This window comes from Notothenia rossii, assembly GCF_949606895.1.
Source record: "Notothenia rossii genome assembly, chromosome: 8".
Taxonomy (NCBI): domain Eukaryota; kingdom Metazoa; phylum Chordata; class Actinopteri; order Perciformes; family Nototheniidae; genus Notothenia; species Notothenia rossii.
In genome coordinates, this window is record NC_136906.1 from 20,911,831 (window position 1) to 20,972,778 (window position 60,948).

The 60,948-nt window shown below is 42.0% G+C and overlaps 1 protein-coding gene across 1 annotated transcript; it reads right to left on the bottom strand.

The window, feature by feature from the left end:
- Positions 1 to 38,178: 38,178 nt before the first annotated feature.
- LOC307015017 (neurexophilin-1) lies at positions 38,179 to 56,080 on the bottom strand. The gene is made up of 2 exons (XM_079643349.1): positions 55,570 to 56,080; positions 38,179 to 42,612 (listed from the first exon to the last, which is right to left on the bottom strand). The coding sequence occupies exons 1-2, from the start codon at positions 55,624 to 55,626 to the stop codon at positions 41,839 to 41,841; spliced, it is 831 nt and encodes a 276-aa protein (XP_079499475.1). The 5' UTR covers positions 55,627 to 56,080; the 3' UTR covers positions 38,179 to 41,838.
- Between the last annotated feature and the right edge of the window lie 4,868 nt (positions 56,081 to 60,948).

Sequence of the window (60,948 nt, forward strand, 5' to 3'; positions counted from 1 at the left end):
TCAGAGAAGTGTTCAAATCTGGATCTGTTATATCTCGTAAAATCTGTTAAGTTAATGTTTTAAGTTCAGTCTTGTATCCTGTTTTATTTTGTAGTAACCTTTCCTTCTTGTTGCAGATGACCTCACTTCCTCCCTTTGAGTGTTTTCCCTCCACTGTGATTGTCGACTCCGCCCTAATTGTCTGCACCTGTTTCCCCTTAGCCTGCCTATATATAGTTTCTGTCTCCCTTGTCTTGTTGCCAGTTCGTTTCGTCCCATGTGCCTGACTGCCAGCGTGAAGTCCATGTTATCTGCTAAGAGCTAAGAACCGAGGTTTTGGAATTGACTTTATCTTTTTGACTTTTGATACTATGTTAACCTTTTCCTCATAAGAGTGTTTTTTGTTATCGAAACCTGTTACCTCTACGGAGAACTCACAGTGTCACTATTTTTTCAGTAAAGACTTTTATTTGTACTTTGTTTGTCGAGTCGTGCTTTTGGGTTCATACTGGTTTTCCTAGCCGTGACAGGATCAGTCTGTATCAGATCCGTTGCAGACCCTTTTTAAGAGATTTGGGTACGGAAGAAAAGAGAGAGGGTTGTGTTTTCTGACACTTGGTGAGTTCCCTGGAACACCGGGGACACATATTCATGTATAAAAGACGTACAAAAGTGCATTTTGCATGATAGGTCACCTTTTATGACCATATTTACGTCCTGACGACGCTGAAGTTGGCTTCCGATTCGGCAGTTAAGGGGAAAGTTAAGGGACATTTAATTTACAGCGCTGAGCGAACAATCCTCCGTCTGTGTACCTCTTAAAACGCTGCATAGCCGATGATTAGATGATCCCAGAGAGTCTAAACATTCTTTATAACACAGTTTTAGATTTGTGAAACCTTTATTCTATTTGTGAAAATACCAAAAAGGGAGATTTCACAGCTTTTTTCACATCTAGACCATATTAGACCAGGTCCTGATCTAAAACCACTAGACCGACACTCATCAAATCTGGACTGGATTATCCCAGAGAGGCTAAACCTTCTTTCTAACACAGTTTTAGATTTGTGAAACCTTAATTCTATTTGTCAAAATGCAACTGAGGGAAATTATATTTTTCGACATTTGTATTGAGAAAGTCAGTGCAGAAGTCCATGTCTCTCCATTTCATTTCTCGTCTGCATTATCATGTCTTCTTTTTCACTTCAAAACAAAAGTAGAAAAAAAAATGGTTAACATGGTAATGCACTCTTGAAATTGTTGTTTCAAAAGAAAATGACTGTTTTTCTTTTGCTTTTCCTCTAACTGGCCACACTAAATCTTCTCTAATGCTTCTGCCAGTTGCATACCTCCGACTTTATTCAGAGCTGTTATTGTGGCCTGTGTTAGAAGAACCATAATTCAGCCATTAGTGTGCTTTTTCTTCATTTGAGCTATATAGACATTTTCATAAAAAGCTTTCTGTCAATTCTTTGTCTCATTTATCAACATAAAAATAATTTTAATGGATCTGCCACTAACACCTGCCATAATTTCAGACCCTGCTGTTCCTCTCCTTCCCACCATTTGCCCTCATCGTGTTCCTACCTTTGCACTCCCCTGACCTACCAACTGCCTGCAGACATGATCCCCATTACCCCATTATCCATAGAGTTTATACTGTATACCTGCACAGCATCCCAGTCATTTGCCAAACTGTGTATCATGTCTCCTGATTACAATTGTGATTTTAAACTATCCTATTTTTTTAATCCTGCATGAACCACTTTCCTCTGCAAACTTTTATGTTGTGTTTGATGAGTGTAGGTATAGTGGTTTTAGATCAGGACCAGGTTTAATGTGGTCTAGGTGCGAAAAATGCAGCGAAATCTCCCTTTTTTGTATTTTCACAAATAGAATAAAGGTTTCACAAATCTAAAACTGTGTTATAAAGAATTTTTAGACTCTCTGGGATCATCTAGTCCAAATAAATCGGCTAGGCAGCGATTTAAGAGGTACACACACACAGAGGATTGTTCGCTCAGCGCTGTAAATTAAATGTCCCTTAACTGCCGAATCGGAAGCTCTGAATCGGAAGCTAACTTCCGCGTCATCAGGAACGCTGTGATCCAAAGAGGGTTATTCCATCTTTCTATCCATCACTAATGTCACTCTGTTATCACAATGCCATTCTAATCCAAGCACCTTTCAAATTGCAGCTTAACAAAATGTTTTAAAAGAGGATCTATATTATATTCCTGTCTGCAGTCCTAAGGCAATTTTCTAATTTTAACAAAGTCTTCAATGTTCTTACCTAATTTGATAAACAGTCTTATGATCATAATTACAAAAATACTTTTGTTTTATATATTTGTAAATATGGTCATATGAATGTATTTTAAAACACAGTGTATTTAAGCTCTTAAATAAACTATTTGGGCTGGGTGGCGCTCTATAGCTTTGGGCCAATAGGAGACCTCCATTCATTATTTCCCCTCCTCCTCATTGGCATGCTGTGCAACTCGTGTGACTAGTGCACATTTAAAATGTATCTCACTACTTAACGAGTAAAGGGCAAAGGGTTCACTAGTTAACGTGTATACATTTTGAGCCCCACTAGCAGAGATGGGCTCGTTACTAAAAAAAAGTAATATATTACATATTACACATTACTTTTTAAAAAAGTAATATATTACACTACTTCGTTACCAGAGGCGCGGGAAGGTATTTTAAGTCGGGGTGCTGAGGTGCTGGACTCCAGTGAACACTATTACGGGCACTATAGAGCACGCACAAAAAAACTCCCCACACGCAAACACACAGTAAACCCGCGACTGTCACAATGAAGGCTCGATAATCAGCTTACGGCATATAGGCAGGGGTCAAGTGCTATTTTTTACGAGTGGGGAGTGGACCTCACCTCCTCTAGGGGGGTCCGGGGGGATGCTCCCCCGGGAAGATTTTTTTTAAATATTGAAGTTAAAAGCATCAATCTGGTGCACTTTGAGAGCAACATTAAGAGATCTATGGATACATCTCTCAACACCCAGATGAAACACAACTGTAAGCAGATGTTCTTTTTCTTTATGGATATTTTACAAATTACTCTCCTTTCAAACTGTATTCTTGTTTTACTGCCATATAGTATTTCATAACTGTATTTCCTTTATTGTCTTATTTTTTTTATAACTATAATGATCATATGAAGGGTTGCCGCGGAAATAATCTTTTTAATAATTTTTGACCAAACCGTTTGAGACCCACTGAGATAACTTAGACTAAAGTTAACTATCTAAACACTCAGAGAGTCCTTTAGCTCACCTGAGCCTCTCAGTCTGAGAGGAGAGCTCTCCTCCAGCTTGTTGAGGAACAAACAGCTCTGTCCGTTAGTGCAGCTAGCTAACCAGATGCTAACAACACGGTCCCTGCTGCTGGCACCGGTCCCTCTCTCTCCCCCTCTCTCACACACACTAAATGCGCTATTTCCGCACACACAGAGAGTCGCGAGCTTGAATGACACAAGCACAATTTTATTTCCATGCAACTCTCTGATTGGTCTGGTGTCTTGCCTCTGTTGCATTCACTGAACACGGGAAATGACAGTCCTGCCGTCCTTTCTAGTGTCTTGATGAGGTTCACGTAAAGCACGGTTAATGTATTATATTATTGAGGTAGAATTGTCCGGGGCTACAGAAAAAACATTTGGGGCAGGCCAAAATATTATTTTACCAACAATGTGGAATTTATTGGCTACATATTACACAGATTATGCACAGCGGGAGCAGCAATAACCGTCAAATAATAATTCAGACAGGGGAGCTACGCACCCCCTGCCTGCCGCTAGGGGGTGCTGCAGCGCCCTCAGCACCCCCCTTCCTGCGCCCATGTTCGTTACTGTCTACATAAAGTAACTTGTTACTTTACTCGTTACTTTACTCATTACTTTACTCGCAGGGCCAGCCCGCCCTTCCCTACAGGCAGATCACGCAGACTGCAGCACACCTACAGTGTAAGCGCCCCACAGTTTTGCCTCTGTGAGACTCCACTTGCACCCCCAATTGATATTGCATTAAGGAAGCAAGTCTTTCTTTGTATATGCTCTTTAATAAAATAGGCTACCAGCCTACCACAACAAGCTAACAATAAAACATAAAGACACTAATTAATGAAACCAGTTCAAGACGCATTATTCTTATTCTCATCATTCTTTATGAGCGCAGTAACGGTAAGGTATCTAATTACTTATTTATTTAGTTTTCCATAACTTAGTAACAGAGATGGTCAAACTAAAGTGGTAAAGACAAGGCAGAATTCCTACAATGAAGCGGGACATTGAACTGTTCACCCATGAGAGGGCAATCAAGAAAAGAGAGCGAGCGGCCCCATTGAGGAAGTTTACAGATGAAAAGACTCAGGCCCATTCCCAAACCGCCCCCTACACCCTACCCCTCCGTTTGCGCGTTCACGCGGAGGGTTTTGAGGGCTGTTCCAAACCAACGAGTGTGAAGCGGTGTGGAGGGGGAGTGGGCTATCAAGCCCTCAAACAGCGAGTCTGCAGCGGTGCTGACTTGAGACCGGTCTCTACCTGACCGGAGTCGTCGCTGTGTGTGTCCGTCAGGAAACACGCTGTTTACAAGTAGTTCCAGCAAACATCCACTGATAAACGAAGATGTTAACAACCTCTTGATAACTTCATATGTTTTTAACTTAGAATCATACCTGTGTTTAGTCTAGAAAAAGGTAAATGTGTGCATTTTATTATAAAGTTGTGTATATTTACAGACTGTTGCAAAAACTAAGAAGCTTATAAACATCAGGTTTAAAACTAAAAGAGCTTTACAAAAAAGTAACACAATGAAATATGTTTGGAGTTTTATTTGAGTTATTAATTTTTGTCTAAGAGATGCTGATTTGAAACCGTTGTTACATACAGTTACGGCATTTCCTGTTTCTGCCGGAGAGAGGGGAGGCCGTCTCAAAGCTTGCTGCTGTATTTACTCCCTCCATCTGACAGGAGGGAGCCTCGTTGAGCTGCGAGTGTGGCTACAGACGGAGTACACTCCGTCACGGAGGGGTAGGGTCGAGGGAGTGGTTTGGGATTGGGCCTCAGCCATGTTTATGCAGGACTGCACGTGGAGATGTGGACGCGCAAATCGCGCAGATTACGTAGATTACGTAGGCCTACATGCATACAAACCTGTGGCGGAAACCCCTCTTGTCTGTCAGTGAGTGTGATTATTTTATAAAAGTAACGAAGTAACGCGTGTTGGAGCAATGTTTGTAACTGTAGTATGATTACTGAATTATAAAAGTAACGCGTTACACTACTATATTACCGAGAAAAGTAATATTATTACAGTAACGCGTTACACCCAACTCTGCCCATTAGTTAACTAGTAAGGTCAAAAGAGGCGTCAACTAGTTAACTAGTGAACTTTTTGCCTTTACTAGTTAACTAGTGAGTGATTCTGGCTGCCACTAGTTAACTAGTGCAGAACAATGTATGCCACTAGTTAACTAGTTCTGCTTCTTTTTTTAACTAGTTAACATGTCAGAGCTTTTGCAGCGCACTAGTTAACTTGTAAGTCTTTTAGCGTCACTAGTACGGTCAGAGGGTCACTAGTTCATCTAAAAGCTTACAAATTGGGACTTTGGTGCTACTAGTGCTGCTCCTGGCGTAACTAGTAAGGCTTATGTGGTAACTAGTCAGATAAAAGTGCCACTAGTTGCCGAAAAAGAGCGACTAGTGTAATGTTTTATTTAACTAGTAAAGCAGAGTGCCAAACTAGTTTGACCATATCTAACAAGTGAAATCAAAGAGCCAACTAGTGTAGGCAGATGCCGTCTGATATCAAGGATATGGAATAAATACTCAAATGGCTTGCCATACACTTATGAATATCTCTGCAACTTCTCAGACACTCATCTCACAGGTGGATGTTCAATCCATGTTTTTATTCCATCATACAACCATCTGGGTCTGAAAGAGGCTGCTGAGGAGACACAATACACATATTCAATTGAATTAGGATTTACACGAGATGCAATAGTGCACAGTAAACAGGTCTGCAACCAGAAAGGTGCACATGCAAACAGCAAACATTCAGTAATTATGGTGTAATATTACAGCTCTGAGAACCAAGAGGCAGGTTTCTGCAGGATGCACAGTGCAAACTAACACTTTCTGAAATAGACTCCAGAGTATTGCACACATGATGCTTAGAAACTGGAAATTCCACTAATAAACAACAGTACTTTATCAAAACTTTTTGAATTCTCTAGGCTTATTTGTATCAGATGATTGGTAGGATGAAACTGCCTGCTGCATCTAAACATTTAGCTTTTGTCCTTTTGTATTCATATGCAGCCTCATCATCCTGATATATAGGGAGGCTGAATGGCAGTGGCTTCCCTGTGATCTCTATTTTTCCACATGCACCCTCCTCATTAACTGTAAATCTTAAAGAATTGCACAGAGAGGATGGAGCCATTTTATCTCCTCAAACCTCCCCCTTGTTAAATGTGAACAAATTACCCGCTGATTAACATGTCAGGAGACTGACCACGGCTTGGGCCCACTGTAGCTGCCCAACAATGGCGCTACCCAAGAACAGAGAGATAAGGGAGAGAGAAAAGGGAGAATTAATATAATTTGAAACTGACAGTGGATCTGCCACATTACTATGCTGCTGCTGTATCTGCGTGTCTGACCAGTTTAGTTGATTGGGATTTCTCCCCCGAGGTAAAGAGCCTCTGACAAGATTCAAGGCTTTTGCCTACAGTCAGACACCCGTAATTTGTGATTACAGCACAAGCAAAAGGGCGGCAGGGATTAATTCATCCAGCTCTCAAATCTGATTCCTGGCATTTGCATATTAATGAGAACAAAAAGTTGAGTGTTTTTGGCAGGTGTAAACACAAAATGGTTAAAACTTTGAAGTGTGAGTATTTACTACTCTTGTTTCCGGCAAGTTGACGTCAGTGTCTGGTTATGCATGTATTTGAATATATTTACATTAAAATGAAGTTATATACTTGTAGATATTTCAATGGCTTTGTGCCTTTTCCCTTACAGCTGTCTCCTGTGCAATTATTAGCGTTTCATACACTGATCATCGTTTGTAAGCATCCTGGTCAAACATTGTTTTCACAGTGTACATTTAATAAAGGCTGTTTCAACTGACCCATGGTAACCGGAGATGCCAACAATCTCCCTACTCCTTTGCTTACAACAATTTACCTTCCATTACTGTGACTGTCAATGAATAATGACTTTTTAAGTTCCAACCACTGTAGAATAATTCTGAGGTGCTTGTTTCTTTGGTGGTCATTTGGGAAAAGTGATAGCTAAAGATATTCTACCTTGCAGAGCAGACACATTCAAATCAAATCCATAATGATCAATTAACTACTTTATCTGTTCTATTGTCACACATCATGGCAATATCTAGCAATTTAGATCTATAAGTATATCATCTGATTTAGTACAACTGCTGACCAGAACTGCCAAACTATTTTAATAATGTGCCATATGTGTTGAAATATGTATCCCTTAAATCCCACTGACCTGCCTTAAATGTCAGGGTTATCACATGTTCAAAGCATATCACTGTATTTAGTCTGCTGTACAACATGTTTTTTCATTTGTTGTGAAACCAAATCGGATATCCAGAGTAAAGTTTACGCAATTGAACATCTGCAGATTACTAACATACTTGATAGGAACCACTAAAGTTAGGCATAACACGAGATAAATATATTTTTGAACCTTTTTGTTATCTGTAAGGCAGCCAGAAGGGAACATTGAGTGATATTATCCAGTGAATGTTTGGCAATAGTTTTTTTCCTGCAAAGTACAGCTGTCAGATATGAAGTTTAAAGTATAATATTTCCAGGAGAAATGTACTTCAAGTATAAAGTTGCACACAAAATGTTACCTTAACATTAAGTACTACAAAATTGTCCTTACGTGCAGTGCATAATGCTTGTTTCCACAAAGGCTCAAAAACAGCAAAAATGTCCGCCTTTACAAACTATCTGGCCCTGAGAGACGGTTGTTATTGAGGACATCAGCTGGGGTTATTGGCTAGCTTGTTAGCTTTCTCCACCTTGCTAAACGCAGTCCTTGGGTCTAAATTGTTTGATTTCCTGTAGTCGTGACTGACTCATGCAAAAAGACCCAGGGTTGCATCCAGAGTGGCAACATTTCTCTGAAGCAGCCTTGAGTAAAGCTGGCTCTCGGTCTCCGTTGCAGTCGGATGCCGTTGTGGTTTATGAGCCAGGCGGCCAGCCCATTAAACCCAACGCTCTTTTGTAAAGGTTGTCTGCCTCTTAAACGGTGTCATCTTTATTGATGTGTTTCTCTCTCAGACCCCCTCCCCTCATGTACAGAAATATGGCCCTGGTTTAAATTCAGTTCCTCAACACAAGCTGTTTATTAAGGCAGACAGGCCAGCTATAGTGTTGGAGCACAGAAAGTGTGTATGTGTCGAGGGGAGAGGGGGGGGGGGGTGGGCGGGTGGGTAACTGTCCCAGCATGAAATTATAGAGCAAATGAATGTCTTCCTTTCATAGGCAGTCACATACACACACACAAATACACAGAGCACTGGCTCCACATGCCACATCCTGCTTAGCCCTGACAATATAGCAGCTGTAAAAGTGGTCGCCTCTGTGATCGGCCGCACAAATCACAGCAGGAGAGATGAGATGGTGCTGTCCCGCCGCTCAGAGCCGGGGAGGGCCATGGTAGAGGACAAGCTGTCAGTCTCCTGCCACAAAAAAAGGAAAAGTCACTCCTCCTGTATCTTCTCTCTGTGCATCATGTCATTTTCCAGAGGCCCACTTTGCTGTATATGGCCATTCAGCTCGTGTTAATCTGTAAGAACGCCCGTCTAGGTTTGCTCCAGCGTACTTGTGATGCTAACCTGCAGTCTGGATTTAGATCTTATTTGGTTTTGCTTTCACATTATCTTTTATGCCCCTTTCGTGCCGTGTCACCTTTGACATCAATTTTCTCGTGGTTCACCGCGGGTGGCTTTTCAGAGCTGTGTTGCCAATTTAAATGTAATGCACAAGGTAATAACTCTGGATAAGTATTGATCTTGTGGGATTTCTAGACTGTGTTAAGCACTCCATCTCATCAGCTTCAATCGCTACATGACAGACAGTGTACAGTATGAAAGTGGTTATTGTGTGGTGGCGGTGCTGCAGGCTCCCCTGTGAACCATCATGACTGCACACACACACACACACACACACACACACACACACACACACACACACACACACACACACACACACACACACACACACACACACACACACCAACAGGGCTGTATGGCGTGGATGAGTAGAGTCCAGGGACGGAGAAGCAGACCTGATTAGCACTATAAGCTCTCGCCATGCTGTTGGAGTCTGTCCCCTAACTCAACACCCCCCCACCCCTGTTTCCAAGAGCCATTAATGACTGCTAATTGTGGCACTGCAGGGGAGCGATAATGAAAACCGGATATCACCAGCCATGCCTGGCAGCGCCACTGACTGCTGGCTGGGAGGCTGGTGGCCCGTCATCTGTCAGTTCCATCCATCAGGAAGTTGACTCAGATTCTGTGTATTTGGGGAACCGCCTGAAAAACAATGTTTACATTAGCACCATGTTTGAGGGGACAATCATGCTTTCACAATGCACAATTTGGGCAGTAGAAATGTCCCTAACTAAACTTAAATCAGCAGAGATGGAGAGAAAGTACAATTATACTTTTTATGCTTTACTTAACTTTCATTTTCTGCTACTTCATATTTCTACTCCACTAATAGAAGATAATATTAGACATTTTCTGCATTACTTTCATATTACCCGGCAGCATATTGTATATAGTAAGAAATATGCTCCACCCCCACCAATCATTTTATCATTTATGGTTTAAGTCAATGTTTATGCAAATAATATGACCTGCAACAGAGCACTTCCACACTGTACTTCTTCCACAACTGGAAATCTAAGCATCAGAATTGTATTAACCTTGAATTAAATGTGTGGACTCACAGACTAACTTACATTTAAAATATAAAATATTGATAAACATTAGTGTGAACAATTTTAATAAGTCAGGTTTCCAGCTTATATTCACTTCTTTCTGTGATTCGTTAGCTGATGACATCCTACTTCTGTCTTCCTATACATCTAGTTTTTTTTAAGCAAGTCTGCATTGCAAACTGGAGGTGTGTGGTTCAAAAGAAGTTGGCATTAAAAAGGCAAATGGTCTGAGGAGACTCTGCTGACTTATGGGAATTGTAGGATCTTGCGGGGGTTTTTCTCTCCCCCATTCATCACAAAAACCTCAGGATATCAGCTGATTCTCTCAGAATTCCTCAACTTTATGAGAGTGCAACACTAACTCGCTGGAGTGCCATTTTAAGGACAGCTTGCTTTAAATTAACTGTTAAAACTGATTTGTACACTATTATAACATTCTGAATACAATTCATAACTGAAATATAAATTGTATCATGACCTACATGACTTTATATCCAATTCATAATAGTTTACAGCTCTATACCTTTTGTTCCTCCTACATTTTAGTCACATTAAATGTATCCTAACAAAAAAATAAAATGTTCAAATGAGAGAACTGTCTAATGAACAAATATTAAATGACGTTTTATTCTTAGATAAAAAAAGGCCTTGTAGCACAAAAGTGTTGGGACTGTAGTTTCTGAGCCTCTTTGGATATTCGAAAAAGATGCAACTTTTGAATATCTTTTCTTTGACAAACATTCACTTTTCCAGCCATTTATAGCAGAACTTCAAGGCTTTGTTGTGTAATTCAAACAAGCCACTGATACTGCTGCCAGCTTGAAATGCATCCATATTTCTGATAATTCCATTACTTCCAGGCAATAAGTGTTTAAAGAAGGAACTATCAATTGTGCAAGAACTGGCTACATGTAAAAAAAACACTCTCTCTTAAATTAGTAGATAATTCCTGTGAAGAAGTGTGCATAATATTCAACGATGGACAACTATCTGGGCTTTTTTCAAAGAGTGTCACCAGTGTCTGATCATTTTTTAGAGAAATTGGTTGAAATAGTGCCTGTGGGGACATGTTTGGTGATTTAACACCCTGTCATCACTCTGTCTGTGCTGGAGGTGTACTGCATTGTCCTGACAGATTCTTGCTCCCCGACAAATGTTGATGATGTGTGGTATGATGAATGGAGTACAATACAGTAAGTCTTTGAATTTTTTGAGGAGATGAAACTGATTTAGTTTGTATGTAAGTTAATTGTGCATCATTTGGTCTTGCTGTGTTTGATTTCTGATTGCATGTGAGATATCTTTGTTCTATTGATTTGTTTTAATTAGTTTTTCTTTTAACAGTAAACAAAATAATTTTCTTTCTGATGGTCACTGTTGAAATAAAAAAAAGGAAAACAATGTTAGGCTGCAGCAACAAACAAACCATTTGGAGTATTTTTCTGTGAAGAAACAGTGAGCCATTCAGTGTCCAGGGACAGCAGTTAAACCTTCTAAATATTAACTCACTCAGTTGTTGATAGGGTTGCCCTCTGTGTGTACCCACAGTTTAGAAAACCCTGTATTTCCAGCCCCACCTCAACCACTGAGTTTTTCTCTTTCACCTTCAGCAGTCTGCATCTCCTTGTGTTTGCCTCGGAGGGAAAAAATGAGGACATAGCTGTGAGAGACAACGGGGATATACATTCACTATATCCTTGGGCATCATCGCTGCATTTCTTCTGAAGTGTCAATTATAATGCCAGTGGATGAAAGATCAGAAGCCCGTATGCAATGCTCTGATACATTTATTTCGCCAACTCTGTGGCATATTTCATTTGGAATGGGATTCTGCAGAGGGGAGAAAGAAATGTTCAGATGAAGTGCCTGACCTGTTTCTTTGTCCTGTGTTAGCTCTGCCATATCGCTCCATCTCTCATTTCAGCCAGGAAATTTCCCTCTTGTTTCAAACCCAATTCTTCCAAAACCCCCTGCGTCAGCAACAGCCCCTACGTCCGCCCAGTCGAAAGCGCAGTGTCCAATTAAACCCTCATATCCATGCAGAAAAGATTCATTTCTCTCTCTTTCTCCCTCCACTCCGTCACCCACTCAATCCATCATTAATATTATTTCCTCCCATTCTCAATTACCTTTTCGCTTTCTCAATTACACCGCCTTGTTAGAATAACGGACATGCCTGAGCACAATATGAAATACTAATTAAAACCAAAATGCGGAACACAAAAATAAATCTCACATCAGCACCTTTTTTTTCACAGTTATTTTTCCAAGCGTCTGCTCCTTGCCCCCCTCCCCCCCGGCCTCCTCTCCCTCTCTCTGCAGCAGATGGCTTTGGTCAGAGGTGGACAGGTAACAGACGACCCTGTACCCCCCCTCAGGACACCTGAGCCCTGCCCCGCCCCACCTGTCCCGCCCCAGGCCGCCCTCTTGTCCCACCAGCAGCCCCCTCCACCCCGCTGCCAGGCCCTTTGAACATGCCCAGCTCTTTCTGCTCCTCCACCAGTCTCAACGCACCACCTCCCATCCCCTCCTTATCCTTCCCCTCCCTCTCCGCTCCTCTGGGCTGTATCTGGTGGGCCAGCTCCCCCCTCCTCCCCCCCAGTGGTGCAGGCCTTCTGGACGGAGCAGATGGTAAGAGAGGGCCAGGAGGAGACGTCCTCTAACCTGGGAGCCCAGCCAGACTGGGCCCACAGCAAATGCCTGATGCCTGCCTAATAGACCTGGCCTGGGCTTGCAAGAAATAATCTCACTGTGTGTGCGCGTGTGTGTGTGTGTGTGTGTGTGTGTGTGTGTGTGTGTGTGTGTGTGTGTGTGTGTGTGTGTGTGTGTGTGTGTGTGTGTGTGTGTGTGTGTGTGTGTGTGTGTGTGTGTGTGTGTGTGTGTGTGTGTGTGTGTGTGTGCGCGCGGGCGTGTGCGTGTGTGTGTGTGTGTGTTTGCACATGGCAATGTATGTTTTTCCCAAGGCAACATCACTGTGTTTCTACAGTTGTAATTAAGTAACTAGTATTGGAATGTGTATCATACAAACCTCAGGGATTATATGATACACAGATTTAAAATCCAAGTTTGGCTGAAAAGTTCCTCTAAACCAGTGGTTCTCAAACTTTTTCTGTCAGGCCCCCCCTTTGGAGAAAAAAAAAAGTCAGGGTCCCCAACACAAATAGTCAGGCTCAGTGGCAGCGCCAGAGATTTATTTTGGGGGTGCTGTGGGGTAGCTTGACGTTTCATAGAGGGTGCTCAAACATTTAGGGTTTCCCATTAATGTACCGGGCGCTACAGTGGAATTTTCTACTGGCTGCAACAATCCTCACGCAAATACACAGTGTGACTGTTACAATGAAGGCTCGATAATCAGCTCACGGTATATAGGTGTAAGCAGGGGTAAAGTGCTATTTTTATAGGTGGTGTGTGGACCTCACATAGGGGGGTCCGGGTGCAAGCTCCCCTGGGAAGATTTTTAAATATTGAAGTTAAAAGCATCAATCTGGTGCACTTTGAGAGCAAAATGAAGAGATCTATCGATACATCTCTCAACACCCATATGAAACAGAACTGTAAACAGATTTACTTTTTCTTTATGAATATTTTACAAATCACCATTTTAAATTTTATTCTTTTTTTACTGTCATATAGTATTTCAAATACCTGTTTTTAATTTATTCTCTTATTTTTTTATAACTATAATGATCATATAAACGTGTGCCTCGGAAATAATTGTTTACATTAATGGTGACCAAAACATTTGAGACCCACTGAGATAACACTGAGAGAGTCCTTTAGCTCACTGAGTCTCTCAGGAGAGGACTCTCCTCCACTTTGTTGTTGAAAAAACTCCTTATATCCGTTAACGTAGCTCACTAGCACCAGAAGCTAACAACAACGATCTCCGGTACCGGTGCGCTCTCTCTCGCTCGCGCACACACACACAAAATGGCTCGTTCCACACACAGAGCCGAGCTTTAATGAAACACAGAGACCCCGACGTAATAGTACTGTATCATTATTTTCGAATCAATGATTTTTCAAAATATGACTTTTTTTATTTTTTTTAATAACCATTTTTCCTCCTGGTCTCTCACGCCCCCACTGGCATGCCTCTGCGCCCCACACTTTGAGAACCACTGCACTAAACCCTGGAAAGTCTAAAACCGGGATTCCAAAGCTGATCTGCAAGAAATATTTCCTCAGTACTGTATTTAAGTAAACGTTTTTCAGTTGTTTTATATTTCGACTGAACCTTATTTAATAGATGTCATACTACATGCAGGTTCAGCTTAATACATCTAAATATATTCAGCTAACGTGTATTGTTACAGTTAGAGACAACATGAAACGTAATGGATCCCCCTGGGCAGTGGTGTAGTGGGGATTTTTTTACTGGGGGGACGCTATTTTAATTAGCTCCAAACAATGCCGCACGTAGTGCACTCACAAAACGGGCAGACAGGTCCACAGAAACTACCGGTATGCTTAGTCCTACTTTAGTTACTGTACTGCAAAAAGCAGACGGCGCTGCGCTCAACACACACAGACTCAAAACCATGGAACCATGGCACATAAACAATTTATAGACCTAAATTGCATAAGCTACAGTATTGCAACTAAGCAGACAGCGTCTGTCTGTCTGTCTCGGGGTCATGAGCGTGATGACGAATCATATATTTTTTAAGGAAATCTTTTTTATTTTTTATTATAATTACTGTGAAATGTATTATGTTTTTGTCATTATCACACCAAATACACACTTGCAACTGATAACACTGGCAATGATTTCATATATATTATTGAAAAAAATATCATGCTCCAAATAAGTGGGGGTACGGCGTACCCCCGCGTCCAACGCCCACTACACCACTGCCCCTGGGGAAATTCACAATGTAAGGTCATTAGATATATTCTACCTTTAGGTGCATCATTAAAAAGACATTAATCCATCAATAATTATAACCCAGTCATATAATACAAATTGTTCTGAAATTATTCATTTTACTCAATGAGTAATTTTACTTTTTGTAACTTAGAATTAAGACTCTAAAAAAACACTATCATATAATCCAATTCAAATTTGTATATTGTATACTATATAAATATGACTGCTCTTTCGACTTTTTGACGCTCTGGAAGACCAAATGTTTACTGCTAAAGTTTATTCAACAGTTCTTTGAGTTACAAAACAGCTACATTTTGGTGGCATCTCTCTCACTCTCTGTGTGTGTGTGTGTGTGTGTGTGTGTGTGTGTGTGTGTGTGTGTGTGTGTGTGTGTGTGTGTGTGTGTGTGTGTGTGTGTGCGTGCGTGCGTGCGTGCGTGCGTGCGTGCGTGCGTGCGTGCGTGCGTGCGTGCGTGCGTGCGTGCGTGCGTGCGTGCGTGCGTGCGTGCGTGTGTGTGTGTGTGTGTGCGTGTGTGTGTGTGTGTATTTTGGATTGAGGATCCGAGTAATTAATTACATCTAAACAGTTTCTATGGTTACATGCACATCCTTGGGTGAGGTTGAAGATACATGGTGCTCCTTCAGTTTCTGGGGTCGTACACTGGTGGTGTTTTGATGTTTAGTAGGTGCAGCAAGTCCGTTGCTAATAAGAGTTCAAAGACAAACCTTTACTCAAAAAATAAATATTTCAGTTTTGGATCTACACATGTAGGTCAGTTTGATCCGTACAAGTATAAACCATGATGGATGAGTTGGATTGAGAATATATTAGATTAAAAATACATGTGTCCCTGATAAAAAGTTCTGTAGCTGGCGGAGAAAATAAATGTCTCCATCAAATATACCTCGGAGAATTCTCCAATCCTGATAAGCCTTACACCTGTCTGTCTGCTCCCTAAACTGTGGTTTCAGGGCACCTTCATTGTAAATGGACAGATATTCTGTCTCCATATGAAGCAGAGGAACACTCCCCACTCACTGTTTTCGAAGGGTATTCATGGCTATTCCATAAAATTCATTTAAAATTCATTTATACCAAAGGGACAAATTCAATGAGCTCAGCCTAGTTTCCCTCATTTGCCCAGCGAGTCCAAACGGATTGTTGTTCTCCCCAGACGCTGCTCCTCTCCAATCTCTTCCTGTTATTAAATATTCAAATCTCCACCACGATCACTCTGTTTAGTGAACACTCAGGGGACCTCACAAAGACTATTAAAGCAGAGATGATTGCAATGCTTTGTTTTGGTTTAGTTTAGTTTCTTTATATGTCCGACATGCCATTTGTTAAAGGGTTGCTAGTTAACAATTTGACGATCGTGAAAGTAGTCCTACCACCTGACTGGACGAACGCTTTCATGTGCAAGTTTCTAATTTCGACTCTTGTTTACTTCGTCTCCTGTAACGTTATTTTACACACAAACGCCAAATGTGCACATAAACACTCTCAAAGTGACTTCACACTCCTACACCCATCCTTTGATCTTTTTCTCTCCGGTCCTCACCCACCATCAGATGATATGGAGGAACATTGTATTTATCTTCTATTTCACTGTTTTACATCATTTGTCATTCCCGTCCATTCTCTTTGCTGCTGTAGCAGATTGTTTCTCATCCGATCTCCAGTGTCACGCTGTTTTTTAATAAGCACCACAGTAATTTCTGCGTGTTATTAATGGCGGCACACATTGCCATCCGAGCAGCTCCAGCTGTGCAGAGGCAAGGCTGGGCATCTTGTGGCCCCCCGTCCCACCAAACGCTCGAACACGCAGCCCTCGCCGCCGCCTGGGGAGCATGCATGCTTGCCCTGGAGGTGATGCTAATGGGGGATTTTAACTACATTTCCCTCCTTCCTCCCTTCCTCGCCTCCTCTCCCACTGGTGCTGCGGATATGAGCCTAGAGCAAACACAGGGCACTCTCATTAAGGGACTAGTGCTGGTATTAAATTCGCTGTTATTAGAGAGGCCTGCTTTCATTTCACTGGCACAGCAAACCACAGACACCCACAGGAGACTCAGGGTGAGGACTAGATTACACTCATACGGCTTTTGGTGTGTGCATGCGTGTTTGTGTGTTTGGGCCTGAGCTGTTAAAAAATGGGAGTTGCTGTTGCTTTTGTTCTCAGTGCCAATTGCATCAAGAGAGCGCATTTTTTAAATAATAGACTGTAATGGGGCTGGGCAGAGGGCATTGCTTTAATGGCAGGGTTCCCTACTGTGTTTTGGCCTGGCCTTATTGGCTATCTGGCAGATGAGGGGGGGGGGGGGGGGGGGGGGTACTTTTTCACATTACTGCTCATCCCCTGCCTCACATGTCAAAGATGGACAAAATCAATATACATACAGCAACAAAGACTCGGGCTCCACAAAATCAATGCCAGTTATTTTATGAAAGACCATTTCCACAAGCCAGAGCCGAATGTGCACAAATGCCTTTCCAATGTGAAACGGCAGGCTTGGACCCAGACTCCTGTACCTGGAATGAGCACCCTGCAGGACATCCCCGCCGCCTGCACACACTGCTCTTGTCAGCGGCCCCTCAGGGCACGGGGAGTTGAGTGACGGGAACGAACCAAAGTGACTGTGACAAGGGAACTCGCATCAAATTCCCTGACAGTTACCTCAACAACCTCCTCTGATACTGCCATGTCACACGCATAAGGAGATTACTGAATGGATTTAGTGAATGTGAAATGTGAGTGAGAGCTCCACTATACAAGCTTCTTCTTCTTTTTTTCTCCCCAGAGCTTATGTGATATGCTGCTATCTGACGTCGGCACTTGGCTGGCTCCTTCTGGAAGGAGACAGAACAGGTGGCAAAGAGGCGAAAGCCGGGCCGAGCGAGTGCGTGCTGTGTACACGCCGCAGGTGTCCTGGTTGCATGCAATGGCTAGAGGCTGAAAAAAACTGCCATTACACACCTTCAAAGACACAAACAAACATAATTATATTGGAGATATAGTGCAGGAGGACCCCATTTGACTTTGCATACTTGTTGTGTTGTTTGTAATTGTACTGCAGTTTTTCATGGTGGCAGGCCTTTCTGTTGCAGCTGTAAAACACAGCGAGTGTTCAGCTGTGACTGGGGCTCATTAGAGGAGGGGAGCGTCCGTCATGGTGCCGGGCTGTCTGCGTGCTGGTCATCTAGGGGGGGGACTGGGGGAATATGGACGGTGGAGGAGGCCCAGACAAGCGTCCCTCTTCATCCAGCCTGCTCCATCCTTTCTCTCCTCTCTTCCTCGTTTGCCCTGCTGCTCTCTCCCCCATCCTCTTCTCCTTCCTCTCTTCCATCTCTCAACAGGGGTTCATCTCTGGTGATTCACTGAAGCCCATTATCAGTTCCCAGCCAACCTCCATCCCCAGCCAGCCTCTCAACAACAACACACAACCACTCGATCAAAGCCCAGAGAGGACGGGCAGCTGGATTATCAAAGAATCCATTGTTGTTGACCTGTGTTTCCAATCCCAGTCATCATGTGCAAGGCCATTATTGCAAGTCTGCCATTGTATTGAATCGACGTGTCTTTAGCCTGGTATTATTTTGCTATCTCAAACAATCTTCAATTATAAAAGATAGTGCCAGGTGTGCCAGACAGCTCTGGCTGAAATTCCCTAATTTAAACCTCAATAATGCAGTTTTAAATCCTCAATGATGGACCCTGTAGCCAGCAGATCTGCAGAAGGGACACACATGGTGGCTAGAATGAAAGCTAACTGGGAATCACAACAGGTTGAACACCTAATCTAATTGCTTTTTTTTCTTTGCACACAGGTCAGCGGGTAAATAAGATTGTTCATTATTCCACATACATGTTGAAACCGTTCAATGTGGTGGACAAATTTCACCTATTCTTGCATGTGTAAGGTTTGTATATAGAATTTGAGCAGGGATTATTCTTTTTATGTGTAATAGCTCTCCTGTTTATTACATAACATCTATACATTTACTAAGTGACAAAGCCATCAAGCAACACAAGGATCTGTGAGAGAAAAATGGGTGTTGTTGTTGGTTTAGAGATACAATGTCCCCAGCGGGTGGCAGTGAGGGTGGTTGGATAAGTGACAATAATATTGGAATTCTCTTGGAGCCCATTGTTTGCTTCCTGTTTACAACCAACAACAGTCAGCTTTTGTTCCCTAACTCAAACCGAGATGTTTTTGTGCCATGCCAAATGTTACACCCTAGAAAACACTTTAATCAGTTTTGAAAGGCACTACAAATCAAAAGTCGTAATGCTGATATAATTAAAATGCTCATACATGTATGTTATTCAGCAGATTGAATGACATACTATAAAATAAGAATAAATATAGAACTTTATTAATCGCGTAAGAATATCGTGTTCCAAAGAGTGATTTAAAATTACAACTTTATTAGAAAGAAAATAGTATTAGAGTAGCATAATAAATATAAAGGGTAAAAGTCAACTCCCAGTGCAAAACAGAATAAAATTAAAATTAAGTACGAATAGTAAACTGCACCACACAATAAGTAAACTGACTCGTCTTCCCTTTCTCTCAGAGCTTAATACTAATACAACTTAAAAACATGCCATTTATTATGATTCTTCCTGTTTGGATCCTCAGCCATTTTTCCTTTTCTTGTCATTTTATGATTTCGCCTTCCAAAAAACTGTCGTCCCTCTTTATATTCACCTGTCCTTGTTCCGTCCATGGGAATATGAGTTTCCCTGAGAGCCACAGATCTCAGACCAGCAGCACCAGTGCTGTGAGTGTGTCAGATCTCCACTCATGTGTGGAGCAGCTCAGACACAAGTTCAATCTATACTAGCATCCAGATTCCTTCCTCCTTCCCTCTGTTTCTTTTCCTCTCCCTCTCCTCCTCTATTTCTGTCTTTCTCCCACCTACCTGTCTTTTTGATCTGCTGTCTTTGACTCTAAAGGGAGATTACTTCCTCTTCAAAGGCCTGGGCTGATATCTCATTTGCAAATCCCTGTTCTTGTTTTTTTTACCACTTTCCCCCTTTTCACTCTCTTCTTCAATATTACGAGAAACAAACACAACGGAGGGAAGCTGACATATAAGAGGAGGTGGGGTCTGTGAGAGGCTGAGGCCTCTGTGGCGCTCAAATGAGAAAGGACATCACTCATTTCCAACCTCAAATTGCCTTGCTCTCATCTCTGACCCTCGCTTAACAGCCTCACTCAGGCAATTCACAGCCCATTCACACACACAAAAACAAGTGTGCTTACACTGCAACATCTGTAAACATGTACACACACAAACACACTATGTTTTTTATAAAGATGGACAAAACGACAAAAGAGTATTAGGGCCAGGTTCATGGGAAAAAAATAGAGGAATATTTTGTTATTCCGCACTTTAATATTTATTCTCAAAAGTTTAACATGGATCTTGAAATGTCAAGTTTATGTTCAACCTTTCAAATTATTCTTAAAATGGCATTTCAATTTTAATCTCAACATTTTGACTATTGTCAAAAAGGATTACAAAAATGAATCCGTCGAATCATTTTTTATTATGCTTGGCCCTAATAATTAAAGTTTGTCCTTGTTCTTAAATCTCATTGTAATTCACAAAATGTCATTTCAACTATTTGACATATAACCATAATGAAAGATGTCTCATGTACAAGTGCAAGTTTTTTCTTCAAAATTTCAGCATTATTGTCAAAACACTAAACTAAGAAATGGTCCTATATGTTGCTCGTTCTGCTGCCTTAGCCAGTTCAGGGGCTAGTAGTCAACACATAAAAAACACGAGGCATCCATGTGTCCTCTGGGTATGAACCTGTCTCCATGGCTACGAGATCATGTTGACCAGTTAAAAAGCTAAAGCATAATGACTACCCCAGAGGCAATGTGATTGAGTGCAGTTTGCCCTTGATGGGGAAATCAGTTGAATTGGTGGTAATCCTGGGTGCTGCGGAGTCATCTGTTTGACATTTCACCTCATGGGCAGCGATGAGCAGGTCATCCACCAGCGTCAGTGATTCCTCTCTCTCTACCTTCTGTCAGATCGCCCTGTGGAAACGCTCCTGCTCATATAACTTCATTACTTTTTAATGCAGCCGTAATTACTCCGGCATGTTGTAATTGGACAGAGATATGAGAACAATAAAGGATGTTAGGACAGAGAACAGGATTTTAATTGTGGGTTAATGATATTTATTTTGCACCGTGCTCTTTTTCGTCTCAGTCACGGCTCAATCGTGTGGGCTAAGTGTTGATTCTCTGGGGAGAGGGAGAGGGTGCTTATTTCTCCGCTTTCTTCCTTCTGCTGTTCATAAAGAGGCAGCACATTAACCTCAGATCCGATTAAGGGCTGTTACAGAGCCAGGTCGCGGAGTGGCCAAGCGTCCGGGCTCCTCCGGTCTCCTCTGGGCTCAGATTAGGCCTGACCCCTGACCGACGTGTCAGTAACAGATAATGAGCTTAGTTTTATCATCCCGTTTGTCTCCCTGAGGGTCCACCCACCAGCCTCACCCTGCTGCGTCAGGCGGGTGTAAACTCTGGGAGCAGTACAGGGGTTAATGCTCTGATAAGAATCTTGTTGCTTTATCGGCTCTCACTAGAGGCTCCTCAGCTGAGAGAAGAAACAGTATTAATATGCCCAGGGGGCAGATACCGCGTGAGGATGCACTCAGGAACGATAGCGCCACTTTTCATAAAGTGATCATTTTTACTCTTATTACACCAATTTATGTTTTACATGTCAAACAGCCCGGCATGGACTTAATTGAAAAGATGTATCTTAACACTTCTTCACTAACCACAAATGTGCTTGTTTATTTGTTTTAAAGCTTTCTGAGGTCTGACTCATTGCAATATTTTCCCACTGCTGTGTAGTGGCATTTTCAAAATGATATTGATCAGCCCAGGAGGGGAGCTATAATCACAGTTTAAAACAAGGTGACGCACTTGTTACAGACGGGCCCACAGGGAGACGGGCTCATTCTCAGGGAACATGTCTGGTTGTTTTAGATGTCCATGTTGATCACTAAGCAACTAAACTGGGGTAATGAAAAAGGTTTTTGCACATAGTGATTAATTATGTATGTCATTCAGTCTAATTACAGCCATAATTACTGAGGTTTTTTCGAACAAAGACAGACTCATGCTAAATTGAAGGTTGAAACCGAGCTCCAGTCAATGCTTAAATGATTTCCCCTTTGACATAAAAAGAAAGAAGTCCCATCAATATCTTGTTATAACTGATGGGGAAATTATACACCTGCAACAATGTGCCGGAGGCCGGAGAAAAGGGAGAAAGAGGAGGAGAGAAGAGGTGCGAGGGGAGTTTCACATCCTAATGAATTACTTTTCATTCACCTGTGGTTTGCATATGCTGTTGATGAGGAGGGGATTATCAGGCAAAGAGAGAAGAGATGAGGAGATGAGTGAAGCTGCTTAATATCCTGCCACAGCGGCCCAGGGAGAGATTCATTTCCTTTTTACCACCATTTAAAAAGTGGCGCATGCATCAGGGTCGGGAGTTGCTTTAATGGAGAGAAAGCGAGTGATCTGTTCTGCTGCGTGCCATGGGGCTGATGGGTAAAACGGTTGATATCATTGGTCTGGTGTAGTGAACTTAGAGCCGCCCTGGCACCTTTAGCCCTGCATGTGTGTGTATTTGTGTCAGCGTGCGTCTGAGCAAAGGTGTGATTGATTGGCTCTCTGAGTGCTTGTGCCACTGCAAAGCGAAAGAAAGAAGATAAGAGTGTGCAGGCATGTGGGAAGATTGCAACGTATGTGTGTGTGCGCGGATGTAGTGGGTGTGTGGCATGACACGCTTCTTGAGATTTAATTTGATTAAGTTAGAGTGCTGTCACTGTAACCAATGAGAAAGATGATCTTACTCCCGTTTCTGCAATATTAGGCTGATGAAAATGATAGCCTTTTTAGATCCGATGCTCCATGTCTTGTAATATTTGGTGGAATTAGAGCAGAGAAGTCTGACATTACTGGGGACCTAATTGGAGATGTAGGAACTGGAGGACTAATTGGACAATACAGGAGGGTCTCCTTATGCCGTTTATTTTAGATGTCAAGTAAATCTGCATATCTATCACAATCGGTCATTAGCGACAAGAAAATGGCTTGGATTTCTGTATAATTTGACATTCAAGATAAAAGAAAATGAGGAGCAACACTTTGCTTCCTTTATTAAAATCCACAAGCAACATATTATTATTTAATAAATGGTTTTGAATACACAATAATGTAGCAGATATAAGTGAACTCCTTTTGGTACCCATAAGATAAAATGTTGCTGATTAGATAGTTATAGAAAAATGATATTGTAAAGCACAGTTTTAATCGCATAAAATATGTCATCATAGTTTACAAATACTGTACACTTACAAATGCCCTTACAGTTTGTGTACAGCTGCATTATAGTGTGTTATAAACTATATAGTACATGTTTATAACTCCTTTGCTTATGCATGCCAAAGTAGGTTGATTATATTTTTATTTTATTTTTCACATTATAGTATCAGCCTAAAAAGGATTCCAAGCCGTATTCTAATGGCTGATTGGGATGACTGCAAATGTACATATTATATAAACTAAACTGCAGAAAATGTTAAGGAAAATGTGAAATGCTCACCAAGCATACAGTGTTTCTAAAGTAAACTCCTGTCTTCCCTGGAAACAAAAATACTTGGTTAGGTTTAGGAAAGGATCATGTTATGTTAAATGTTTTTGACAGATTCTATTATATTGTATAAGTGTCATTAATGACTCCAGTAAATGGAGATGGGACCTCGCAAGGAGTTTTTCCCTAATACAAAATGTCTGCGAAGTCCCAGTCTAGTATTTTAACAGAGCTAATACATTTGAAATATATTCATAGGAATAACCAAATAATATGACTAAACTGTTAACATAATCCTAGAAAGCTTTGTGTTTTATTTTTGCGTCTTTTGACAATCCAATTCATGTGAGAGGAGTATACTATTATAGTGCCTTTAAAGTATTTAATTTCCCAACACAACCCTGGTTATCACATTCTGGTTGTGGGCTCACCATTCAAGTGTTCAGTCATTAGTTAGCTGCCGTTATAAATCTTCCCCCTTATTAGAAACGCAGAAAGTTCAATAGCTGGAAACGCAGCCACTCACAAACACTCTATCAAACCATTGCCTTATTGATCGGCTCTCTCGTCTCATTCACCAGCTCAGATGGATGGACCTCCGCTTGTCCCTCGCTCCTCTGAGTCAGATGCCTGCGTATCTGCCTCCTTACAGTCGCTTCCCGTGGCGATGGCTCTGCTCAAATGTCAGATTAAATGAGCTGGCCAGGCTGTGCTACCGTATGTGCTCATCAGGCCACTTTCTCCTCCCTGTGTGTTACTATTTTATATCAACCCCCACACACATACATACACACCTCCCCTCGATATCTGTCTCCCTCAACCCCCTGTTGCTCTGCTCTGGCCCGGGGGTCATTTGCTCGCTTATAGGTTTAATTAAAGGCCGGTTAATTATTTAGTCCGCTCCGGGGGGGGGGGGGGGGGGGGAGGGGGGGATTCCATCCTTGGCCTTCAGTTTGATCAGTGTGTGACTTGTTGAGACTAGACGAAGGCCCACAGCCAAACATCAGTTTCTCACTGAGCACACACTCTCCACAGACTCAACACACACTGTAACGCAGTCTGGTTTGTTATCCCATTAACTGTGTGGTAATTAAAGCAGGGCTGCAACTACTGATGATCGTCATTATTGATCAATTTGTGAATATTCTAACGTTTAATTTAGAGTTTTCGTGTTCAAAGGTTTACTGTACTGAACAAAGTTAACTTCTTAGAGCTGGGAATTTTTGTAATTGTTTTGCTTGTTTTTGCTATTGTATTGTCATTTTAATTGTATGCTTTCTTAATGGTTTATGTTTAATATATTTAACATATTTATATACCCCTGTAAAGCAATTGCCTTGTGTCTGAATAGTGCTTCATTCATAAAATGGCCTTGCCTTGCTAAACAGTGGGGAAGCATAGTTAGTACAGCAGATCAAAGAAAAAACACAACTGGTGGTCTGTTAGCCCTGATGGATGTTTAAAACAGTTTGGGTAATCAGTTCTCATAATTTCTCTTCCAAATGGGTTTTTGCTCACCTTTTTTTATAAAACAACCTCTATTTTTGCCTGTTTGTGTTCCTTTCCCTGTCTGACTTGTTTGTGATATTTGTATACATCTGCAATTCATTTGATGAGTAAAAGGAGGTTTTGTTACAAACGGATCTAGGAAAAATGACCAAAACTACAAATATAAGACTGATGTATTAAAAAAAAAACTACTGCTGGTAAACTACTGCTGCTAATTATCTGATTAACACTTTCAAAGTTTTAGATTTTCACTTAAAAAGAGTGTGTAAGCATAACAGTATAAAGTGTATTATCCACTGGGTCATGGACACAACTTTAGCATTTGTGAATCAATAACACGTTGCAATAATTTAATTTATTTGATATCACAGTGATCGTCAATATCGGTATTTCACAACATTCCTATTCGTAAAATATTAGGCCTTACATTTCCCAGACTCTCTACAGTTTATACTTTTTCTTTTTCCATCTTTGTTTGTTTTTTGTTATACTATCAGTATGCTCTGTGTTTGTAACAGTTTCAACAACACTTGCACTATTGCAGTAAGATTGTTCATGCAGAACTATTCAGTGAGTGTGGGTGAAATGTCTGAACTGTACCTCACCAGGCCGTGAAGTGTTTTGATTGCTGCTGTCCCGGTCTGCTTAGCCCCTGACCGGCTCCTCACCTCTATCCCCACAGGGGATAATGACACTAATACCTGTAAGCAGTGCTCTGCCTTGATGCCATCCTGGGAGGAGGTGGTTGGGGGCACCAGGCCTTTTAAACCAATTTTAAACCCGTCAATTAAGCTGGTGTTTTGTGTCGGACAGAAATCACTTTGGCACTGCCACAACCCCCCCTCTCTGCACACACGCACACTGTCCCTCCTCTATCCCACAAACCCCCGGGGTTTCAAAGAGGCATTGATTGGCTGAGCTGTTCGCCCCTCAGACGGATCGATAATCACAGTGTTCTCCAACGCTGAGCTAGGGGGGGCGAGGCTGGGTAGACGCTCATTTGCCAGTTCCCATGGGAACTGCTTTGAGTCCCACCGGATTAGACTCTTTGAAGACCCCCTTGATTTTTTGTCAAAGTTTCTGTTTTGGAAGTTTTACTTAATTAACCTTTTTGAGGTGTCGAATGGTAAACGCATTAATTGGAACAAAAATTGGTGTCCGTGTTAGAGGCTCTCCTGATTATTTATTGGGTCTTGTGTGTGTGTGTGTGTGTGTGTGTGTGTGTGTGTGTGTGTGTGTGTGTGTGTGTGTGTGTGTGTGTGTGTGTGTGTGTGTGTGTGTGTGTGTGTGTGTGTGTGTGTGTGTGTGTGTGTGTGTGTGTGTGTGTGTGTGTGTGTGTGTGTGTGTGTGTGTGTGTGTGTGTGCACGCATGTGTGTACGCACGCGGATCTGTGTGTGTGTGTGTAAGGTAAAATAATGAATTTTTCTTGATTAAAAATTCTCTTGGAGAGCGAGTGCTGAAACCCTATTGATTTCCATTAAAAGTAATCAAACTTTTCATGCTACTAGATGGGTAAGGGAATTTTTTTTTCATTGTGAAACACAATTTGACTTCTGCTTTAAAAATGACCACCAATCTACACAGAAGAGTTTGAATCATCACACTCATCAATCAGCTCTCCTATGCCTCGCTGCAATATCAGCTGTTAATTGTCTGAACCCTGAACTCGTAAAGTATTGGCTGTGTAACGCTGAAGCCGTGAAAAGCTTGGACAGTTTCGGGCTGTATCTTCTGATCCATCAATCTCTAAACCAATAGATTGGAGTTGTCTCTGGCATGAATCTTCCCCTAGTACCAGCCCTGAATCGTTTGAACCATCAATTTCCCATCTATTAGACCTGCACTGTCTGCTCCATGGCCATGTCTTCTCATTGGAGTTATGGGTGGAAAGGAGATGAGAGGAGGACTGTCGGAGAATGATAGAGACATGCGGGGGAGGAGCGGTGTGAGGTTAGAGCCGGCAGAGATATGTTAGGTATTTAGCCAGAGATACATGAGGGATGGCTGTATCTGTCACTTCCTGCCCCCCTGTCTCCGCCCGGTGGTCCCGCTGCTCTGTCCGCTCATGCCGCTGGCTCATAAAGAGTCCTGCGCAGCCCTATGTTCAGGTCGTAAAACCGAATTAAAATATTAAATCTGTCAGGGCCTGTCCTCGTAAATAAAGCCATATATTACTCCTCCATCTATAAAAGTGAAAAGGGTCGAGGCATTTTACGATGGCGAAGCAGCAGGCCTATTCTGGGTCTGATCACAAAAAAGCCACCTCATCACTGCCTCCACCTGTAGACCAAGCTAATTATTCACCTAACAGAGTGATGGAGAGTAAGGAGAGATCGATGGAGAGTGCAGGGCATGGCTACAGATAGAAAGACTCAGGGGCAATGTGAAAGTCAGTGTTTTTTTTAAGCTTTATCAGTGACTTGGAGATAAAATGAAATATTTGCACGTCTGCAGCACATTTTTCACAAGTAATAACCAACATTAAGAAGAAATATGACTTGACTGCCAGTGTCTCTTCTGACTGATACAACAACTTATAGCCAGTTGATAAAAGGTTTCACATTTTCTTTACACTCCGTCACGTTTTCCTGAAGAATAGCCTTATCCTGCTGTACTGAAATTATTGATTTGGTTGATCATCCATCATCAATCCATCTTAGTCTTGCAACAGGACCCATAGTGGGTTAACCGGTCTTGCTTTCATGTATATCAAAGCCAACAGATGGCTTCATGTTAGCTAACAGATTTTTTACCACACAATTGTCATGGTTATTAACATAATATCTATATATATATTTGTACATGTTTAGAGTCAATCATTGTCTGTTTTGTCTCTTTTGGCTTTCATTATACTAATTTCTGTGTGTTTGAGGCCTATTTATGTTATTTTATATTATGTGGATGATGATATTTTATGACATTTTTACCGGCCAATTAAAAAAGCTTTACCCGGCATTGTTGGCTACAAAAAGTTGTACCAGGCAGTTAGCATTAAAAGTATGGTTCTAGTTGAATAACATCCCCAGTAGATGGCTCTTCTTTTCCTCAAAGTTTTCTACCCAAAATGTTACCCTCTTCCCATGGTGGTCCACTCCAGCGGTCCCTGAGATCAGAGCCATTAGCATTAGCAAGTGGCAGGGAAGTTGGGGTGGACGTCCACCTGCAGCCGGGCTGCTGCTGCTGCTCAGCTAATTGGCTGGCAGGTGGCCGGGACAACACGAGTGTGTGTCTCCGCCTGGAAGAAGAAGAGCAAGGACATCAAATCTCCCCGTACCCTGGAACAAAGATGAAAAGGCTTCTGCAGAATGACACGCACACACATTACTCCTTCTAATTGTATGTATTATACATACTCACACGTCTTGCAGCATTTGCTCTCAACATACACAAACCCAAAATAAGCCCATACGTGCACACTCTTCCTCTCTATTTTAGTGAGTCAAATACCCGTACACACACACACACACACACACACACACACACACACACACACACACACACACACACACACACACACACACACACACACACACACACACACACACACACACACACACACACACACACACACACACACACACACACACAAACGCACACAGTCTTTGAGCTTTGCAGAATAACCTTGGCACCAGCATGCTGCCTGCTCCACCAGTCTGGTAGATAGATGGTCTGCGACGCAGGCTGGCACAGGCTTTTCATTATGTTCACAACCAATCCATAGGAACTGAGTTTTTCTTCCCTTTTCTTCCTTCGTTTGCTCCTGGCTTCCAGCTTCCTCCACTGTACCATGCATGTGCAGTTCATTTTCTGCATTGTCACTGACCATCCTTTGCTTTTCCCTTTTAGTCACAGTTTTGTATTTTTCTCTCCTCTCCTCTCCTCTCTCCTCTCCTCTCCTCTCCTCTCCTCTCCTGGCTTAATTAGGATGTGGGGAAGCTAGTTGTCGGTTGAGTAAGCTCGGTATCAGATGATTAATTGCTGGAGGGGGGTACAGGAGCCCAGGGGCAGCATGGCCCGGGGAACACAAGGTTACAGGATGGCATAACCCCCCCCATCCTATCCTCCTTACCTCTCCTTCCTCCCCCCTTCTCTCTCACACTCTCTCTCTCTCTCTCTCTCTATCTTTCTGTCTCCTTCAGCAACTTTCTCTCTTCCTCTTTTCCCTCCTCTTCATCTCTGTCTCATTTACCCTCTCACTCTGCTCTCTCTCCTTGTTGATCTGTTGTACAGCAAACTCCCAACGCTTCCTTGTCTGACCTCCTGCATGATGAGGGCCGCCTCAGACTGGGAACATCGCTGCACATATGTGTGTGCCGTTAATTAAAATAAAAAGCCGAAGGCAGACGAACAGCAACACAAACCAGCTGTTCCTCCCTGCAATGATCATTAGCTTCATGTTTTCATTAACAAGCCTGGTTTTACGCGTTTCAGGTGGTCAAATGATCAGCCTCACGCTGTCTCCCGCTGTGATTTGCAGAAAGTCTGTGTATGGTGGTCAGTAGTTCGTTGACCTTGGCTGCCAGCAGGTTGTGAGAGTCAGACTGTGGCTATGATTAGTTTGCAGATAGTGGACCTCGTCTTCAGTCAGCTAGAGGGCAGAAAATCTATTATGTGATTGGTCAGTTGGCACAGCTTTCTGTGGCAGTGGCATCTAGCGGGAGCTAAGTCTAGACTCTAAATTTAGATTAATGGAAGAGTAGCTGGCTAAGTTTATAATTAATAAGAGTGACCTGCAGGGGCTACTAAAGACTGAGCAGAGCTGGACCCCTTCCTGACCCACACACACCTCACACACTTTGTCACCGGGAATGGAAACCTCATCTACTTTCTCCAAATCCCTTTTTATTTATGGCTTGTTTTGACTTCATTGCTTCTCGCAAAATGTTGTTCGGCATCCTGTGTGCGTTTGTTTTATTGTTCAAAGTCACAAAAATATCCTGTAGCGTTTCAGACTGTGCCTGCGAAAGGGGAAGGCAGCCCACCTTGAACAAAGCACATTCAACAAGACAAAATGCTGCTTCAGCTCTTTGCACCAAACATACTTGCAACACCATTTTGTTTGTACCTGACATTTTTCCTTCTCCATTCTCTGGCCTTGACTGTGATTTCAGCTGCATTCCTCTTTGGTGATCCGTTTTTCTCATTCTCATTTCTCAGTATTTTCACTTTCCCCTCGCTCCCCTGCCTGATGCCGACTCTTTCTCCCTCCATCATATCGAGCTGTCCGTCAGTGCGCGGCCTCGCGCCTCTTGGTCTTTGATGGATGGGGAACACGTAGGAGGAGCAGCCGTCCTTAATAGACATGGCGGATTGAAACGCCGGGGAAGTAAATGTTAAGGGCCTCATAAAACATCCACTTCCCCGCCCTCGTCCTATGCTGCCCTCCCTCGCATCACCCACACACCTCCCTCCCACAATCACTCTCCCCTCCCTCCTTAAATCTCCACCCACACACCACCGCTGACTTATCAGTCGTCTGCAAGTGTCTCTGTCTGTCTTAATACTCACATTCCTTTATGTAGGGCTGTGTAGCTATTTGTATTTGTGTTTTCGAGGACATGATTGTATTTTTGTTCATCTAATCTGACCTTCCAGCCGACGTCCCTTTCTGTTGCTGGTAAAGGATGGAGTGAGAGGAGAAATACTTGACTTACACCTCAATCAGATGTCTGTAAAGTGCCGTAGATCAGATTGTTAGGCAGTTTGCGGCAGTGATATGTCACTGCGTGTATATACAGTGACCGTGGCGGCCCTTTGCCCCTGACCCCAGGTAATTGTCAGCTCCTACTGGGTTGTCGAGATGTAGGAGGGGGATTAAGAAGACACTGGTAAAGTTGATTTATTTCCTCACGCCCCGGGCAGAGACAAAGGAGCCATGTTAAAAAGCCTCCATCAATAAGCCAGCGCTCGGCTACCATGTTTGCGAGAGGCGGTAAGGTCAGCTTTTAAAGTTATGGCTGCAGGGTGATAGCTATACCGCTGAATAACTCAATTCCCCCCAAGGTGGAAGGGTCAAGAGGAGTCAAGGACAGTGGCGAGGCGGGAGGTGGGTGGAAAGTGAATTAGGCAGGAGAGGGGAGACTTTCTGTTTCATCTGGAGCATTGACCCTGGTCATAATTCCAATTGCCTGACTTGTTTGATGCAGAAAGAAATCCCTCAGTGGGAAAGGAATTGCCTCCCCCAGCAGCTCCATAGTGAGTGTGTATGTGTGTGGAGGAGGGCTTCTGACCATGATTTAGATCTTCAAAAACGCACCCTGAATTTAAAATCTCACAGTAGAAAATATTTGAGGCAGTTCTATATGTATGTGTCTGAAAAGACAACCTGAAGCCAATAAGAAGGCTCTGCAGATTCAGCCATTAATCATCATAATGCAGAAGGCATCCAGCGATGAATTAGAATCCCCTGGCCCATGCAACCTCAATAATCCAATTATTTAAAAGCCAAAATAGAAGTTATAGTTGTATGGTAAAATCTTTAAGGTGAAGGTCAACACATTACAGCATAGCAAGGCAAATGGCATCAGCTCCCTGGTGGGCTGTTTTTCCACAGTGGCAGTACTTCAAAGCTAACGTCAAGACGTGTACAGCGAGCTCTTGTTGAGGTCATGTTTGGAGCTCAGCACAGAGCAGCAAAGGAAGTCGTGTTTTGCCAGACTACATTATAACATCATGAGACACTCAGATGTGCTGATTTAGGTTTTGGAGTCCTGTCTTTTATTTAAATGGGAGGTTGGGAAAGGTACAGGCAGCAAGGCTGACGTTATTCTGCAGGTAATGAGCAGGAAAATATTTGCTGAATAGAGATATCTATCATTGAAATGAGCAGGGTGTCAGCACATTATAGAGAACACTCTTTGAGATTAGGGACAATGACAAAACTAGCTCGGCTGTAAATACTTGAAATCGTGTGTTTTTTCAGGTCGAGAGTATTACAAAACCACAGGCCCCCCCCCCATCCCCCAAGTGGGAGAACCCGCACAACCGGCGACCCGCATGTCAACCGGTGACCTGCATGTCTGTGCACAACCACAGGCCCCCCCCATCCCCCCAAGTGGGAGAACCCGCACAACCGGTGACCTGCATGTCTGTGCACATTAGGCTGAAGTTTATTATTTGTGTCTTAATGACTATAGCAGAACCTTTTATCCTTTGAGTCTGCTGAAGTTGTTTATTTCAATTTTAAGGTGCCGTATTTGTGCTTTTACATTTTGAAATCTCTTTTTGTGCTTCTTTCGACTTCATATTACATTTCAGAGAACATTATCCTTTTTTCTCCACTTCCTCTTTTGTATCTTAGAGCTGTAGTTGTTACTTTGAAAATGATGACCCAAGATACAAAATGTTCTAATACAGAGCAACTGAATTGGAGCATTCTGCATAAGTAGTACTTTTGCATTTCTGAAAATGATTTGTTTTCACACTTTTTATATGAACAATAGATCACACGGTTACTTTTGCTGCAGTCAAAGAGATCTTGCATGTAGCGACCATGCTGTGGGATAAGGTGTTGCTGGAAATCACATATCGTATACCACTTCCATTTTCCATAATATGACACTACAGTTCACGCACTAAACACGTATGTTGCTGTACTGTATGGCAATATGGTCCACATATTGTTAACATGTCAATCAAACAATGCTTATATGTTAACTACCTATTTCACATCAATTGACAGACAGAGTTAGAACTAGCTGGTGGATATTCTGAAGTATTTAGCCGCCAAAGAGCCAGACATTTCCCTCGGGAGGTGGTGAATGTTAAAAGGAGATTGATGACTGTTGTCCTGTATTTGTACTGTATGTGTGGTTAAGCCACTTTTTGCTGGTTTGACTTAAATAAAGAATCTAAATCCTTCTCCCACCAATTTTCATTCACACTGGAGTCTCTGCAAAGGTGCTCCTTAGTCTTTGCCCTTATTTGGCCAACATTTAAGACATTCCAACACTATATGTGAGATAATTAATCTACGCCAGGCTGTGATCCTCCTATAATTTGCTAAAATGTCAGACTGAGACTTACTGCATGACCGTCCATTGTCATTGAGAGGTCACATTAAAGTCTAGTTTTCCAATTATCTTCTAGCAATGAACCTGCTCTCTATCGGAGATTTCCCTTTTTACTGAGTTGTAAACGGAGAGCCCAGCCACCGATTTCTCTTCATTCAGACCAATAAAAAGAGGTCTTTGCTGCACAAAGTTTATTCAGATATTTTACAGACGCACCGTGGCCAGACTTCTTCATTTCTTATGAAAAAACTCTGGTAGCATTTGTTAATGCTGTTTTGGATGGATTTTGAATACTCCTGAGGTGAACCAACTGTTTGTCCATCCAAAGCAATTTAGTGTTGTGTGAGAGGAGATTTACTTTCACAGCATTTATTCATGTGCCATTTGCAGTGAGTGCCTGTAGGAGGTATGCCGCTGTTAGATTTTCGAAGAACCTCTGAACCCAGGAGGACACAGTGTTCATACATCTTTTACAACATGTTTCACAAAGGTTCAAATACTTATTAAAGCCTCTTTTACACAAAGTTCCCAGGGTGTTACTGGCCCACCTTACTGCACATACACCAGGCTACGAGAGTATGCTTTTTGAAACTACAAAAAAGAGTCTAACACACTTCTTAAGGGCTTGACATGATGAACATTGTTGAACATATCACTTTATTTTCTTGATAATTGCTCGTGATTAGCTGGTTTTGCTTCTGCCAATGTTCTTCTTATGCTTTAAATATTAAAGTTTTTAAAAAAAAATGCTTGCCTTACGGGTAAATTATCATTTAAATGTGGCATCAGTTGAATCTTATGATACTTCCTGAAATAGTTGAGGGTCTCTAGGTGGGAAATTGGCATTAGATATATTTTCCACATGTGACCCCAATGCGGAAATGTTTTCTAATCATTTCAGGGAGAGATTTAGGAGCAGAGATGGGCTAAATAAAGATTCTAACTTGAGAACTTCCTGTTTCCTTTTTCCCAAAATAAGCAGGGAGGTATTCAAATATGACAAGGAAGAGTAGGCAAAGACTGATTTAGGTGTTGTTTGAAAGTCCGCAGCTGAGTCTGCACATCATTGGGAGGAACTTGTGCAGGAGGGCTGATAACCATGTGAGCCAGACATGCTCCCATGACCGTCCTGGGGATGAAAGATTGCAGTGTGCGTGTGTGTGTGTGTGTGTGTGTGTGTGTGTGTGTGTGTGTGTGTGTGTGTGTGTGTGTGTGTGTGTGTGTGTGTGTGTGTGTGTGTGTGTGTGTGTGTGTGTGTGTGTGTGTGTGTGTGTGTGTGTGTGTGTGTGTGTGTGTGTGTGTGTGTGTGTGTGTGTGTGTGTGTGTGTGTGTGTGTGTGTGTGTGTGAGTTCCTGCATGAGTGTGTTTGGGCTCTTTGGTAACTTAGGGGCAATATAGGGGGAGCTTGAGGGATGTGGAGCGTTGCCCGGAGGACAGCACTGAGGAGGTGTTCGGGAAAGATAGAAGTAAAACCCGGGCCAAAAATATCCATCAGGCTCAAGTTTTTGAAGGACAGTTTCCCAGCGAGAGTCTCCTCCTGTCAGACCCTTGGATGGGTTTCTCAGCGGGAGAGAGCTCCTCCTCGTGAGCTCCTGGTTGAAGGTTAAAATGTGGGAAAAAATGGAGGAGAGAACAAGCTGTCGAGAGACAGTGAGGGAGAGCTGGAAAGCTAACCTTTTCCAGCTCTTGTTTTATGTCTCCCTCTCCCTTCCTTCTCACGTTTATCACTTGATATGAGCCCTTAGCTGAGCACCCTTTCTCTCCTCTGAAGAGTTTGGCATAAACACTTCTCAGTTACATGCAAAGAGGAGAAACTGTAACATTTCACACCTCCCAGGCTCCATCCCGATTCACTCAAACACACACACACACACACACACACACACACACACACACACACACACACACACACACACACACGCACGCACACACACACACACATGCCTACACAGTCTTTGCCAAATGCGTGTGCGTGCACATCCACACATCCCCACCTGATCGTCTTCTAAGGGAGTGAATAATTACTTTGCCAAAGGGCACAACTGTGATCCCTGGTTGGTATTTAAAGCCTTGTCACTGAATTTAAATCACCCCTCCTCTCCATGGCTTCCTTTAGTTAAGTGGAAATGTCCTTTTTTGGGCTAATACAGAGATCACAGGCCTAATGTCTTCTTCCTGGCCTCCAGCTAATACTGCCACATTCCATGACACAGACGCCCAGCTTGAATTTCCACATCGGCACGGCGACGTGTGAAGCTATTTGCTGTCAGCCGCCACAATTCAAACCCCACTTAACCTATTATTGTGTTACAAGATGCAGCGAAGTGCAAAACCTTAGTGTTTGATGTTCCATGCCTTGTTTTCTGTGTGTTAGAATGATTTAGAGATCATACTGTTTTTTCAAGCCGAGGTAGGGAGTTTTGAGTTGATGAAGGTGTGTGTGAAATTCTTCCCCTCTAATTAGTTTATTCAGATATTCTTTCCTCTTCCCCCCATGCTGTAGCCCTAGGCCATCTGTGCTTTCTTTTTGCATCAAGCTCTCCACCACCCTCCCGTTGTTTCCTCAACCCCTTCGCTGCACCATCATTTTCCAACCTCTCTTGCGGCCTGCGCTGAAGATGTGTGCCCTGCGTCGTGTGTCCAGTCTGTGGAAATACAGTGATAGGGGCTGCAGCGCTCTATCATAAGTAGAATTCGCAGGGGTTGAGAGGCTGATCCTGTTAGTCCTTGTCTGATGTAACTCCTCTCCCATGATGCTCAGTGGCAGAGACTGGGCCCACCTGCTTGTCCACTCTTCTCCGGGCTCCATGATTGGCGTGGTATGGGCAGAGAGACTATTAGGATGCTGAAGCATGAAACCACTTAAGGTGTGTTTGTGTTGTGTGTGTGTGTGTGTGTGTGTGTGTGTGTGTGTGTGTGTGTGTGTGTGTGTGTGTGTGTGTGTGTGTGTGTGTGTGTGTGTGTGTGTGTGTGTGTGTGTGTGTGTGTGTGTGTGTGTGTGTGTTTGTGTGTGTGTGTGTGTGTGTGTCCATGTACATTTGCTCTTACACTTTTGTGCCTGTAGTAAGAGCGTGACCATGATCCAGAATATCAAAGAACATCAAGTGTATTTGAATTCAGCGGGAGTGCAGCAAGGTACGCTATGCTAATAAATTGCATCTGGATGGAGATGGTATCCAGGGTAACAAAAGCCCTAATCAGCTTCTATAAGATCTGCAGCCACAGTTCCACTTGATGTGGAGACAGATTGACTGTTAATGGTGAACTAAGTTTTTGTATATATATATATAGATATATATGAATTCATCATTTTTTAAATCAAGCACATGTATAACTCACCGCATTATGCTTTAAGTTTCACATAATATCTATACATGCCCAGAATTAATTCTTCTCCAGGTGAAAAAGCCTTTGAAACCACATTTACACGATAATGAGACACAAAATCTCTGAAACCCAGACTAATGACATTTTCAGATGGGTTAACAGACCAACCCAACACACCGTTTCTATATTAAGAGATTTGCAGATACATAGTAATTTATATGAAGAAATAATTTACAAAAATAGATTAAAAACAGAATTATGCAAAGAAGATTATCATTATTGCAGGCGTTGCAGGCTGACAGAGAAACCTGTATCATATTAGTTACAGATGACTGATGAAATCTGATTTTTAATAATACTTCAGTACCACCCGGGTTCTGTATATCATCACTCTGGTATACCAGCTTAATCCTCGTTGATGATTTCAGAGTGTGAAGAAATGAGAGTGCTGTTGAGCTTCGACATTGTCACCACTGTTAGGGAGGGGATGATGCTGCCGTGTGCAATATTACACTTTGTGGTGTAACATGTCATGAAGGAAAATTACACATAATTATTATGGTACAGGATAAAATTGCAAACCTGATGGCCTTGTTATTCAAAACAAAGTGCTAACAAGGAGTCAGCGCCGTCCCTTCTGACTTCTCTCTCACTCTCCTTGTCTCTTGTTACATATTTAGTCTAGTTTTCCCACACGTTTTCATACCTCAAGGTTATTTTTCTGAATGTCTATTTATCATTTAAAGCTTTGCACGCCTACTCCCGCCTCCTCACGCCATGACTAGTTATTTTCTCAATTGACTATAGTCCAGCTTCCTATTACTCATGCTGAAATGCCCTTTCCTCTCTGAGAAGCTCACAATCCTGAATTGTTTTCTTTTACTGGACAACCCAAAGCCTCCGTACTACTTGTAAAACATTATGTCCATTATCAATGATTGTTGCCTGCAGTTTCCACCCTCTGTGTGCACGTGTTGCCGTATGCGTGACCATGTGCTTGTTGACCCATATGCTGCTCTCAGATTCTCACATTAACCTCAATCCTGCTTTCTTCCAAATTAGATTTCTATTCTTCTGTCTCCATGTTGACTTATTTGCTTCTCTTTCATCATCTCCGGCAAGGTTATCCTGAGGCAAGCAGCACTTTTATGGGAACAGGGGGGCGTAGAGGAGGGGTGGAGGGCTTGGCTTTGCCTCCAGCCATGCCTTAATCGATCTTGTTGTGAGCTGAATTTTTCAACCCGTCCCCTCGTTAACAGTTTTCAAGATGTAATTAAGAAGATAATTAATTTAATGTCAATTACGTCTTAAAATGAGCAGGGAACGTAAAAATGCACAACAAAGAAGAGTGAGAGAAGTGGGGAGAAAAGGGAAAATATGGAGAAAAAAGGAGGCTAATTAGTGGATGGTGTTGTGTTCATGAATCATTCCAGTTGAAACATTTCCTCCCTCTCCCTTTCAACCCCATTTTCCTCTCTGCTCCTTGTTCTTCTTCTGTTTCTCACTCTGAATGTATATCTGCAACAGCCCGCAGCAAAAAAGAAATTATCACATATTTTGTTGCCATTGGCACACAGTATGGGTATGCAAATATGAGGATAAAAAGAGACTTCAGCATTGTTGGCATTCTCTTCCTACACATAAAGCACAACCAGATATAAGACTGAAGTGATTCAAGTACTTCTGTGTACTTTATTAATTTTTTGACTGTTGAAAAGCACAGTAAATGCCATCATATCATCCATACAGTATATCATCCACATGACATGAAAGAAAACCATGAGGAACAAAAAAGATTAAACAGACAAACCTCCACTGCATGACCCACATTTAAATACAACTTTATTCAGATCTGAGGACTCTTAGCTTTTATATATATATATATTTATATGTATATTTATATTTTCGAAAGGTCAGGTTTTGTTACTATGCTTTGCTGAGGGGACTGGTGTTGCAGTCTCTAAGGCCAAATATCCACATGTCTGTTGGCATTAGATGGCTAACACCGTCCATCCAACAGCAACATGATCGTCTCCTAAACTTAGTCCAGCAGCCTTCCTTAGTTCGCCCCAGAGAGGCGGAGAGGTTGGAGTCTCAGTGTATTGCTCTGAATCTGAGACGACGAGTAAGGAACGTGTGAGTGGCTTGCTACCAGCATGTAGCCCAACATGTGTCCTTTTTTTCTTCACAAGTTCACTGCTGTGGGCTCATGTTGCCCAGCTTTGATTCCAACATGTGTGAGTATCCAGCTTCTCTCCGGACGCCCTGCGGGAGGCGGGGAGAGAAGTATTGAGGTTACTGAGGCGTATCTGTGTCGGGCACTCCATTGGCATTCTCTCAAGGAGATTTCATGTCCTCACAATCCAGGGGCTTATGTAGGATGCTTTGAACAGGGGAGAGGAAAATACCTAAACCAGCACATCTTAAGACTATGCGTGAACGCACAATTGTTTGATGGGATACAGATATAGAGAGGAATAGATAAATACAAAAGGAGGGAGGAATGTTCTCGCTGTTGATGTTCTGTTAGCTCGGCATTAAGCTCACAGGGATTAGCCAGCTCAGCTCAGCGCTGTGCTCAGGGGGCCGGGAGGAGCAGCAATGGGGAACTACCCTCCGCAGGGTTCAACACCAGGGTAAGCAAGGTAGAGAGGGCATGGAGGCTGAGGGCAGTCAGCCGGGTCACACACAGGGAGACAACAGCGTGAACTCTGCAGGAGGACATATGGCTGAGAAACATGTGGACAGGGGCAGAGAGATGGAGGATGAGGAAATGAATGAACAGAGCAAGAGGCAGTGGTTCATTCATGCTGGTTGATGTGCATTTTACAAGCCTTGTATCTCATCAGCAGACAGGACTTACATCTATATTGCATGTTCCGCTGGGACTCTTTATGTATGCTTTAAATATTAATGCTGCATTACTGTGATGTGGTCGGAATAAGAAGTAGTCCTTACAAGCTTTCTCCTAGTTGGCACTCTCAGTGGTGGTCCCCTTTTTAGGAAATTCCACTCACATTATTTATATTGAGACACATGTCAACATATATCGGTGTATATAGGCAACATTGTTGAATATATAATACGGTCCTGTGCAACATAAGTGCTTACTCAATTATATTTCGAGGGAGGGTTGTGGGTTTCAACAAAAACGCAACAAAACTGTGAGAAATGTAATCGTTAAGCTTAAAATATGTATGTTTGCTACTAACGTTAGAGAAGTACAAATGTCAACCTTGACTTTAGATTTGATCCAGGAAACAAAGAGCGTTCTCCTGGGTAAAAGTCTGGTGTTTGTCCGACCCATTTATCTCTCTCGACCTTGTTTGAAAGTGGACCTCAGCATAGTTTGAAGAGAAACATATTTGTGATACATCAAAAAGAAGTGTAGTCGGACAGAAAATAAGTTATCCTCGATACATATGGCAAAGCAGCGTAATTTTTAGGTTGATATTTGAAAAATCTGTTTCAATAAAACAATCACACGCAAGAGGAGACAGAGGTTTGCTTTAGCCAGATGAAAAGCATTTATCATTGCTGCGGGTGGTGTAGCTGTCTGTCCCCTGCAGACTGACTCATGCACTGCTTCCATTTGCTCTGGGCCACAAGTTGATTAAGTCGCATATGGAGAGGAGCTACCCCCCGTCTTTCAAAGTGAATTAAGGATCGCAGAGCTTTGATGTGCAGATTTACAGGTCTTTGTTTTTCTATCTTTAGCCCTGTGACTGTGTTTTTCCTCCTAGTCTTGCTCCTTTATTTCACACAGAACAGCCGAGGCAACGCAATTATATCTGGCCTTACACCACCCCCCACAGGAGGACGGCTTCATGGTGACCGCTCACTGCCGAGCGATCCACCTGAGACACGGCTGCACAGTCCCCGCCAAGCTTGCTCTTAGCTAAATCCCTGACATCACAGCACGTTAGCATCAAACACGTCTCCTGATGTCACTGGTTAATGACTCTTCACACCTGTCTTGTGACTGTTCACCACAAAAGTCACTGTGGCCTCTCACCAACAACAAGTCAGGCTACATAATTCCTCGCACTTCTTTCCACTGATACTGTCTATGAGGGCAACATGAGCCAGCCAGTGGTCATTCATCTTAATGTGAGCGGTTAACTCTGGGTCGGCTCCACACAAAAACACAACTATCCCCATGAACCTCTTCCTATCCTCCTACTCGCTGACTTGATTTTTAGGAATACATTTCGCCCTCTCATTGAAACCTTAATTACTTCTAAAGGAGATTAAATTATAGGTAATTATTATGATAATATTTTCATTTATTCAAGATAACAGGCAGACTTTAGAGAACACAGAATTTGTCGGGAGAGAGCAATCTGCCTTACACAGTCAAAGTTATCAAGGCGTGAAATCAAGAATCCTGACGACAACAAAATGTAATCTTTTTCTTACAGAGGGGACAATAGAAGGAGATGCATACTCCAAGTCTTCTTCTCCACTTTAATTAAAACAGCTCACTGAATCTCTCCCTCTCTCACTCCCCACCCCCGTCTCTCTCTTAAGTGTAGAGGGCCAATTCTATCTCTAAGCAGAATCTAGTTATTTTCCTCGCTCTGAACTTGTCTTAAGCCCTGGCCCTGGATCTTTGTTGAGCAATTGCTTTTTCTGGCACATTTTTATTATTTTTCTCTCCCTCCTTCTTTTCCCTCCTTTATTGAAATGGAGGTGGCATTGAGAGATATATTGTGATTACGTTTGGCGGACTGCAAACAAAAACCCTGCATTGACAATGGGATGGTGGGATGGTGGGATGGGGACAGTCGGATGAGGAAATGGGTAAGAATAAGAACTTTTTTTGGGACGGACTTAAATGTCACAAAAAAATATGCCCTTTAAAAATATGTTCTATTGTGTCACCGCAATGATCCAGTGGGTGCTTACGCTTTACATTCATCTGAAATACAACTCTGTGTGTTCCCTCTGGTTTTAAATCATTTACAGTGTGCGATGATAAACACTGTATGGTGTTTGTCATAAAGTCTGCATTTGTATACAACTCTCCAGTGAATCATATCAAAGGATTTATATGCAAGTGTTCTCTGGAAATGCTGCCTTGTGACTTTGCAGAAGAGCAATGTAGTAAAGGGTGATTGAAAGGACATTCAGACAACATTCACCAATGACTTCATGGGAGAGAGAATTAGCTGGCGAGAGACAAGTTGGCATTTAGAAACTGGAAAGAGGTAAGAAAGTGCGCGTTTGATTTTCGATACCAGTCCAGTTAATGAATGCTGCCCTTCCACATTCCAAATGTCCTCATTATCTGCATACTGTACTTTTTGTTTTGCATATATGTTAAATACATCTTACAATATTCAGAGCTTTTTTTAAGGTGTCTTGCTGCCACAATGGCATTGAGGACGATTCACAGCCCCGGTTTCCTCCTCGTTTTTGCAGTCACTCCTACTCACCCCCTTGTACCTCTCCCCTCCCACCTCTCCTCCCCCCTGAGAGTCTTCTAGCCCGAGGGCAGGTAGGGCATCTCATTGTGATAGTTATAGTCCGGGCAGACTTTTTGGACCAGGCGGTAGTCCGTACTGTAGAAGGAAATGTAGATACAGATGACCTTGAAAGGCTTGGAGCAAATCCAGGACACGTGGCTCTGAATCTGCTCCTGAAAGCAGGTCTTGGACGGGTCGTAGTTGCACAGCGAGGTGCGCTTGCTGCGATCCACCTTTTCATAGTCCACACGGCAGTTGAAGATCTTTGAGTCCTTGGGGTAGACTACGCTCTGGCGCTCCAGGTCAAACTCCACCGCCTTGACAGGTGGCACCAGGCTGACTGAGATGTTGCCCTGGCCCGTGGAGTTGTGACGGAAGTAGACGCTGAACGTGCCGTTACCGTGGTCCACGATCTTGCCGGTGATTAGCAGGTTAAGCCTCACCGTCTTGATATTGGAATAGAAGTCTCCCCAGCCAAACATCTTCTTGAACTTCCCGGTCTTAACGATGGGCCGACGTTTGACCCTGGAGCTGGAGGAGTCAGGTTTGAGCAGGTCGCTCCCCAACATCTCCCAGAATTCCTGTTTAGAAAACTCCTGCTTGGAGAAAGGGATGGGGGTGCGGTAGGGCAGCTCCAGGGAGGTGGTGTTAGCAGCTCTGCTCTTACTCTGGAGCATCCAGCGGCTCAGGGGCGACAGGGGGGCCTGCCCACTCAGGAGGCCCACCGTCTTGGAGGAGTCGTCTGAAGAGCTCTTGGTGCTTGAAGAGTCGTCTTCGTGACCCAGGGCCACCTAGAGAGAGGAGGTGGGGGTGGGGGGTGGAAGAAGAAAATAGAGAAAGAAAGTACACAGTTATCAGCAAGGTAGAAAGAAAAGTGTACGGAAAACAAATTAAAGGTTTAATCGATACTTAATTTACCGCTCACACCTCTAGTGGTAGTCGCCATGACATTCTATCAATGTTATATATATAAATAAAAGCTTGAAATTTCGCAGGTATTGCTATTATTACATTCTTTTGTTTACCCTGGCCGTGAGAGAAAATTCTCCTTTATGTCTAGTTTTCGCAGAGCCGATGTAATTCCCTAAGCTCTCCAGTAATGGGCTCATATGCCTCCTTCGAGCTACTTGAGGCCAGAGGGATCAGAGAACAGATTTAAAGAGAAAATCCACACTAAAACTGAATTCACATCAAGTGTGTTACTCCTGTGGTCTCGGGCAGTTAAATCAATATTTGTGAAAGTGGACAATTTTCTACAAAGTCTATAATCCTATAAAACAATAAAGCTCTGTCATTAAGAAACACTTTCAAGAGTTATTTCTCTGACAGCAAAGGTCTTGAGGTTGATTTATGCACTTAGAAAGTGTCTGGATGCACCACAAAGAGCAGCATTCATTTTAAGAACTACCTTCTGCATCCTCTAAGGCAGTGGTTCCCAACCTGGGGGCCAAAGATCGCAGGGCCAGGCCTCAGATGATTTGAGGCCAAATATGATATTTAGACTTTTAAAAAAAAAAAAAAATGTTTAGTGAAGTTAGTAGCTATTATAGGCATACAAACACAGAAATGTATAATTCTTTCTTTAATAGAAATGTTTCTTCTGCCCGTAAAGTGTCCAAACCGGGCTTTTCTGGATAAGCGAATTTTTAAAACATAGTCATTGTCCATACCGGTTTCAGTTGGATTATTTGTCACAGTTGCTCCGGTCAGATCGGTCTCCTCCATTTTGTAGATTATTTACGTCTTTTGCATCCACATAAACACATCGGCAAAATCCGGCTTACTTTGAGCATGTTTTTTAAACAGTTTAATCCATTTGTGAATTGTTTTCACTTGCGCCGTCCTTTAATTTCTTCATACAGCGGGAATCCAAATGAATGAATCCTGAGTCCAATAACTATCAAAGTCACTCCAATAGTGCTCCTTAATTACGCTTTCATCCTCCTTTAACAAAATACTTCACATTCATCCAGTTTGTGACAGTAGTTGTAGCTTTTTTGAGACTTTGAAACTTTAATTACCGCTGTTGCGCCCCCCCTTATGTGTGGGGGGGGGGGCGCAACTTCCAACAGAAGTTATTTGGGGGGGCTCTTGGGAAAAAAGGTTGGGAACCCCTGCTCTAAGGTGATATCATCATGTTTTAGCTCATTTTACCTCAAACTAATTCAGATAAGGTCACTTGAAGAAAATCTAATTGGAAAGAAATTCAAAATTCTTATACACTGAAACTCCAAGAGAACACTAGGCTGTGTTTCCTGTTTCAAAGTGAGCTCTTTGCTTCTTAAGCACATGTGTGAGTCTGAGAACAGGGGAAACTATTATTGCCTCGAAAGATTTGGTTGGAGGATCAAAGAGTTTGAGGAAAGGGAGCTGGGCAAGCGGGTGGGGCCCAAGAATAAAGTGTTATTTCCAATTAAGACCTCCAGTGTTTTAATTAAATAAAAAGATCTACATCGGCACACACACAAAGCTGTCAGATGTTAACATCAGCTGAGGGGAGGAGAAGAGGAGTGAAGGAGATAAGGAAGTGCTGCTGTGCTCAGCAGTAGCATTGTGTGAATGTGAGAGCAAAGTATTTGATAATTATTTAACGGTAATGATCTGTTAACAGGTAGCTTCTATCTGATGTGTCATTCAAGTCACCAGCATTTTTGTCCTTTGGCAGTGGAGAGCTCACCCACACGTCGTTTGTGAATTTGGTGTTGCAACTTGTACACGAACAATAAGTGATGCAAATGCAGGATAAGTTTGTGAATGTGTGCTCTACCCGGAGAGATTTCACAACGATGCATAATGCATGCATGCATGTCTGTTCTCTGATCCATCTACTGTCTTGACTGCCAGGGCTTCCTTATACAGGCTTAGTCAGAATTATTAAGTCAGACTCATTTTTATTCCATTTTATGCAGGTTTTTTGAGCTCGCCCAGATTTGCTCTGAGTCAGTCAGAGATATTGATTTTCCGTCCCTTTTAAAACATGTATTTCCTTTCATAACAACGCGTATCGCATTTCAACTGCCTTGCAAGGATTCCCGCTGATGTGGTTGTGGTCTGGTGTTGGGACTCCGATGAGAGGACTCCCCTCTTCCTCTTATCTGGCCCGATTACCACTTGGGTGTTAGAGGCCAGACGTCCTCTGCTCCAGTTACCTGTCTGCTGCTACGCTACACTGCCGCTCACATCATTCAGCCTCTCCACAGGGGGCGATAACTGTCTTGACAAGGACTCCTTCCTCTTGAATCCGATAGTTCTGATAGCTTCTTCGAGAATCAAACACATTCATAATGAACAACAATGTTGAGGTGCTGAAGACATATTGATTTTAATATTTTCAGATGTGTCTTTGTTTTTTCAGAGGGGCAGTTAAGGGCAGGCAGGATGACTTTGATGACAAATACATCATTCCCCACGGCTCCTATTGAAGGACAAGCGGGTGTTTGATTTCTGTTCTTCAATGAGCTGGTGGCTGCTGGGCACAGAGGGTAACACTCGCCTGCCTCCCAAGATAGCGCTTGAGATCTCCTGCGGTGTCTTAAAAAATTGCCCTTTAGGGTTTCTTGAAAAAGATGTTGCTCTTGATTTCTATAAAACTGCCCCTTGCTTTTAAGATCCAGATCATTTTGGCAACACTGCTGCTTGTCTAGAGCGACTCTCAGATGGCGCCAACACTCATATCTGAGCAAAAACATATTGCAGCATGCTTTGCTGTACAGTAACCTTTAAATTGAGCAAGGCATCCCTCCCTCTCTTGCAGTCTTCATTAAAAAGCCTGAGAGGACAGGCTGCAGGAGGAGAGATGAAGAGAGCATTGTGCTATTGTTGAACAGTAGACTTAAGTGTCTGGCACTGCTAGAGGTGTCAGATTCAGTGTGCAGCATCATTGTCAAAGACAAATGTTAAAATGAGCTCTAAAAAAGAAAAGAAAGCACCGAGCAAGAGCTGCAATTACTACTCCAGTGTGAGAACACATGCCGTGTGACTGTCCACACAACCATGTCTTCAAATGCAATTGTGGTTTAATTTCTTAATCTTTAAATGTTCTATAGCATCGTTTTTTACATATAGTCTTTGCATGTTTTCAAACTCTAGGAGATTTGCTGAACAATGCGTCTTTACGGTTGCAGAGGTCACGCGTTATACTGCAGCACAGAACATATTTTTCATCGTTAAATATTATAACAATCACTATTTTACACTCCATTCTGAAAAACTGCCTACTACTCCAATTCTCTTGCCGCTCTGCATTTAACTAGCAGAGTATATGAGGTGTAAGATTTAACTATCAGCACGCATCCAACTTTGGCTTATGCAGTGTAAGCAAGTTGAAATGTTGGAGGAACACCCCTGAGTTCCCTGTTGTTTTCGCAGTGCTTGAAGATGAATGCATTACTCCACTTTAGTGGAATATTCATACTTTTTAGCAAGCGTAAGGCAACATTGTTTGGTTAACAGTGAAGCACTTTTTTCCAAGAAGTCACCCTTTGATGATGCACCCCAAGTAATATCTACTTCTTTCAATGACTTGTGTTGTAACATTAAATAAGTTTGTCAAGTGACAAGATGAATATTTTCAGGGCTGCAGCTTTTAATGTCAAAGGTTTACTGTTTCCTAGCTCAGAAATGTCAACCACATTCAAAAGCTGTTTGAAAGGCCTGAAGAAGTTATTTTCAGACCAAGTTTGTTTTGTTTCATGAAACTTGGCAAGATGTATCCCAGATTTAAGTACTGTAGGCAAAGTGTGGGCGATGGGCAATCAGGTCTTAGTGAGGGGGCGGAGGTTCGGGTGATTTTGTCATTTGTCATGTGCGCTAAGTGAGTCAGTGAAACGGCTGGAGAGGATGGGAGGTGGCTGCAGGCTCTGTCGCTGTGGTAATTGTGAGTCATTCAGCCTCACTGAGCACAGGCCCCAGGCCTCTCTCCCAGCAGGGAGTGTGCGGAGGGAAGTGATCCTCACAAGCCTGCCAGCTTCACAGGCAATAATCAGCCTGTTACAGTGACAGGTACACCATTTTAACCCCTTCCCCCAGAAGCACACTATAGTTTTAATGCAGCAGCGAGATCAGGGAGCCACTTAACTGGAATCTGTGCCATAACTTACACAGAAGCTTGGGACTGACACCAAACCAGTGTGTCTAGCAAAGGATATTCTTCCGATTGAGACTCCTACTTCAGTTTTAACATTTAGACCACTTAAGTTACGTTAGAGATCAATTAGCGGTGCAGATATCTTACTAACACCTATACGGAGTACTTAATTATGCTGAATATGTAGGAATAAAACTCGATATGAATTTAAAAGGTGATAATATACAATCGTAGTCACAACTAGCTTCTGCTGCCCCCAGGTGGAAAAAAAGTCAGCTTTTGCAGGTTTAAATATAATTTTGACTTTACCTTTAACAATATTTTGCATCGTTGTGTTTCATAACATCAATTTGAGCAAGGAATCTAAATGTTTCTTTTTGTTTCTAAATGTTTTCTTCCTATCTCTGTCCAAACAAGCAGACATACCCTGCAGTTGCTTACGGTAACCTACAGTTATGACTTTGAAATTGTATTTTTATGGATGCATGATTTGGATTGAAAAAAATGGATTGATTGATACAGAGATCTTCCTGTAGAGACACCCAGCAGGGCCGAAAGCATGCGCGTGTCCTGGGGAGCTGACAAGTTCAATAACCACTCCATTTTCCTCTGACTGTTGAGTTGAAATCTTCATCTCTAATATGACATGAATTTTTAATTAAAGACCCAGGCAGCTCAGATTTCTTAAGTGTTCGTCAACGCTTTATTCTTTTTTTCCTCTGTCTGCTTTCCCCGTCTCCAGATCTAATATACTCACTGCAGGAGCCTTCTCTGTAACGTGATTAAAGTCTGAAAATGTCTTTGCCTTTATAACTAATTATTCTTCTGGCTAGTGTAGATCCTAAGAAGAGGTGAGGGAGAGAAAGGTAATTTCACAAGAAACAAGCCATTTGACTCTTAATGAATAATTTACTCCTGCTTCTTGGGGGTCACTGAAGATTAGATCTGCAGTGGGCGAACAAACTAACTACTCTGAATGTTTTTATTCCAAACTCTTTTCCCGATCTAATCTTTCTTACTGCATCTTCCAACCTCTCCGCGGCTCATTTTGGATAGGTTTAGTTCTGTGGTCCCAGTGGGGTTTAGGCTCATTTTGTATGCTCAGAGAGAAACAGGCTCTGAATTGGCTATTACATTTTTTACATTATAAGATATTGACAAACTGGCGGTGCAAGGAGGGTGGACAGGGGACTGTTTCTCGCCAGTGTGTCCCCAGGGAGAGAAGCCTCGATAGGGCAGAGCTGATTAAAGCGGTGTTACAGAATTCACACCTGTCTGGTAAAAGCTGGAAAGAATCTGCACTTGCAGGGAGGTTCAGGTATAAAAAGCGTCTTGTTGTCTGACTTAGTGCTGCAGTCTTTCAGTACGATTCTGAATATAGTACCCAGGAGATTAAAATCACAAATACCTAAACAGTTATTCGTTTCAATCCAAAACTGAAAAGCAAATCCATTTTGTAAAGGTCAACTCAACACAAAATAATTTAACTGTTAAGCTCCCCCCTGATAGTGTGTGTAAATATATGAACAGGCTCCAGACACACAGTAGCAGAAAAAGTCTGTGAGTGAAAAGCTTTAAATACAGATGTGGTTGCCCAGGTGGGCCAGATGTGTGTACATTATGGTGAACACAAATGCATTACTACTCTGATTGTCAGTGTTGCAGGCTGCATGCGTATAAGGCTACAACATACCACACCCAGACAACAGCGAAGCACAAATCTGGCACTGCATCTGCTTCTTTAGCTGAAGTCGAACTTTTTTCTGTTTAGCGGCAGTCTTCAGCGCATAACGGCAAATGTGAGACGGGAAGTGAAATCTGATCATGAGTGCTTACTTGTGAAACATTTGACACGCATCCTCACAACAGGTGTGAACTGCAGTCTATCTCAACTGCATTAGAACATCACCAAAGGGAGGGACATTGTGCTGACTCTTAAAACAACCTATGTGTGAAGTGACAAGTGACCTCTAGCAGTAAAAAGAATAACATAAATACGATATTTGTTAACGTCCAGTAGCAAACATTTTGTTGTTATTCTTCTACAAATGTGACTCCTGTTGATGTCTGAACATACAAAGACACGTTGGCTTTGACATTGCATACTGTTATCTGTCTCATACCATGAGTAAAGGTTTCTTTTCACCAATACTTCCTTAACCCTAGCCAGGCAGTTATAGTTAACCAAACTACAGTGGCAATGGCTCAGAATACTTTGTAGATGTGTCACTTTTTAATAAACTTAGATCTAATTTTACGTTGGGTCAGCAAACGTCAACACCTTTCTAAAATATGAAACACTACAGCTCCCAACAGTGTAACTGGGAAGTGGTGCATTGACCGCTTAAACTGGACAAACAAAGGGTAAAATAATTGCTTGTCTTTGCTGTCATATATGTTTCACAGCGAAACATTCTCAATTTAGAGATCAGTGTATACTCTCCAAAAACTGTTCCTATTATCCATTTATTATAGTTGAAACACTCTTCTTTCAAGCTCAGCCAAATTCCCAGATCCCTGTGGCTGTGTGCTATTTTAATTGGAAACCCCAGTAAAGACCCTCAGCAGGTCTTGTCTGGACATGTGCACCACGCTGACCCTGAAAATCATTGTACCATCACCGGGCTGCACACTGGTAACCTGCACACTAAATGTTCATTCATGCAGAACACACTGTTTACATATAGTGTGAGAATATAAATCGGCTTTTGCTCCGGTCTCATTCTGCTGTAGTATCTATTTGTGCTGTAGTATCCAGCTTCAGTTTCCTTCATCGTTAAACTGCACTGACAGCCTTATGTTCCCCCTTCAAATAAACCCACGTCCCCTGGTCCCACATCGTCTTTTCTAATATTGTTTAGATGCCTACTTGAAAGGGCGAAAATGCATTCTATATTGACACTTTCCATAACACTTTCACAACGCACTAAAACAACTTTTACTATTGTCAGTTCCAGCCGAAGCTCTCTGAAATTAAAAGGTCTCTTATGGATTTTCCCATCCTTAGTTATTCCTCCATGTGAAAGTCAAGCGCATCTTTATCTGTATCCTCTGGGAGTTACACCCACTCAATCTACCCAAGGCTATGAGTAATTTTTCTTTAAGCGTTGCACTGTAATCCACCTTACAGTACTCCAACAGGCAGACAAGCCCACAGATATTCTTCCTGGATCTGCTCTGTCTCCCCGGCATCCTCCCAGAGAGAAATGCCACATTAAATTGTGCTGGTTTTGAGCAGACAACGTATTCTGTCTCAGGACAGCTCTGCGCTTTACCATGAAGGGCTGTCAGTGTGTCAGGGAGTGTGCTTTTTCTCTGTCCGTCTCTCTCAGTCTCTCCCTGTCTGTCTCTGCTGTGTGGCCGCTGGGAGCCTGAGGTGGGAGGAGGAAAGGGTGGAGGGGGGGGAGGACTGGCTGCTGGCTTCCTCGATGGGTGGTCAGAAGGGAAGGGGTGCACCTCTGGGGTCACTCTTGCTGTGGTTGTGCATAACTCAAGCTGTTTACACCACAGGCAGGAAACAACATAGGTCATAACCCCAGCACCCCTTCTCATTTATAGCTTCTTCGTTGTTCTTTTATTATTATTTTTGTCATGCTCATTGTTTATTTTATTTATTTTTTTAACAATACATATGGATCTAAAAGTTTGTGAAAAACATAAAGTAAGAATTACACCAGATGAGCTGGCAGAGCCAAAAAAGCCACAAGGTCTGTGAGGCTTGAAGAAAACATGAAATGAAAGGACAAAAACAACAATCATGCAATTACCTGAACAAGCCGTCTACTTTAATACATTTAGACTCACAATAAGGTCCTAGCCATGGGCATTCATAAAGTTCATGGCTGGAGATGAGTGTAAAAATAATGTATAAACTGAACATTGTGCAGTTTATGGACTCAGAAAACTGTGGCCTTGGTAGAACTTGTAAAATGGTTATGGCTATGACTAAGAATGCAATACAAAAATGTTTGATGACTATTTACTTGATTGATTCAGGTATTTAATTTGATCTATTAAAATTTGTAATGCTCTTTTTGCTTGTGTTGTTCCATTTACTGTCCAAAACTTAAATATGCTATCATAATCTTCATATTGTGGGAAGCTGGAAGTAGCGGATGTGAAAAATGTTTGCTTGAAAAAGGCGATTTATCTAAATAATTGTATTTTTAAGTTGTTGCTGCTTTTCAAATGGGAATGAGTGTGGTTGCTGTATCATACACAATATAAATCGGAAGATGTCATGACTCATGACCTGATGAAAAAGTACAGGACAGATCCTCTGCACAATAAACTGTTCTGTCTGTTTCCGCTGTAGCTCTGCACTCAAACCCTCCCTTACGAGGGAAATTATACAATTATGAATGAGTTTGTGTTTCCTGCAGCTGTGTGGGATGTGAGGTGGAGAGTAGAAGCTTATGATCTCTGACATGCAGATTGCAACCGTGATGGCAAAGAGGAAGATTCAAGAGAGTAAGAATGCCCAAAACAAACAAATCTGTATTCACTCTACTGCTGCTGTCTCACATTTGTGTCTGCATGCAATATAGAATTGATCAGACAGTGATTTTTCTTCCATTTGTTTTCTCAGGATTAAGGTGGTGTTTCTGCTCAGCCCGGGATGTATGTAGGTGGACAAGGTTAGCGAACCTGTGAGGAGTAAAAGTATCTAAGAAGCATGAACCTAAGGCTTTGTGACATTTAAAAATGGAGATTGGAGTCTGATGTGGTTAGAATTAGTGCCAGACAGCCTCTGCTTTTTAATCTTACACACAAATATTCACGATTGCACATTGTATGGTACATTGCTGCACGATGCTGTCTTGTGGAATTCCAAGCAACCTCAAGGCAGTTTTGCTTGGTTTTGTATGCCTTTTTGTTGTCTCAGTTGTTGCTTAGTTGGGCTTTGTTATGATTCAAGTGTCCCATTACTCTCTCTACAGCCTAATCACAATCCTGGTGTTTGGCTTTGTGAAGCATTTAGTGTAAGAACTGTTTGTTTTAATTGACACGTTAAAAAGTGTGTGTTTCCTTGCTGATGGCAAAGTCAAATAAAGGGTGATGGTAAAAGTTTTTAAACTAAAAACACATTGTAACAGCACTATATCCGTATGTGTGTCATATTACTTTGTATTATTTAAAGCACAAAAACCTTGGAATATATATAAATGTCTTCACAGAGATTCAATCCGCATTCTGTGTAGAGCTGCAGAGGTGACACTCAGCTTTCAAGCAGGATGGTCAGCGTCCTCATCTGCACTGAAAGCAATCACAGGGAGTATATAACCTTCCTGTCTCTCATGGCCAAAGAGAAACTACCTGAGGCTCATGTTTTCCAGAACATTATTGTGTGAAAGAGCGGCTGCATCCCCAGCGATCTCTACCACATGTTGGTTACAGCACGTCGTTTTCTTTAATTATTGGCTCTTTTGTGGGTGTGCATGTGCATTTACCGCAATATTAGCTCCTAATTTGGATTGACTGAGTGAAATGTTTGAAACATTTTAGCTATTTGAAATGATGAGACACGATGATCGAGAACATAAAAGGAAATGTGTTTGGAATGATTTGAAGGGAAGATTCTGCAGTTCACTTGCTCAGACTCCCTGTTCTGTTACAGTTCATTTCTTTATTGTTAATTACTCAGATTGTTGACCTTTGCCCTCCCTGTTTTTACTGGCTTGTCCGGGGATTCAGATTGTCAACCTTGCGCTGTGCATGGTTTAGCCACAGTTGTAATTGTATGTGGATTCAATGTGTTTATGTGCAAAGGGAAGTAAACATCTGTGAGGACTGTCAATGAGGTGTATAAACGTATAAGGCAGATGTTTAACTCATTCCTTTTTTAACCTTTTATCAATACCTTGTCTCACTTCAGCTCATTAACTTCATCAACAGTCTGTACCTCTATAGATACCTCTATTTTCTCAGCGTATTGCATGAGCTCATTAATTTTCTGCATTAATAAGTGAAGGATTATGTCCTAACAGACTGTGACTTAGATAACAGAACTGAAACAAATCGTCAATTAATCGATTGGTCGTTTGAAAGCAAAAGATATTATGATATTCGGCTCAATGTTGAATACATTTTTCAAGCGAATTTCCAAAACTTTTGTTGGTTCCAGCTTCTTAAATGTGCTTTACTGATGAGCTTTTTTCTCAATTTTAAATAGTTTTTTAGACCAAACGATGAATTGATGAATCAAGAAATTTAAAATCAGATAATTCCGTAATGAAAATAATCATTGCAGTTCTTTTGAACATCTTGGCTCTGCTCAACCAACAACTGAATAATGTCCTGTCCTAGTGAGAGGACATTACATTTCAAACTATCCCCCTAAATATTCCACAGATTATTTTCCTGATATATGCATATCAGCAATTTAGCTCACCGAGACAAATCTAGTCAGCTTGCCGAGCATCACAGAAGGAAAATAACTCTAACCGCTTCCAAAAATAAACATAATTTCTCAAGCAGTCAATTATACAACTGAGATGGTTTATATTATGCATAACCCCTCCATTCAAATACGAACAATAATTAACATTTGAAACACATTCATCACATCAACAACAACCAGAGTGGCACCTTTTAATACTTGTCTATATTCGAAGTCATTTGGAAAAGGCCCCTGGAGAACTGAACCCTCTCTGAGAATTGCGGTGCTTTTACAATAGAAATGCATCCAAATCGAATTTTAATGCATAGTAGGCTTATACGATTATTAATCACGACTCTCTTGAATAATAAAAAGTTACTTTATTCATTAATTACTCAATAATTGATCAATATCATGGGGCTAATGAATTACCCAAAATCTCCTGCTGAGAGATGTCATGTACGTTTTTCATAGATACATGGTCTAGCGTGGGAGAAAAAAAAACCAATTAATTTCATTATCATTAGCCACAGAACTTTCTGGTTATAAAAGGCTGTATAGCCCTACAGCTCATAGAACCAAGACAACACAAGGCTGAGGTTTAAGCCTATTATCCCACTCTTGTATCTAGTTATTCAACGGCTGAAAAGGCATTCATCCTCCATATTTTAAGTGAAAGGGTGGTCTCTTCTCTCTCAGAAATCGGTCAAAACTCAATAAATCTGTGTGTTAAGTATTTTACAAGCCATGTCTATCAGACCTCCAATCACTAAAAGGGCCATTACTTCACTGTGAGCACCTTAATAATACGCTAATATGAGAATCACAAGGTCATCCTTGAAGGAATGCCGGGACAAACGGATGCATCAAACAAGCACTCAACCTCACTTGAATATTTCCACTGCACTTTCTTTTGGAGCTGGCTCATTTCCTGGGCCCTGTGTTAGTCAGCCCAAGGGTTTCCGAGCAGACGACTGTTCAAGTTTTCTCATGTGAATCAAAAACTGATTTCTCATTAAAGGCTGCTTTTTAATACATCTGTGAGCATAAATGAAAGAGGAGTGGGCGATCCAAATGTGATAGTATGGTTATGTAATGCTGGATGTGTTCATTAAGACTGCAGAAACAGTTCATGTTTACACATCTGGTGTTATAGGTCAGTGGGGGTCCTTAGGGAAGCTATCATGCTTCACTTGGGTTAAAAAAAATACTTAATTTTTTATCAGATAGTCCAATTACAATTCAGAGACTCTGAGGAGATGTTTCAAAGTTATCTCACCACTCACAGTATACATTCTGTATTTAATCATACTTTAATTAAGAAGGTGAGTCCTCAGAATAAATACTTTACAAAAAGAGGTAGTGTATCCTTCTTTAGACATTGGAATGTGCACACAGTATGATTATGCATTTCCTATGTCCACACATGTATAACCACATGGCCATTAACATACAACGTTGTGGTAGGTAAATTAATTTCATATAAAAACAAATCTGCAAAAATGTGCTGTGTCTGGTGTTAGTTGGTTGTTTTATGCCAGGTGAGTGAACACCTGCAGAGTAAAGCTTTCTCTAATTTACATATACATTTTGTTTGCAGTATGGTGCACGCTGTGATAACTCAGTGCATGTATATTGTTTTAGTTGGCTCTTTTCTTGCTTTGGCTTAAAGTGGGAAATTACACCTGCATGCATACGGTGCAATTTATTTAGGTGTACTTGTATTGTAATTATGTCGGTAAAAAATATGTATTCACGTACAGTTACAAAGTTTAAAGTGACTTAAATATGCTGATTGAGTGATGGGTTTAGCAGAACTGTCTCGAAATACGCACACTGATTGTAGATACCGGCGTGTGGCACAATGCTCCGCACGCTGCGAGTGTCCGCTGGGAATAGTGATAGTTCACCCGCCGTACCTGAGCCGAGCCGGGTCAAAGTGAATGTTATTTAGTATACTTCATAATTAGAAGTAAATAAAACACAGATGTCGCCGCAAATGCACTTGGAATCAGCGAGCAGAGCACCGCAGACGAGAATAATCTCTGCAAAAAACACAAATGACCAACACTTCTAGCAATGTATCATTTTGACCAGCATCTCAGCTTTCAGTTTCCACACAATTGTAGCCTATACCTTCGAGTTTATAAGTTTTGGGATGCTGACACCTTACAGTACCGCGTGACGCAGGTGCAATGTGTGACATGTAAAATAAAATGTAATTTGGAGCAAGATGCGTAAATATTACAGCTTGACTTTCCCCCACTCCCACTGTTCTCTTACCAAGCAAGCTGTTCCGTTTAGAAGGAGCAGGATGAAGCCGTGGTTGGGACGCATCATTCCGGCGCGTAAAACCCACAGCTCCCCCTCCCCGGTAGCAAAAAAATGAAACGAAAAACTCCCGCACACGGGTTTTTCCTCCTTCAGGAAGATGTTCTTTCTCCGGCACCGGATTCCTCTCGGGTGACGCACGGTCCCATGTCCAAGGCAGACTAAACTGCAGCTTCCACAAACCTAAAAAAACCGCTGAAACCACTTTGAGTCCCCCTTTTCTGTCTTTTCTTTTATAGTCAAATTAGTTGTGGTATGAGAAATCCATGAATATGCGGGAGGCTGTTATCATCCATGCAAACAAATAAAGAGATCCCAGCTCAAAGTAAAATGGTTTGACTGGGGAGTGGGTTGATCATATCTGGTCATCGGAACAGAGGAGATCCTGGAGTGAAGGCGCATAGCCTCCTGCAGAAACTCAGCTGAGACTGGCAAGAGCTAACACACGTTTAAACAGTTTCTACTCTCTCTCACTCCCTCTCTCTCCCCGTTCTCTCTATTTCCCCCTCCCTTATCTCTATCTCTCTCCACCTATCCAGCAACTCCTTCCTTTCCTCTGCCAGCCACTTTCTCTAGTCCTATCCCCTCAATTAATTTAGCATGCAATCAAAGGGAAAAAAAGCTATTAAAATGAATAACCAGTAGCCACACAACAATTACCATCTGTTTCCCAGTGCATCTGCCTCTATTTTCTAATCTCTAACTAATATATTTAACATCAGTTTTTCTACAACAGCCTGCCATAATCATCCACTGACGACATTTTGGGCATTTCTCATCACCGAGCTCATGGGTAGGTGAAAATCCTTGATTGGGAAAGACTGGGACTGTTTTCACACTGTTCTTGTCACAACAAAAATAACTTGTGTGTCATATGGTAATGCCTGCTGTCACTTGAAGCATGATTGTTTATCCTCCCCACAGGTCAGAGAGGGATCTTCTGAAGAGTATTGACATTCTCTCTGAGCACAGAGGAACCAGTGACCGACACCTCAGGGGGGTGTGATTGATAAAGACTTTCCCCAATAACGCACAGTTCATTAGGAGTGGGTTAATGGAGTGAAATGCAAGGTATCACTTTGCAGTTCCCCTGGCTCCCAACGGCTCCATTTCTGCTTAATTAGACTCAGAGATGGGCTTCTCTGGCTCGCTCCGTCTCGCTGATTTTTTGCTCATCTTTCCCTGCATCTCTCTCCAATCTCCCAGTAGAAGACCCCGTCCGTATATATCTGTCCGTCACCAGGTCAAAACGTTTTCCACCAGTGCTATTTGTCTTGGATCAGCCCATTTGAAATGCTTTGATCTGATGGTTTTTCTGCACCTGCTAATAATGCAGTGGGTGTTATCTGCCTTCGCTACTGTTTAAGGGTTAATTGATCTCAGTTCTGGGGTTAATTGGCTCGCCAGGCGTAATACTGAGGGACCTGACCCCTGGAAGTCAAAGGTCAGAGATGAGGGGGTCACCGGAGAAAATGAGGCCCTGCCGATCCAGAGCGACTGAGATATCAAAGAGTTTGGCTGCAGGGAAGTCCTTAAGATGACTGCTCTCTTCCACCCATCTGACTGTGAGCACACATACAGATTCCCTGCTCATTATGATGCAGGAGATGTTGATGAAAGATGGGAATGAGCTCATCGACTTAGGAGGTTGCTTGATCTCTCTCTCTCTCTTTCTCCTTCTCTTTTTTTTCTTTTTTATTACATTATTTCAGAAGCTAAATGTGTCTCTGTATAATGCGAGCCAGTCTCTTCAGTTGCCAAGGGTATCAGGGAGCTCTCTGGGAGAGGAAACAGCAGACCTATAAAGGGAGATCCGCTCCCCGGCCCACAATCTGAAGAAACAGCAGCCATAATAAAACGCCTTTTAAAATGGGGCTCGTTCATTCATACACACACTTTCCCTCCTGCACATAATTATAGGGCCATAACTCAGTCTGTTTTCTCTCTTGGGAACAACCAGACAAGCGGCTGCTATTTTTTACTCACTTGACGAAAAAAGAGAACAGTGTGGATGCTAAGATACCCATCAATTGACACACAGGATCGACTTATCTTAATGTCGTTCCACAGACGTCTCACAGCAGCGTGACAAATAGGAATGTGTGTTTGTATATTTTCTTTTATTCTGCTTTCCTGCCAAACTCCCAACAATTGTGCTCAATCATTGTATTGCTTGACACGTAATCCTATTTCACAGTGTAATTCAGTTTGAATGAGAAGCTGCAGGCAACAGACATCCTGGTGGGATGTCAGGGACCCGGGCTGCAGGATGTATACATGGGTGTTGGCTGCCCTCTAGTGTCTCTGCTCTCTTCTGCACCCCAGGGTGGAGGCCAAGCTTCAGTAGTGATGGGGTACAAATGGGCGATGGAGGTCAATTAAAGGGTCAGTTCACCAACATATCTTTACATCAATAGGTAGGCCTACAGATAGTTCTGCCTTTATTTGTCCAGCTCCTACAGAAGCCATGAAAGGCAAGTGGGAGAAAAAACCATTTGGTGATACTATTTCTAAATTTTATTTAAATACAGGGTTTAAAACAAACCCTATATTTAAAAAAGGTAATATTTATTTAACAAAACTTGCTAGCACTTTATGTTCTTGTGTACAGTATTAAGTGCATGTCGAATATAAAACTCACCTGGAGGAAACAACTATGTCTTAAGTGTCTTTACATGAGGTAGTGGTGCACTTCAGCCTTTCCTGATTAAAGTGATTGAATACTAAGTATAGCTGTTCTTAATCATGAACACATAGAGAAAATAATGTATTACAAATTATAATCATTGTATTTTTTTTCCACTTGCATCTCAGGGCTTCCATAAAGTAATATATCTTTAATTGACAATTGTTCTGCCCCGAAACAAAGGAAGTGTATTTAGATCAGGTTGTGGTGTTCAGAGCATTGCAAATGTACATGGACAATTTACAGCAGCATGCCCTTTTAAAGAAAGTGTCCTTGTTATTCTGAATTATACACCGAAAACACATTCAACTACTTTCTTAGGGATCATGTTATTTCTCCGTTACAGTCCAAGAGGGCTCAGGACTATCCCACTGTGAAATCACCAATTGTTTGACCTTTTAAGCAACATACTTTCATCAAGTCCTCAACTATGCAGATGTTGTTAAAATAAAATAGAAACTATTTTAAATGAAAACAATAAACAGTGTACGGATTAAGGTTTTAGTTGGACACTGAAACTGGGCATATTTCTTCTGAAGAACGTAGATTCAATAAAAAAGGTTTAGAGGGGTTCATGCCATGGCACTATATCTGGAATGTGTACTGTATGGTGTGGATTTGTAAATGCTTTAAATGCATGCAGAAATGCCACAAACTACTATCTTAAAACCGGATGAAACGATACCAGTAATATTTGATAAATCGTTGTCAGTCATAAAATATCTTTCTTTTTTTTTTATATTGTAATGAATTATATGATGATACTCCTCTCATTTGTAGGGAGTTGTGAGGTTAGGGGATCAATATAATGCCCTCTACCTTTATTTTTACATTTTATTCTTTCCTACTTATCTTATTTGTCATATTTTGTCTGAGATTTTGTGTTCTGTGCTTTATATAAAAAAGGAAATACATATATTATTGTTAAAAAGATCACGTTTCATGGGAGTAATGAAACAGATTTTTTTAATAAATCTGTATATTTTTTTGTTTGCATTTTTTATCATGCTGCATATTTTATTTATATTTGCAAATTGATTTCACATGGCTAATTAACTTTCTAATTTTGTTACCTGCCTGGGGACTACGCTTTTGCTAATGTCTGCATTTATACATCGTGTATTTTATACTGATATTTATTAAGTTGCACCTCCCCATTAAATAAACAAATACATACAGATCATGTGATTCAGCTGTGCTTGTTACATGTAATCTGAACTACACATGTAAGTAAAAGCGTGAGGATTAATCCTGAGCTCTTGCAGCCACTAGGGGATGCTACAATCAAAGGTAACACATTGGAGTTAATGAGCCACTCCGGCTGTGTGCAGACTCCTGAATGCAAATCAATAACCATCCTTCAAACATGTGAGAGTGATGCCTGTCAACATGAACAAAGTGTTCAGTGTTTTCTTTGCTGTAACTGTTTCCCCCTATTGTGTGGAGCGTATTAGCGAAAGGTAAGATATCTGTCTATGTCTGGTGTTCCTTGTTTAGGACATTATAGATCGTTTCAAGCTTCAAGTCTGGAACAAATCTATCTTGTCGCAGTGTGACTCAATCCGATGTAATGCACCATCTGTAAACCACAGTTATATCAGGGGAGGGGGACTTTATTGTACAGAAATGTCAGATTAACACAAGCAGTTACTTTCTCTTTCTATGTCCCAGCTTTTTCCCTCCACCACCCCCTCCTCTGTCTTAATCTTTGATCTCGGAGATATAAATATAGTAGGCACTTGAAGCTAACAATGGACTGATTGAATCTCCATGAGCTGCTCTGTGACATGGCAGTCAATCAATGTGTCCTCTGCTAATCAATGTCTTTTTTGAAAAGAGGACTGAGCCCAATAAGTGAACATGGCCAGAAGGGATGGTAGGAGTGATGACAGTCACTGGCACTAGAAGTATAGAGGGCCGGGGGATGAGGAGAGGGATGAAAAGAGGTCCGGATGAACGGAGGAGAATCAAATCTGCAGCTCTGGGAAGGTCCACACACTCAGAATCCATTAATCCTGTACAGATCCCCCTCCTCTTTATGTATAATTTCCTCCGTCGACAAAAAAGAAAAGAAGTATTACTTTTTCTTAATCTTTTCTTTGCTATAACCACCAATATTTTCTTATCATCTGTTTAGTCATTACGTTTTGAATATGGGTGCTTTCAGTACAGCACAAATACAGCAAACATGTAATGCCTCAATGTATATGTTCTCTCTTTTGTTCCCACTAAAAACATTTTCAGAAATTGAGTAGGCCTACATCCCTCATAGCTTTGCCGTGGGATCCAATGTAAACTTTAAATGTACCACAAAGGAATGATTTAGCTGCAGGAGGGATGGGACACACATTTGAGACTTGTCAGCTTTAAAATGTTCCCTCTTTTTTTCCTTTTTGAAGAGGAGTAGATTACTTCCAGACCTTAACAAGGAGACTTAGTCACACACTGTGTTTTTATCGAAATGTTCTTTAAATCTTATAAGCTACGATTGTGGTGTGGCTGCGGGGGAGGACTGTTGGCCGCTCTGTCGCTCAAACACTTATACATCTTTATAACAAAGTAATCGGAGCAATTGTTTTGTAAAAACATTCATGGCCCCCAGAGGATGAAGACGTTTCCGCTTTCACCTTTTCACCTCTTGTCAC

Bases quoted from the DNA above. Each gene is read 5' to 3' on its own strand.
- LOC307015017 (XM_079643349.1), bottom strand. From the start codon at position 55,626: ATGATGCGTCCCAACCACGGCTTCATCCTGCTCCTTCTAAACGGAACA. The intron at 42,613-55,569 runs GTAAGAGAACAG...TCCTCTCTCTAG, and splicing joins TAAACGGAACAGCTTGCTTG to GTGGCCCTGGGTCACGAAGA.